This window comes from Vanessa atalanta, chromosome 21 (assembly GCF_905147765.1).
Source record: "Vanessa atalanta chromosome 21, ilVanAtal1.2, whole genome shotgun sequence".
Taxonomy (NCBI): Eukaryota; Metazoa; Arthropoda; class Insecta; order Lepidoptera; family Nymphalidae; genus Vanessa; species Vanessa atalanta.
Genome location: NC_061891.1, coordinates 9,362,924 through 9,417,492, shown reverse-complemented (window position 1 = coordinate 9,417,492; position 54,569 = coordinate 9,362,924). Strand labels below are relative to the sequence as shown.

The 54,569-nt window shown below is 34.0% G+C and overlaps 4 protein-coding genes, 1 non-coding gene and 1 pseudogene across 6 annotated transcripts in view; all 6 read left to right on the top strand.

Moving 5' to 3' along the window:
- The first annotated feature begins 1,277 nt into the window (after positions 1-1,277).
- On the top strand, positions 1,278-1,349 carry Trnae-uuc. Its single transcript has one exon. It is a non-coding gene; the product is annotated as a tRNA-Glu (tRNA).
- A 19,548-nt stretch (positions 1,350-20,897) lies between these two features.
- LOC125072232 lies at positions 20,898-26,384 on the top strand (annotated as a pseudogene).
- A 1,985-nt stretch (positions 26,385-28,369) lies between these two features.
- LOC125072230 (carboxypeptidase B-like) lies at positions 28,370-30,812 on the top strand. The gene is made up of 5 exons (XM_047682755.1): positions 28,370-28,434; positions 28,615-28,824; positions 29,064-29,166; positions 29,530-29,838; positions 30,089-30,812. The coding sequence occupies exons 1-5, from the start codon at positions 28,370-28,372 to the stop codon at positions 30,716-30,718; spliced, it is 1,317 nt and encodes a 438-aa protein (XP_047538711.1). The 3' UTR covers positions 30,719-30,812.
- A 5,789-nt stretch (positions 30,813-36,601) lies between these two features.
- LOC125072381 (carboxypeptidase B-like) lies at positions 36,602-42,581 on the top strand. Its single transcript, XM_047683002.1, has 5 exons — positions 36,602-36,666; positions 37,025-37,234; positions 41,110-41,212; positions 41,463-41,771; positions 41,961-42,581. Exons 1-5 carry the CDS (start codon positions 36,602-36,604, stop codon positions 42,579-42,581), a joined length of 1,308 nt encoding a protein of 435 aa, XP_047538958.1.
- Positions 42,068-49,504, top strand: LOC125072380 (carboxypeptidase B-like). Of its 2 annotated transcripts, none has more exons than XM_047683001.1 (5): positions 42,068-42,105; positions 45,086-45,295; positions 47,929-48,031; positions 48,417-48,725; positions 48,813-49,503. In XM_047683001.1, the coding sequence occupies exons 1-5, from the start codon at positions 42,083-42,085 to the stop codon at positions 49,416-49,418; spliced, it is 1,251 nt and encodes a 416-aa protein (XP_047538957.1). In that variant the 5' UTR covers positions 42,068-42,082; the 3' UTR covers positions 49,419-49,503. The 2 variants fall into 2 exon arrangements, with proteins under 2 accessions (XP_047538957.1, XP_047538956.1); XM_047683000.1 differs by lacking the exon at positions 42,068-42,105 and adding an exon at positions 44,805-44,925 and having other exon boundaries at positions 48,813-49,504.
- A 4,198-nt stretch (positions 49,505-53,702) lies between these two features.
- LOC125072377 (carboxypeptidase B-like) overlaps positions 53,703-54,569 on the top strand; it is a 5,622-nt gene continuing 4,755 nt past the window's right edge. Inside the window, exon 1 of the mRNA XM_047682996.1 lies at positions 53,703-53,782. Coding sequence (XP_047538952.1) covers positions 53,703-53,782 — 80 coding nt within the window. The remainder of the gene's footprint in view (positions 53,783-54,569) is intronic.

Sequence of the window (54,569 nt, the reverse complement as noted above, 5' to 3'; positions counted from 1 at the left end):
ATTATTTATTGTATGCGGTGTCAGCTATTACGCTGTGCTGTGACTACGGACCGTGAAAACTGCCCTCAGTCTGCTCATTGAAGATACACATGGCTGTTAAAAGTATCAAACCGAAATATTTTGCTGTCACCTTCTAGTTTTGATTGTATTATTTTAATACGTATTTAGTATTCGATTGAAATGATCCGATGCCAGGAGGTGGCTAGGAGAATTAGCTTTCACCCAGGAGGCTCGGGTTTGATTTCCGGTTTTGTAAAAATATCAAATGCTTAAATGCCTTGAATTCATTTTTTTTTATTTATTTATTCTTTACCACAGTATATATAGCATATTTAAAGATGGGTCTCTCTAGTGAGCATGATACATACTTGTGTCAGAGGGACCCAAGCTTCCATAACATCATGTGTTATTTTTTGTTTTTTTTCTTGCTGGAAAAACTCGTTACGCGCTTCCCCCTCGTGGGGGAAAGTGGGGGGGGTGTGTGGGACTCCCCGGAGCCCTGGACGCCGAGTGCGCCCAGGTAAGCCGGGTTTACCCACTAAAAAACCAGCGGTACCCTCTCCGTCTCTCGGCGGGCGCCACGGGATCGCTTGCGCATGCTACCGTGACGCCCTGACGGTCGGTAAGGTGAGGTTGATGTAGGTGTATGTGTGTGTATGAATCATTGATGTGATATAATTTTACAGTTATAGACCTGAATATAATCTTTTCTTTTTTTTTCTTTTTCTTACATAAGTAATCTCACGCTCATCCTCTCAGCTCGACCGATGATGAATGATGGGTAGGTACCACACACACATCAGATATATACAAACAACAGTATTCAGTATTGCTGTGTTCTGGCTTGAAGGGTGACTGAGCCAGTGTAACTACAGGCACAAGGGACAAAGCATTTTAATTCCCAAGGTTGGTGACGAATTGGCGATATAAAAAATGATTAATATTTCATACAACGCCATTGTTTATGAGCGATGGTGACCACTTACCATCAGTTGGCCCATATAGTCGTCCGCCAACCTATAGCTAGCTATAAATTGATGATGATGATATAATGACGGATAGATTTCATCAAAGCCATTAATGTATGTGTATGTAGATGTATGTATTGTATGAAGAGTATATTTTAAGACAATCATTTATATTCAATTTAAAAATATTTTTATCGTATTTGCGATAATTTAATGAGGAAATAATATGATCTGACAAAAATATTTATAGTAAATAGATTATGAATTTAATTTCAGATATTTTATAACAATTTCGTCGATCTTATCATCTCCCGTATGGTCTAGTGGCTAGGATACCTGGCTTTCACCCAGGAGGCTCGGGTTCGATTCCCGGTACGGGAAAGATTTTTTTTTTACAAAATATAAATCTTTAAATAATCTACTTTGTAAAATCTTACGGCATTGTCAAATATCATAAATATCAAATATGAATATCAAATTTGTATTTTTATTCTTACGCACTTGTGTCATCTTACGCACACCAAAACACCTTCTGTGTGAATGTTACTCATACTAATGCAATGTAAATGGATCTACATTAATAAACGATCAACGATAGCTTAGTTATAACAATACTATTCCTCTCTCTTTCTGACATTTTTGACGTGTCATTCGATTTAAGAAGTCAAATGATTTAGTTTTCGTTTTTACGTACATATATAATTTATTAGTTTTATTTTACTTACAAAAGTTAAGATTCAATATAAATAGTTCATTGTTAAAATTCAATATTACTTTGTAACCATATGCAACCACAACAACAAAACAAGAAAAAATATTATTAAAGCTACTAATTTTATTAATAATTTACAAACACAATTTAAAAAAAAATTAATAAAAGATTCCTCACAAAATATATTAATAATAACATATATTATATTTATCGAATAAACGATTTGAATGTATTTCTGATTTACCATAATGTTGTTTAAATGCTGAAGCCATGTGACGCGGACATGACGAAGTGCTTCGCGCTCCTGATAGCATTGCGCAGCGTTGCGTGTTATACATTCAAGCAGATGACTGAAGAGACAATGTCGCTTATATATGCATCCAATATTTAAATAAGGAACGACATATCATCTCTAAACTGCTGAGATGAAACATTGAGAAGTAAACGACAGTTATAATAGTCACCGCCGAGCAACACCAGTGACGTCACTAATGCATCTTAGTTCCATGGCTAGTGGCGCATTGGCGATGTAAGGAACGATTCAATCTTGTACACCAATGTCTATTCAGCATCGGTGACCTAATTTACATTGAATAAAATATATAATAACGATTACTCAATTAAATATCGTTTAAAATAATTATCTGTATTTTTTTTTATGGCATTGCTTGGCGGACCAGCATATGGGCCACCTGATGGTAAGTGGTCACTACCGCCCATAGATAAAGGCGCTGTAAGAAATATTAACCATTCCTTACATCACCTATGTTCCTCCAACCTTGGGAACTAACATGTTATGTCCCCTGTGCCTGTGATTACACTGACTCACTCACCCTTCTAACCGGAACACAACAATACAGTGTACTGTTGTTTGGCGATAGAATATCTGATGAGTGGGTGGTACCTAGCCAGGTGGGCTTGCACAAAGCCCTACCACCAAGTGACTATCTATCACAGTTCCTCACATCGATATCGAAAAATCGTTCGAAAGAGTTGTTCATCGAGTGAATTACTGAGGAAAATGCTGCATTTTTGGCACCATTCCACACCACTGTACCATAAATATTATACATTATACAGTGGATTTACAGTTTAATGATTTTTTGAAAGTTCGGAACAACTTGAGTAGCGTCAGAAGAAATTTTAGTACGACAATTTTTTTTTATGACAGTCAAAAATCGTACCTGCTTACACTTTGAAATTAACATCGTACCAGTCGAGAAATATATAATACACAACCATTTTAATATCGGAGAACGTGTTTTAACATCGAATTGATAAAATCATTTTACCGTAACGTATTGAAAATATCAGACGTCGGAAAAAAAAAAACAATCTCCCAAGATGGCCGATTACGATATCTTTCTCAATATATCGATACCTTAGATGACTCCCGCAATTCTGGCAGCGTTGATAACAAGAAGTTATTATGTGGATTTATGATTGCTCGCGTTTCGTGATAAAAATGTCTGAGACGTATTTCATTTCCATATTTTCAATTTTAATATGTTTTCAAACAATCGAAGTATCTTAGATTTATATATAAAGCATATTCCAATCGAAGAAGGTACAAAGATATATACATATACATATTATATTTGGTTTATTTATTAATAATAAATAATAATAAATAATAATAACTGTTGGAAAACATCACATACATTACTCTGATCCCAATGTGTGTAGCCAAAGCACTTGTGTTATGGAAAATCAGAAGTAACGACGGTACCACAAACACCCAGACCCAAGACAACGTAGAAAACTAGTGAACTTTTTCTACTTCGACTCGGCCGGGAATCGAACCCAAGGCCTCGAAGTGGCGTACCCATGAAAACCGGTGTACACACTACTCGACCACGGAGGTCTTCGTATTCCATGCAATTTGCTAAAACCTCGACTATATTGTGCGTTACTGAGAGCTATTGGTTAGTACCTTTATTTTTAATACAATACGAATTAACTTAACTATTTATATCCACTTTAATTTTACTTAAAACATTTCGATAACAGTTAATATTCAAAACGCTATTTTGTTCACAAATCTATAATGCATATCAAAGATCACTTCAACTCTCGACCAATGATATCGCGTCAGTTACACGTCAAATATTATTTATTTGGCTTTAGTCTTGTGTTTGGAATAGACTACAGATATTAAACTTTTTATTGATTATATACGTAATATAATTTACATACGTAATAAAAATAATTTTATTTTAGGAAGGATAATATAATTTTTTTTAACTATTTATCGGCCGCAGTTTCTCTCGCTTTGTACGGGTCGATCTTATTGTAGACTTCAATCTAGCTTCATACGAAATTTCTTTAAATTCGGTTCAATGGTTTGGACGTGAAAGAGCAACAGACAGACGGTTACTTTCGCATTTATAATAATATTATAGATTATGATTATGACTATAGAATCTTTATAACCTAATAATATAATTAGATATTTAAACGTTACAATCATTATTGCTGCTATATTTTATGGATATTTGATTTCCTTTCCTTGGAATTCTTGGAAAAATATTTTTAGAAAAAGAAAGAGAATGTTATTTATAGATTTTGTGTATCGAATTAATTTACACGAGGCACATAAACATGTTAAGGATTGTAATTTGTCTCAGATAATTATATTAACGGCAAAATAATATTCGAATTATCTTTTATAAATACAAAACAAAAAATAAAAAAAAAACATTTGATAAAGCTCAAGTAAGCAAACTATCCAAATATTCGCGTCTCATTCCAAATGACGTGTTGGGTCAATTTTCTTTGGAAACATTTTGGAGTAGTAGTGCAAAAAGCTTCATTAAATGTATAAAACCTCGCCTTATTGCCTCCACTGGTTGATAGAAGGGCTGAATCGTTTTTTGCCCAAAGGATCGGAATTGCGGTTCAACTGGGATATTCAGTAGGATTCTTGCTACCATTCATAGTCATGATTTATTATTACTATTTTTAATTCATATTTGTCCATAGTTAATGTTACATAATGTTATATATGACGGCGACTGCGATATCAGCGGCACACCCGTCATCGGTAGGAGCTTCTGGTACAGGGTTCTTGCCGTAGGTCTCAGGCAATTAACCACAACATACATTATGACAATTCTTGTACTTTATGTAGGTAATCAGCAATCACAAATTATAAAGTAGTTATATTATAATTATTATCAGAGTTCCGTGAACCAACGGTCCCGTTTGGAAGGCCCGAACTGTATCGCTCTCTATAATAAAATTTTGCTTCCGACTCATCGCTCTCGAAAGAATTAAAAATGTGACAGTTGTCCCTTAAAACGATTCCGATCACGTGACTCATTACGTCACGGTGTTCACTGAATTACTAATTATTATTCGTAATCGACGTCATATATATAAAGTCAAAAAAATATTTAAATAATATAACATATTACGTGTTTATTCGAAACATATATTAAAATCCATAAATAATATTCTTAGTTACAAAGCCCTTTCTGATCAGCTTTTGTGCGTAACGTACAAAGAAATATATCAACATTCATTCGAAATACGAATAATGAAGCCGGAAGTCAAATTAATTCCATTTTTCAGTCATTTTACAGATACGCTATTTATTATTATAGAATATTTTTTTTAATTACATTTATACATACATACATACATTTTTGTGGTTATTATTATCTATGTTTCATGAGTGTGACGGGGCAGAATTGGACATTGTCATTTAAAGCAAATGAACTGCTAAGTACAGCTACTTATTTAATATCTAGATAAACCTGCGGCTTTATCCGTCTGAAATTAATAAAACGCAAACTTCCAATCCCCGTTTTACCCTTTAGGAGTAGAGGAGTGGAGCTTAGTAAAATCCATTTTTAACGGATGTTACACCTTATAAGGAACATAACTGCGAAATTTCAAGTTTGTAGGTGTTATAGTTTCTGAGATTTCGTGATTAATATGTGAGTGGTATGGCATTGGTTGGCGGACGAGCATATGGGCCACCTGATGGTAAGTGGTCACCACAGCCCATAGACAAAGTAAGAAATATTAACCATTCCTTACATCACCTACGCGCCACGAACCTTGGGAACTAAGATGTTATGTCCCTTGTGCCTGTGATTACACTGGCTCACCCTTCTAACCGGAACACAACAATACAGTGTACTGTTATTAGGCGGTAGAATATCTGATGAGTGGGTGGTACCTACCCAGACGGGCTTGCACAAAGCCCTACCACCAAGTAACCATACGCTATATATTGATTAAATACTTACTCAAATAGATCTTTAAAAAATTGTCTAGTCATTTATTAGTACAGATCTACCTATTTCAACATTTAACATCGTGAAGATGTTCCAGAATATTTTAATCGATCCCAAATTCCATTGTGATATTAATATTCAAAAACTTCAATAGGACAAAATCATTCGGAGTGAGTTAAAATGCTTTTAAATAGAGTGAGTTGCTAGTCAGAGCCACGTACGTCTGGAGTCGGTGCCACTTGGAGACTTCAAATGAGAAATTTTAATGAATTCTTGCCATCTTCGGTTGGTATTTGAATAAGATTATCTAGATGTGATAATAACTTATTTTTCATATCATAACATTAACTGGATATAAATAAATATATAGCATGTTAAGTGAGACGTGAGGTGAAGGCCTAGCGCCTTTTTTTTCAGACCGCCCTTGAGAAAATCACCTTCGGCCCCTAAGAAAAGATCCCCTAAGCCATAAGCGGAGCAAAGCACAAAAGAACCACGGATTCGTTATATCCTTCCTATCCTATTTTACATAAGACATAACATACATAAGCAGCCCGTAAATGTCCCACTGTTGGGATAAAGGCCTCCTCTCCCTTTGAGGAGAAGGTTTGGAGCATATTCCACCACGCTGCTCCAATGCGGGTTGGCGGAATACACATGTGGCTGAATTTCGTTGAAATTAGACACATGCAGGTTTCCTCACGATGTTTTTATTCACCGCCGAGCACGAGATGAATTATAAACACAAATTAAGCACATGAAATTTCAGTGGTGCCTGCCTGGGTTTGAACCCGAAATCATTGGTTAAGATGCGTTCGCGCGTTCTAACCACTGGGCCATCTCGGCTCTATCCTATCCTATTTTATTTTAACTAATTTTTATCTCATTCGCCCTCAGTAGTATGTTTTAGTCAAATTAGTAAGAATATTAAAAAAAAAAAAAAATGTTAAGTAATTAGTATAGATAAGCGACTTGGTGTAATAACTGTAATGCTTATATTTTTCAAATAAATATCATTATTATTATTATCCTCACAATCCCGCAGCCCCTCCAATCCGTGTCGAAGACAATCCAAAGTATTCGTTTCGTAGGTAAGAATCTCACATTTCTCAAATCTGCCACTAATTTTAGGAACTAATATGTTATGTCCGATGTGCCTACACACTGGCTCACTCACCCTTCAAATCGAAACACAATTGTACTCACATTTGTTGTGTTCCGGTTTGAAGGGTGAGTGAGCCAGTGTAACTACAGGCTCATGGGACGTAACATCTTAGTTCCCAAGGGTGGTGGCGCATTGGTGATGTAAAAAAAAATTAAAAATAATATACAATTAAATGTTTCTTTCCTGTATGATTCTTAATCAATACTATCTGAAAGCTCCTATGTCATATAATCTTGTGCAGAATTATATAATGGCATATTTATTGTTTTCAAGGTTAATTTTTTTTATTCAATTTAAATGAGCCATATCCAGTTTGACAGATATTTATATCTCATCGACCTCCTGTAGACTACCAGGTAATTAACTACGAGGAAGGTTTTAATGAAAATTATTATTAGCGTCAAAGATTTGCATTTGATGATATTTTACATCTGTGTGAAATTTCATTTTTAAATTGGAAAGACATATCTTGAAAAGCGTCGCTCTTTCATAAATGTTTTTTTTTTTTTTACTGAAGATTGATATAAAAATACGTTACGCTTATATGTAACCTACTTCCGTAGGAAAGCGCGATTTCCAGAATTAATTTTATATTATAAGGTAATACAAAGACATTATACTCCATAAGTTACCATATCTAGGGACGGTTACTTGGGTTTGTTACCCAGCAAACGCTTATGATGGATTGGCCTTAAATATGCTCTATTCCATTCAGGACTCGGTGGAGTTCTCTTCACTCCCCTGAACATCGTACTATCACCACCTAGTCGACCCACTCTAATGAGAACTCGATTTAGCCTTTTCCAATCGGAGAAGGAGTAGAAACTTCGATTTATATATCGGGATTTGCTAATAGTTCTGTTATTTCCCTATTTACAACACTACACTATTCAAGTTAACTACCTATATACACTTTGCTCTTAATAATGTTCCGTTATCAACTTCGCCGACTTTCAAAACGTCATTTTTTCACGAATCCATAATTAAATATTCATAGATTGCGTATTTAAGATTTCGACCAATGATAACTTATGAGTTTAAGTGGTTTTTTGTTTGCTTGTAACTTCTAAAATGTCCATTTCAAATAAAATAACGAGAATCAACTTGAATAATAATGTTCAACATTTTTTTTATTACATTAACAGCCTGTAAATTTCCCGCTGCTGTGCTAAGGCCTCCTCTCCCTTTGAGGAGAAGGTTTGGAGCATATTCCACCACGCTGCTCCAATGCGGGTTGGTGGAATACACACGTGGCAGAATTTCGTTGAAATTAGACACATGCAGGTTTCCTCTCGATGTTTTCCTTGACCGCCGAGCACGAGATGAATTATAAACACAAATTAAGCACATGAAAATTCAGTGGTGCCTGCCTGGGTTTGAACCCGAAATCATCGGTTAAGATGTATGCGTTATAACTGGGCCATCTCGGCTCTAATTTTGATTTATAATTTAGTAATAAAATTGATCTATGTTAACATTTTAAAAGTAAAACGTATTAAATTAATAATATCTTCACGGCGAACGAACTTGAATGATCTGAAATAAAATCCAATTTCGAGACATAGGAAGAACTTATAATAGCTGCAATCTCAGGTCGTGAAGAAGCGAGCGAAAACTTAATAACAGTCAGTAATAATTTCATTTCATTGAGGACCTTCGTAGGTATTGTACAAATACGAACTATTCGAAATGACTTAAATGGAAGAAAACTACAACAAATGAATATAATAACTGTGATTTAATTTTTATCATTCTTAATTTTAAATTGATGTAAAATATATTAATGTATAGACGATTAAAAAATACAAGGAATTGTATTTATTTATTTATATTGATTTTATTTTTATATTGTTGGCAATGATTGTTATTGTTGGCTGTGATGTTGAGAGCCGAGATGGCCCAGTGGTTAGAACGCGTGCATCTTAACCGATGATTTCGGGTTCAAACCCAGGCAGGCACCACTGAAATTTCATGTGCTTAATTTGTGTTTATAATTCATCTCGTGCTCGGCGGTGAAGGAAAACATCGTGAGGAAAACTGCATGTGTCTAATTTCAACGAAATTCAGCCACATGTGTATTCCGCCAACCCGCATTGGAGCAGCGTGGTGGAATATGCTCCAAACCTTCTCCTCAAAGGGAGAGGAGGCCTTTATCCCAGCAGTGGGACATTTACGGGCTGCTTATGTATGTATGTTATTGTTGGCAAGCTGTTGGGCGAATTGGCTACCCGACTCTCCACCTCACCAAATGCCTACGATATTGGCACAAGTTGAAATAATAGTCACTCCTTACATCGCCAATACGCCAGAAACATGGGCAGCTACGATGTTATGTCCTTCATGCCTGTGAACTGACTCACTCACTCTTCCAACCGGAAAACAACGATAAATATAGCGATTTGGCGCTAGAATATTTGATAAGTCATATGATATATATCAATTGAGATAACACTATTGAATAGATCAAGTTGAAGTCTGATTTATGTAGAAAACATACGCCAAGAATCAAATGCGTCCTACCAATTTTAAGACAAGAAACTCAACCATCAAGCCCGTTGACTATGCATAGATTACACACGCAATTTTTTTTATCCCAGTCCTGGGTGATCTGTGCTACCTTCGTCTGCATTCAAAGGCATTTTACGGGTCTACCTCTTACTACCTTTAAGACCTCGAGTATATAAATCTCATGATTGCTTCTTAAATGTCATATATTACCGAATGCACGCACTGATCATAACACCAATATATTGTGAATCAGAGTCCAATTAATGATGTTTATATCAAATACAATTATATCGGATAAGATATCATTACTTTGTCAATACTAAGTGATGTCATTATTAAAATAAAATAATGACATCAACTTGTTAATATATTAAATCACAACAACAATATAATGATTATCAAAAAAAAACACGGATTAATGATTATTATATCGTCTTCTTATCTTAGCTTATCAATGATGATCTGCCATGATTGTGAGTGTATGAATGAACGATGAAGCTAGATTTTTTTTTTATGATGTGTCACATTAATATCAATCTCAAAACTCACCGCTGAACACTTTTTTTTTTTCATTTTTATGATATAGGTATGTTGTAAGAAACATTAACCATTCCTTACATCATCACTGCTCTACCAACCTTGGGTAGTAAGATGTTACGTCCCTTCTGCCTGTAGTTACACTAGCTCACTCACCTTTCAAGCCGGAACACAACAATACTGAGTACTGATTTTTGGCGATAGAGTATTTGATGAGTGCTACCAACAAGAAAAACAATATTTTGTTGACAATTATACCATCGGCTGTTTAACAATAGTGTGTATTTGTTTGCTATTATGCAAAAGATTTAAAGCCTAAGCCAATACACGACCAGAATTTTGAATTAATAGATACTTCAATGACAGAATTTCATCTGAAATGTTAAACATGACATCTCAATGTCTGTCAGATAAAATATAATATTATGACGACCTCCGTGGTCGAGTAGTGTGTACACCAGTTTTCATAGGTACGCCACTCTGAGGTCCCGGCCGAGTCGATGTAGAAAAAGTTCATTAGTTTTCTATGTTGTCTTGGGTCTGGGTGTCTGTGGTACCGTCGTTACTTCTGATTTCCATAACACAAGTGTTTTAGCTACTTACATTGGGATCAGAGTAATTTATGTGATGTTGTCCAATATTAATATTAATATTATCAAAAATTATACATATCAAAACACAGTGGTTCTAGTTTGGATTTGAAGCTACGATCTTTAGTTGAGATCCTCGTGTTTTTCCATTAAGCCATCCTAGCTATAATTATATACTAGTAACAATTAGTATCATACAAGACTATTCTCAAGTTGGTTTAAACTTCGGGGTTTCTAAGCTGACTCAAAACTTGTTAACTGAGAACACGGCACAGGAACAGTGTTAAAATTGTGTGTAGTTTCAGTATAATCCAAAAACGTAAATTTGTCTCTATGTTTATATAATAATGATACTTCAACCGACTATTATTTTATCTGATCTGTTTTATTTTATATCATATTGTGTTGAAGATTCAAATCAGAACTCTACTCTCTCTCTCTCTTCTCTTCTCTCTCTCTACAGCGTGGAGATGTGTGCGTAAGGTCAGGTTGACTCCATATTACCTCGCTTTCATCAACCGATACATCAATCCGAACGGGGGAAAACGAAGGCTCTTCGTGCTATTCGCGGTACTATAATGTAACACTGACCACTTACAAACTCTCAAAAAGGCGTTTTTAACAACGATTAATTCCTATCATCTCTCATTATAATATTAACTAAATACATCAAATCAGAGATGAAAAATATCAAGCCAAATACAAAACATGCTAATTCTAAATTTAAAAATAGTTAATTTTTTTTTAAATTAGAAATTGTAAGTAACACTGATTTTTTTTCAAACGTCCGGCAGCAGCTGTTCGAAATTTACCCCACTCGATAATCAAAGTTGCGAAGAAAGTACCGTTATTGGTCCCATTTCAATAAAACTTTTAGTTGAGTTGGAGTATAAGAAATTTTATATCGGCTATTTCAAATAAAACGACGTTATATCGGAAGCAGTTCTGAAACTTCATAAGTATGTTTTAAATTGTTTATTTAGTTTGGCTTAATATTTTTCGTTTCAGGACAGTTATGGAGAAGGCAGCTAAAGTAGTCTTTATACCTTTTCTATAATGTTGATAAACATCAATATACCAAATTCTCGTAAGTTCTATGAGGGATATTGATGGTAGAGACGTTCATATTGATTTTCATCATAAAATATAAGTCAGCATACACAAGGAGCTACCACCGTTCATATACTGGATACTATAAACCCTTCCCCATATGTCTTGCATAGGACCTGAGATTTCTTATTATATTTAGTGGAATAAAAATAAATTAGTAGAATATTTCCACTCAATAAAATTTAAAACCTACTGACATACACCGCATAAACTAAGTCCACGTAATGAGATGAAATTTTTCACAATCTACTTTACTAAGAAGGATTTTCCAAAATTCTTCTTCTAAGGGGGTTCATAGAAATTGAAGTTTGAATGAAAGTTCGTCAGTTCGATGCTAGAAATATGGAAATCGGTATTTAGACTTGTGTTTATGAGTAAAAGACAACTGTTACGGGTTTTTTGCAAATCATTTGCCCGAAAAGGATTTGGGTTGGAAGTTTGTAAAGAAAACCGGCCTTTTTCATTGTGACTTTCACAGAGAAATATGGAAATCAGTGTTTAACCCCCAGTTATTAACAAAGCCGCATTGGAGTTTTATAGTGAAAGAAGCTCCAGACGGTCTCTTCAAAATAGAAAGGTGGCTTTTGAATTTACTTTTCCAATTCTCTACGTTAAAAATGATTAAATAGACCATAGAGTAGTCCAAATTAATGACGCGTTTTTGAACCACTCGATCCATTGGCTTTGCTCAGAGATGTTGAATTTCTGCATCTACATTACAGTATTTTCTCGGGAAATGTTCCGACATCGCGTCAGAATTCGATATTTCATCCACACCACTTCGATACCTGGTAATCTTTAAAAGCATTTTCTGCATTATACAATACCAGGCGATTTTTCACAATCGACACAACTTGGGAACCAGCAAGAAAAAAACCTATTTACATCTTAAAGGCTTCTAACGTACCTGCATATCTTCCGGTGTTGCCATTTGTCCATGGGTAGTTCCATTAAAAAAGTCACAAATACCATCTTAGTATTTTTAGATAAAATCTTGCAAACTGAATTAGAACCAGATGAGATTTTATCATATTATTTGTTTAGGTCAAATTATACCAAATTTATTTGGTAATCATTCGCTTCAGATGAAAAAGCTTCTCAATGATCAACAATATAGGCACGGTATATGTATATATATTACATAAGAACTTGTTCTTAATTTATTTTTACTATTAATACATTTATTAAATCACTTAAACTATATATTGACGACAAAAAAGAAAATAAAATATTTTTTCGTTTATTTGTTTTTAGAGCCGCTAAAAAATTGGCGCTGCATCTGAGTTAAAGCAAAACTTTAAAGGTAAACTAAACATTATTTAATGATTATTTTCTTACGTACTGCGCTAATTAGACACGAGTTTACTAAAACAAACTTCAAATATAACATACGCTTGAACTTAAATATTCTATATAATCTTAAACATCCCCAAGTACTTCAACTGTTGGGAAGTAGATCGAATATTTACAAAACTATTTCCTGAATCATCTAACTTCTTCACTAAGCTATTTATCGTCATAAAATACACTAATCTTTTATGTATCGTTTTTATTAAAACATAGTGGGCGAGCAATTGGGCCATTTGATGTTAAGTGGTCACCACCGTGTTTAGGTTTGGCACTGGAAGTATTATTAGCCTTACGAATTAAGATGTTATTTCTAATGTAGCAGTTGTTACACTAGCACACTCACCTTCACATTGGAACACAGCAATATTGCTGTTTGATGGTAGAATGTATAATGGGTGGTGCGTACCCAAACGGACTTGTAAAAAACACTACAAAAGCTTGATTGCCCTATCACTTAAATAATAAACAACAGTAGCTGATTCATCAGAATAAATGAAATCTGAGTTAAATCAGATAAGATACGCAACGTTAATTATTTAAATATGAAGATCGACCTGATTATAGCGACCATTATCAATTCGATTGTTGTATAAATAATGCATTTGAAATATTTTTTTATTTATTTATGCAGTATGACGTTTTAGTTTTGGTGCTCTTTGTGACGGCGATTCATGCCAACATGAAATTTACTCCGGAAGAGCCAATTTTCACATCCTATTTCAAGGAATGTATAAAAGTACCAGGTCGACTTTTTAAAATCCAACCGGATACATTCAGGAGATCTTTATCAGTGAGTATCGCTTGAACTTTAACTTTTTATCTCTAGTATTTTCTTGGACTGGAGTGATTACCGTATAGATTGTTCTGCGTTATTGAGTAAAATCATGTTGGCCGTACCGAGGAAAAATTCAAGAGCCCAAAATAAGCATAAACAGACTTTTCAATATAGCAATACTAAAACTAATTCAGGCAAATCTGCTCCTTTATATAAAAAATAAAAATCTATAATTCAATTTCTAAACAAGCCTATTAATATTGATATATATGGCAACACTGAATAGAATTTTAAAAATATATTTTTTACCATAACACTGTCTTCATGTCAGTGTTGTATTTGCTATAAGAGGTAATTGTATTTTTTCTTTTTTCGTATAATGTATTTTTTTCTTAGATGTTTACTTTATAATTTTAATTAGTTTTTTTTTTGTTTTGTAATTTATTTGTTCTTTAATAAGCACAGTAGTATTTTTTGTCTGTTTCTTTACTTTTTTTTTGTCTTACATGATGAGTTAGTCATGTAAATGGTAATATTTAAGAAAAGAGCGTACTCTTTCCTGAAAGGCCGGCAACGCACCTGCAAGCCCCCCGGTGTTGCAGATGTCCATGGGCGGTGGTAGTCACTTTCCATCAGGTGAGCCTCCTGCTCGTTTGCCACCTCTGTCATAAAAAAAAAAAAACATTTTTTAAGACTAGATGTATAATATGTAGAATTAGACACTTTGTATATCACGTTGGCTTCCCAAATAATTAAATCAATTACTAGTTTTTGAGCAGAGAATCAAATTTTCATCATTAAACACTTTATAAAATGTCACAACTGCAGTTCAATGATTAGTGGATTACCAGGAAGGTACCACTTCATGTGTTCGCTCTAGAAAGTGCAGGAAAATATCGTCAATAATCCTGCGTATCAATAAAAACTATCGCAAAAACCGGCATTGGAACAGCGTGGTAGAATAAGTAAAAATAATTGGTAATTCGTTAACGGTTTTTGCATATGGGTTGTTATTTTATGCTCATTAATTATTTGCGATTTTAATTTGTAGTATAAATTAGATAATATTTCACATTCTCAGATCCCATATTTTGACTTTGACCCTTTTGACTTTCTTTATCATTTAACGTATTTTTTTATTAAAAGCTTTAAATTAATTAAAGACGAGATAAATGCCTAACAGTGGCAAAATATATTAATCTTAAGCTGATATCCAATTTACATGTAGATAAAGACTTCTTCATTACGTTCTAGTGTTTGGCAAGCTTGTTTGTTTGAATTTAGTTATGACGATTTGAATTATCACGTATCGAAGTCTAAAGTTACTTGTTTAAATTTATTATGATGCGATGTTTGCTATTCATTAGAACATTCAAAGAAATTTTAATCTACTCATAATTTAGTTCGCAGTTGTTAAAATATCAATAGTATTTAGGGTAACGTTTAGTTAGATAAATTTTTGTACGACATTTCAGGATAGTGGAAGGGCTTTGTCTTTGCATCAGGTATACTATTACTAAACAGCAGTACCAAGTACTATTGTGTTCCGGTTTGAAGGGCGTATGATCCAGCGTAACTACAGACACAAGGGATATAACATCTTACTTAGTACTTAAGGTTGGAGGCGCATTGTTACTAGGAATGAATAATATTTCTTTATATCCATTTTCTATGGGTGATGGTGATCACTTAATATATATCATAAAAAATAAAAAAAAAGTGTTCAACGGTGAGCTTTGAGATTGATATTAATGTGACAAATCACAGTAATTAATTAGACGATGTATAAAAAGTATAATATATTTTTTTATATATTTTTCTTCTATTCCAGACAATTTGATATCGACGACAAGAAAATTGAAGCGAGAAAGCTAGCAACTCGTTGTTTTAACGGAGGCAGGTTACATTATGACAACTATCAAACTCTCGACGTGACGTATGTCATTTGAAAAAATTACGGTCTAGTCTAAAAATGCCCAACGACATAATGTTTTAATAATTTTATTCACAAGCCTTCACAAGTTTATTTGAAAATAATAACCATCCCTTATAAGTTAGGTTACTCGGTTATTCTACTGCTAACTGCCGATACTTTCTACAGCTGTGTTCCGTTTTAAGTAGTTAGGGATCCAGTGTGTTTACAGGCACAAATTAAATTACATCTCATTTCCCTTGATTTAATTGGCTCTTCTAAATCATTTGAAGGTTGACCCCTTAAGTACTTGAAGATTTCTAAAGACATTTTTGCCAGCAACAAGCTAATTATCTACACCGATGCTGGAATCCACGCCCCAGAATGGATCTTTACTCCCATTGTCACTTATGCCATCCACAAACTGGTTGAAAACGTGACTGAGCCCGATCTCCTTAACAATTTCGGTTGGATTCTCTTTCCAGTCGTAAATCCTGATGGTTATGTGTATTCATATGAAAGGGTGAGTCAAAATGACAAATATTATTACTTGTGTTTATATTGAACGTCAGATTTATATTTACATCTGATTATTAACTTAAAGATTAAAAATATCTTTATTTGAACAAAAAAAAAAGTAAATTTTAATTTAAATACTCCCTTAATTAGGATGGCCATAACATCCACTGATGCTTCGTGATAACGAGACTCAAAATATAATATATTAATATTGTATATTCCTTTTCAAATTCAGGATAAATTGTGGCGTAAAACGCGTTCTTCCGACTGGAGTATTACGAGCTTACTCTGCCCAGGCGTCGACGGCAATCGAAATTATAACTTCTTATAGAACACAGTTGGTTCAAAAGATAAGTGCTCACATATCTACCCAGGAACTAAACCATTTTCCGAATCAGAAAGTAGAATTGTTGGTGAATTAATTGACGAACATGTTGATCGGACGGTCCTCTTTATAACCGTGCACAGTTTCGGAAACATGATTATTCTCTCTTCACACTGTTGGAGTCACACAGTGGAAGAGCTGATTGATTTGTTTGGAAAAAAGAATTTTTGATGTACATGAAATTTTACTTTTTTCGTTTTTTTTTTTTATAATGTAACCTAATATTATTTACGCTTAATCATTGCACTATGTCAGGGATTGTTGTTTAAATCATTATACTGTATATGGATTCTATTTATTTTAAAACCAAAGGAGATATCATCAGCAGACAATACTATATCTTGTTTCTTCCCTATGAGACGTTTCTTATCCAGTCATTTATGTATATAAGGAATAGAAAAGTTCCACGAATTGATCCATGAGGGAACACTACAAACTGAGACCCCAAGGGACCTTTTTCCCTTAACGTCAAACCTCTGAATTTTATTTTTAGGATAAGAAGTCAAAAGCTCATGCGCACATTCTCTAATTCTAAATTAGACAATCCAGACAGACCAGAGCTTTATGTTGAACATAATTGAAGGCTTTGAATAAGTCACAGAAAGTTCAGAAGGCTTCATGTGACCTTTTATACATTCTTAATAACCTACCTGCGTCGGTTGTCGAGTGACCTCTTGTAATTCCAAATTTCTTTCTATGAAGCAGATTTTGTACATTAAAGAAGTTAATAATTGATTCAAAATATTCATTTTAAATATTTCGAGGGTAGGTAATGTTAAGATTACGCGTGACTTTATTATAATGCATCAGGTTAGGAAATTTACCACGTTGGACACAACTATTAAATATTGCTGCAAGCTAAGGTGCAATTACAACGATAATAGATTTACCAACTCCACAGAAATACCAGCACATCTGCAGATTTCTTAATATCTAATGATTTAAGCGAACGAACTATGGCATCGGTGTCTACAGTGGTAAAATAAAAGTTTGGTTTACATTTTCTTTGATCAATCATTCGGTAACCGTTAGAGAAGAAACATGTCACTTAGTTGTCAAAACTGTATAGGCATGTCACCAAAACATTGTCATGAGTTTTTCCGCAGGAAAAAGGTAAATATGAAAGTCAATATCACAGATAAAATAATAATGAAGTAGTTCCACAAGTAAATACACATTATCACGCCAATGGAGCTACAATCGGAAGCTAGTAGATATAAATAATATTTGCAACATTATTTATCAAACGCGAGTGTGTACTTATGAAATTAAATAACCAGAGCAGCTTGCGCTCATATCAAGCATAACGAGGCTAATCTTTATATTTCATCCCTATATTACAAATACATTAATGATAAAAATTAATAATTTGAAAGACGACATTGTTAGAAAGAATGTTACTTGTGAGATGACGTCCGACAGAGAAGTATGGAAGAAGAAGACATGCTGCGCCGACCCCAAGTAAAATTGGAATAAGGGCAGGAGGATGATGATGATGATTACAAATACACCAATAACATATTTTCAGAAAACTCAACCCCTAAGAGCAAAGTTCTTTGAATATAAAAAACCCCCTAACATAACTGCATGTTTTGATGAAAGTTTTAAATGAATATGAAAGTTATTTGTTCTTTACATAGAAATTTTGACGAACGACTCACATTTACATTTTCGTCTTTAAATTTGGTATTAGATGTTTAAGAAATAGTTTTAAATGACTTTTATCTAACATGACATACGGTGCTGAAATATGGACACTTACAGAAGGACTAGTCAAGAAACAGGACAATAAAATGACACACTTTATAAAGCCTTACGCTAATGACATGTTTAAGAAGTAACTGTCAGTAACTGACTAATGGAGTCAGTTTAAATGTGCTGGGCGTGCGAATCAACTTTCTTTTTAATTTTAAGTACTCAATACAATATATTTAAAAAAAAAAAACTTAATCAGCTGATTTGGAAAGACATTGTAATTTTTGTTGTCGAAATGATTATGTCATGATTATTTTAAACTGGTCACTCATATCTCTGATACGCGATGATTACAATTGAATGCAATCATCATCGGAATTAAATTCAAACAAACATGCTCGAAAAATTACATGAGTTAGTCAGAACGTGACCAATACTGGTCTTTATCTACATATGAACGTATCAATTGAGTTAGTAGACCTGACACCGTTTGAATGGATACTATGAAAGTTCGCAAGCTTCGATCTTACTCGCCACTGGACCAATTTAACGTAAATACACACGTATCTAATCAGTCTTCTGATTTCGTATCTGAGCAATCGGATTCAGAGGGTTGATGTAAATGGAAAGAGATCTCCCGGGTCTCCAGTTACTGTGGGGGTCCCTCAAGGATCAATTCTTGGACCATTTCTCTTCTTTGTTTATATAAATGACCTGCCACATCTTCTAGGTGATAAACTCGAGATAGTATTGTTTGCTGATGATACTTCTTTAATTTTTAAAATAAAAAGACGTCTTCCAATATATGACAATGTGAACAATACTTTCTCTGAAATAGTAAATTGGTTTAGTGTTCATAATTTAATGTTAAATAGTAAAAAGACTAAATGTATTAAATTCACTTCTCCCAATGTAAGATGTGTGAAAACGAGTGTACGTTTAAACGGGGAAGCATTAGATGTTTTAGGATCAACAGAGTTCCTTGGTATGACAATAGACTTTAAGCTCCAATGGGGCTTCCATATAAATAAATTGGCGAATAGACTCAGCTCTGCAGCCTATGCGGTAAAAAAAATTAGACTTTTGACTGATGTGGATACGGCTCGGCTTGTGTACTTCAGTTATTTCCATAGTATAATATCGTATGGCATCCTACTCTGGGGTAATGCAGCTGACATTAATACTATTTTTGTACTGCAGAAGAGGGCTATTCGTGCAATTTATAAACTGGGCCCAAAAGATTCGTTAAGAGGTAAATTTAAAGAAATTAAAATAATGACTGTCGCTTCTCAATTTGTTTTTGATAATGTTATGTATGTACGCAAAAACATAAATGATTTTCCCAGAAATTGTGACGTACATTCTATTAACACTAGGAACAAGAAAAAACTTGTTACTCCAAGTAACCGATTACACAGGGTTAGTAACTCTTTTTTGGGACAATGTATACGTTTTTACAACAGGATCCCAGAAAACGTTCAAAATTATTCAATTGTAAAATTCAAAAGAGTCGTTAAAGAGCGTTTGTGTGCTAAAGGATATTACAACACTAATGACTTTTTAGTTGACTGCACACCTTGGGAATGAAATGATCGCCTCCAGGCTGTTTCAAATAACTAAAATTGTACATGGAAAATGGTTAAAATATATATATATATATATATCCTGCTGAGTTTCTTTCGCCGGTTCTTCTCAGGTCCGAGGTGCTAAATTCCGAACCGGTGGTAGATTTTTGACTATCAATAAGCAAGTGTAAACACTTCTATATTGAATAAAGATTTTTGACTTTGACTTTGATATCGCCATTGAACATATAAAAAGGCTGAACAAAGTCTATCTGCCCAAATTTAATAAAATAATCGACCGTTGTTAGGACCCTGGAAAGTTTTAAGTGTTGGACGGTAAAATATGTATAATAAGTGGGTAACATCTACCTAGAAGACCTTGTTCAAAGCTCTATCACCAAGTAAGCTTGATTGCCTTATCAGTTTAATATATATATATATATATATATATATATATTTTATGTAATAGGTGTCTACCTATCAGCAAAAGGGCCACCAGATGTTAAGTGGTCACCACGGCCCATACATTGATGCTGTTAAAAATATTAACTATCCCTTACTTCGCCAATGCGCCGCTAACTACACTACTCACTGTACATTGACTCACTCACTCTTCAAACCGGAAGATTATCAAGTATTGCTACTTGGCGGCAGAATATCCGATGAATGGCTGGTACCTACCTAGACGGGTTGCACAAAGCCCTACCACCAAGAAAAAAAACAAACACCAGCAGCTTATTCATCAGAGGACAACGTCAATAACATATTTTAATGAAGAGATTAACTAAGTCGTATCGATCATTATCAATCCGGTTGTTGTATAAATAATGCGTTTAATTGGCTTTTGATTTATTAATGCGGTATGAAGTCGTTAGTGTTGTTGCTCTTCGTGACGGCGATTCACGCCAAACACGAACAATACTCTGGGTGAGCCAATACAAATATCTTATTTAGTATACGATCTTTATTCTTTGGAATTTCGATTGCCTTTTATATAATATTTTAATTGGATCTAATAGTTGACACCATAAGAATATTAGTGAGGTGCGTATGCTTTTGGGATATCAGATCAAAACTTTATTGATGTTACCTCCATATCGTTTCAGGTGGAAATCCTTCTACGTTAATCCGGTGAGCTTTGACCAGTTGTCGAAATTAACGAGTAAGATCCCAGAGTTCCATCTCGACTTCGTCAGCAAGGCAGCGATGAATCGAGAGGGGATTGTTCTGGTTGAACTGAAGTACCAGGATGACTTTTTGAAATTCCTAGCGAAAGAGAAAATATCCAATCGGATACATTCTGAAGATCTCAAAGTGTGAGTATCGTTTAAGCTGTGACTTTTTCTCTCAAGCATTTTCTAGGACTGGTATGAATACAAGTTTTTAAGCAGCGTATGTATGATAAACAAAATACCATAAAATAAAACCTTTATTGCACTTTGTAACGTGGTGAAATAAAAAAATTACTTGGTAATTTTAAAAAGCTTCGTTCATATGGATGAGCACTTTAAACTTATTAATTATTTTACTGAAAGTGACAAATCGCAGTAACCAATCAAGCGCTGTTTAAAAATAATCGAATGATTTTCTTCTATTCCAGACGATTTGATGTCGATGACCAGAAAATCGAAGCGAGAAAGCTAGCAACTCGTTCTGTAAACGGAGGCAGGTTACCTTACGAAAACTATCAAACTCTCGACGTGGTATGTCATTTGAAAAGGTTATTTTGCCATGTAGTCTACAGTAGAAATAACATCTTATATCCCGTGAATGCGATTGCTTCATATTTTTTAAAATGTTAGTGTCAAATAGTTTCAATGTCAAAAATAAATGACTTTGACTTTAGAAAACTTGGGTATTTGATAAACGTAGAATAGCTTTAAAAAATTAATTAATCCATACAATCCATACTTCCATACTAATATTATAAAGTATATGTATATGCGAAAGTAACTCTGTCTGTCTGTCTATCTCCCTTTCACGCAAAAACTACAGGACCAATTTAAATAAAATTTGGTGCACAAATTGTCTAGAGCCCGAGAAAGGACATAGGAAAAAAGTGCTGTAAAGAGTTGAAAATTGGGATGAAAGGTTGTAAGTTATTGAAAGTATTGTCATTTTTAGAACTAGAAGCATAACACTTATATTTTAGGCTATACGCTTATAAACTAACATAACATAACACCCACAAAACATAACGAGCGAATTTTGGAAATTCTACCCCTAAAGGGGTGAAATATAGTTTGAACGTTTGTATGGAAGTTCGTAATTTTTTAAGTTAGAAACATAAAACTTTATTTTTGGGATACTGATTAAAAAGGAGTAAATACTTATATAAGCATTTCTAGGTAATCTACCACAAAGGGGGTGAAATAAGGGTTCATTTTTAAATTTAAAAACATGAAACTTTATTTTTGGGATACTGATTAAATGAGTTGATACGTATTTAAGCGTTTCTGGATATTTTACGCCTAAGGAGGGAAATAGGGGTGACATTTCGTATATAGGATAGTCTGGAAGACCGTCATTTTTGAAGTTAAAAGCAGGGAACTTTATTTTTGGGCTACTGCTTAAAAATGTGTTGATTCGCATTTAAACGTTTTTGGATATTCTACTCTAAGGGCTAAAACACACACCAAGGTGGTATACAAAGAGGTCATTAATTAAAGTAATATTTTAAGTTCAATTGTAAATATATTCATATTCTACGCGAGCAAAGCCGCGGGTAACAGCCAGTAACAAAGCGACAACTTCGCCACGATGAGATTGCTCATTTGCTTGTCTGTGATTTAATCTAATTTTGTGCCTTCTTTTGTAGATATATGAATATATCGACAAAATCGCTGAGAATTATCCAGAAATTGTAACTTTAGTTAGTTCTTCTAAATCATTTCAAGGTCGACTCCTTAAGTACTTGAAGATCTCTAAGGATAAATTTGCAAGCAACAAACCAATTATCTACATTGATGCTTGAATCCACGCCCGGGAATGGATCACTATCCCCACTGTCACTTATGCCATCCACAAACTGGTTGAAAACGTGACTGAGCCCGATCTCCTTGACAACTTCGATTGGATTCTCTTTCCAGTCGTAAATCCTGATGGTTATGTGTATTCATATGAAAGGGTGAGTCAAAATGATTATTATTATTGCATGTGTTTATATTGAACGTCATATCTATATTAATATTTGGTTATTAATAAAAAGTTTTTTTTTTTTTAAATTATGTGGACAAAAAAAATGTTAATATTAATTTAAATACTCCCTAAATTAGTCATCACGATTGCAAGTAGCAAAGATTACATGTTATGTTCGCTGATACTTCATGATAACGAGCCTCTAAAAATAATAGCTTAAGATTGTATTAATTTTCAAATTCAGGACAGAATGTGGCGAAAAACTCGTTCCCTAAAGGACTGGAGTATTACAAGCTTTCTCTGCCGAGGCGTCGATGGAAACCAAAATTGGAACACAGTCAGTGTAGAATATGACAAATGCTCGGAGGTCTACGCTGGATCTGAACCATTTTCCGAATCAGAAAGCAGGACTGTTGGAGAAATAATTGACGAACATGTTGATCGGATGGTCTTACTTGTAAACATGCACAGCTTCGGAAGTATGAACCCGTGGACAGCTAATGATTCTCTCTCTCATAACGCTTTTTCTCTTCACACCGTTGGTATCAATATGGCCGATGCTATTCATAAATTATCTCTGCCGCATTTCCCCAATTACGTGGAAGGCAGTGCAATGCTTACTCTCGGTTCTGCCGGATCAGGTACTATGCTCATTATAAGGGAGTTTCATTGGTTTATGCGTTCGAACAACCAGGTGTCAAAGGGCTGGTGATTTGTATGGAAAGACGAATCTGTAATATATATGTTTTTCAAAATACTGTGTTGTTTTTTAATACCTGAATTATTACACCTCTATCAAAACATTTGTATTATTATAATATACCTTACTTCCTTTTCCGTCTTTAATGTTGTAAAATATTTATAGTGCTAAAAATTAAAAAACCGACAGAGGACACACACTTACGAAGTATGGTAATCATAAAAGATAATACCTAATTGTTTTCGTCTTTTTTTTTTAACCCATTAATCAACTTAGCCTAATACTTAATATTAACAATAAATAAATATAAAAATTATTTTACAAGGTACTCAATAGAATTATGTAACTCTAAGTTATTAAATATAATGTATATGTTACGGTATAAGCTCGAACTACGGTAAATCCTTAGATATTCCAGTAAACCTAAGATTTACCAATTCTTAATGGTATATGCCCAAAACGGCTTGCGATTCGAACTTTTGCCACCATTCACCGGGATTTACTAATAAATCTTAGGGTTTACATTTAAGGCCCGGTAAACGTTGAAAAATGTCATGTCATAACGTATTAAAAAATAATATCCGTAATGAAAATAATTTAAATAGGTTAGGTTAGTTTAGTTATAACTACTGGTTCTCGGCGACTTAAACGTGAAGTTGTGGTTCGCGGGCAAATCCGCGAAGGCGCTCTCCGACCTGTCCCTTCTCAACAAGGGGCAGGTTCACACCTGCGTGTGTCAGATTAAGTAAGAAGTAAATAAATAATAAGACAATTACAAACAAGGCTTATACTATGTATTGTATGTTTTAATCAATTCTGTAATAATATATTAATTTAAGTTATTTTTGAATCGTATTGATAAGATTGATATTAAATAAGAGGGTACTTTGACTTTTCTGTACAATATTATGAGTCACGTGATTCGTAGTGAGGCTTATATAAGTGATGGAAGCTCGGTTCAGAACACTTTTAGTTGGGACTACGACTTTTTACTATTCACTTTGATCCTGGACTAGCAAGGTGCTAATATTTAAGGTATCGTACCTTAAATATTAGCACCTTAAATATAATATAATAATATAATTTTGTGATATATTTGTTATTGCTTCTTAATTTATTGATGAATATATGAATTGTGTCTTTTTGCAATTATCAATATACAAAGTTAGTATTATATATACAAAGTTAGTATAATTGTATTTAACTAACATGATTGTATTTTTGGATATTGAAAAAGAGTAACTACCAAGTTTCTTACCGGTTCTTCTCGGTAGAATCTACATTCCGAACCGGTGGTAGCTTTTCTTTTAAATAGTTTGTTAAATGACGATTCTAAAGTGCTTGTTCGATTTTAAAAACCTACTTGAATAAAGTATATTTTGATTAATGTAATTGGTTTAATTATTACTTGATAAAAAAAATCTAACACGTGCGCCATCAGGGGGGTTCCGTGGTGGACGTTTCGTTCGCCACCCCTGTCGTGGCACGTAGAGTGGTCGAGTGGACAGAGGAGGACGAAGTGGAGACTATCGGATCACCGCTACATCCGATTTGAGATCTCCACCTCTCGCAGGCCGGCGGAACCCCAGAAGGTGCCAACCACGCTGCCGAGGTGGTTTCTCGGCCAGGTCGATGGAGAGCTGATCAAGGAGGCCGCCATCGTGCAGTGGTGGAGTTCCGCAGGGAGGACGGAGGGCGCCTGCGCAGAGGAGCTGGCAGGCCGCATGCGCAGTTCGCTCAAGGAGGTCTGCGATGCGGCCATGCCTCGGACCCGGTGCAGGGTTCCGCGCCGGCACGTCTACTGGTGGTCGCCCGAAATCGCCGACCTTCGGGCGACGTGATTCCGGGCGCAGAGGGTCTACGTCCACTGTCGAAAGCGCAACGGCCTCGACACGGTTCTGGAGGGACAGATGCTGGACGCTTATCGCCAGTTGAAAAAAAGATCTGCAGCTGGCGATAAGCAAGACCAAGGAGAAGGCCAGGAAGGAGTTTCTGGCGGGTCTAAATCGAGACACATGGGGGCGCCCGTACCGCGGCGTACGCGGGAAGTTCCGCACTCAAGGCGCCCCTGTCACCGAGACGCTGCCGCCGGATCTCCTCCTGTGCCTGGTAGGGGAACTCTTCCCCCATCCAGGCGGGCATGCCCTTCCGCAGGCGCCCCGCTCCGTGATAGAAGACGCAATGGCTCCACCACTGAACCCGGAGCGGGAGATGGAGATGGCCCTCAGCCGCTTGAAGGCCAAAAACACGGCGCCGGGTCCGGATGGGGTTCCAGGGCGTGTTCTATCTGACGCCCTGGAATACCTGGGTGCAAGGCTTCGGGTGCTGTTAGACGAATGTCTGTCCAGCGGGCAGTTTCCGAAGCCTTGGAAAGGAGGGAAATTGGTCCTGTTGCCGAAGGAAGGTCGGCCGCTGGATTCTCCTTCGGCATACAAGCCAATAGTGCTGCTGAACGAGACGGGCAAACTCTTCGAGAAGATCCTCGCAGCACGTCTCGTTCAGCACCTCTAGGCGGTCGGTCCGGGTCTCTGAGAGGCTCAGTACGGGTTCAGGGCGGGCCGGTCGACAGTCGATGCCCTGGACGCCCTGAAGACTCGGACGACGGAAGCGGTAGCCCGGGGGCAAGTCGTCCTGGCGGTGTCGCTCGACGTGGCGAACACCTTCAACAGTCTCCCCTGCGAGACGATACGGGAGGCACTCCGATACCATGGGGTGCCGACCTATCACAGGAGGCTGCTGAGACAGGGACAGGGGTCCTGGAGGTAAGCCTCCAGGTCCTCTGGGCGGGGGTCAATGGGAGTTGAGTTGGGTTGGTCCGGCGTCGGGTAGGCTTTTATCAAAGGCGTGTGTGTACTTATGAAAATTACCAGAGCAACTTGCGTTCATATCAAGCACAACGAGGCTAATCCTTATATTACAAATACATCCATAACATATTTTCAGAAAACTCAACCTCATAGGGAGAAAAAATTTTTGTAAATAAAAAATCTAACATTACTGCATGTTTTGAATGAATATGAAAGTGATTTGTTCTTTAAATAGAAATTTTGAAGGACGACTCACATTTCCATTTTAATCTTTAAATTTAGTAGTATTAGATGGTTTAGAATTTCTAAATGGTAGTGCCGCACTGCATACCTTTGGTTTGCAGCCGAATGGGCCGGTACGCCCGGGGAAGTAAAACTCTTTCACTTAAAATCGGCGTAAAGTGGTAGCTATGCTACCGCGTTTCGTCCGGTATGAGAGATTCCCAGAGGCCGGAAAAAAAATATGAACCTTCAAGAAAAGAGGGTGCTCCTTCCTAAAAGTCCGGCAACGCACCTGCAAGCACCCCGATGTTGCAGATGTCCATGGGCGGTGGTCACTTTCCATCAGGTCAACCTCCTGCTCATGACAGGATTAAAAAATATATATTTTAGGAAAACAAACAATGAGATGACACTTATGACATAATAATATACAATATTACATACATCAGTTAAGTTTCCGCTGATACTTATTACACACTTATTAAAGAAGCACTAATATACATAAAATTAAATAGGTAACTTTACACAATTAATGAGATCAACAAACGTATACTAACGGAAAGTTTATACAATTATGAATAAAATTAAATACTTATATAAAAGTTATCAAAGATTCTTACCTGCTATGACATACGGTGCCAAAATGTAGACACTAACTGAGGGGCTAGTCAAGAAACTCGAGCTCGTTCGGGGTATTATAAAGCAAGCTTTGGAGCTACCGAGATAGGTAGATAGCTTATAGGATAAGCTAACTTAAATGGCACTGAGCTAGCCACATAAGTCGACGGCTTTTGGAACAGGATATTCCTATGGTGGAGACTGCTGACCAGCAAATACAGCATAATGCTCTGAGAATGATGATGGGATCCAACTCAGTACGAAAGCTGAAGTGCGGGGTATTGGCGCATTTTGGGAGAGGCTTAATTACAGAAGAGAATTGCAACTGACCAATGATTCATTGAAATATTTTTCAGAAAATATCATAATCAGATATTCAATTCAAACATTGTAAAATGAACAATGCAAACTCATTAAGAATTCATGTGAACGTAATGAATTAATCGAATTATTTTTTTGAAGTGAAACATTAAATGTAGACTAGGGAACAGCAGTCATACCTTTTTCTAAACTACAATAAAAAAACTCCTATAGAGACTTTGTTGAAGTCTGCCAAGTTTTGCTAGTCCATACAAATATGAAGATTACTGCGCTATTAGTGGTTATGAATATGTGCACTTGTTAAAAAAGGGAGTAAGTTTGAGGAAAGTAAGTTTGATTGCCTTATCAGTTTAATACTAAACACCAGCAGCTCATTTATCCTTGCATGCGATCAGATTTAAATTAGATAAGATATACATCGTCAACAACATATTTCAACGAAGAGATTAACTAAGTCATATCGATCATTATCAATTCGGTTGTTGTATAAATAAGGCGTTTGGTTGTCTTTTAATTTAATGAGACAGTATGAAGTCGTTAGTGTTGTTGCTCTTCGTGACGGCGATTCACGCCAAACATGAACAATATTCTGGGTGAGCCAATACAAATATCTTATTTAGTATACGATCTTATATTCTTTGGAATGTCGATTACCTTTTATAAAGTGTTTTAATCGGATCTAATAGTTGATACCATAGGGATATTAGTAAAGTGCGTATGCTTTTGGGATAGCTGATCACAACTTTATTGATGTTACCGCCATATCGTTTCAGGTGGAAATCCTTCTACGTCAATCCGGTGAGCTTTGACCAGCTATCAAAATTGACGAGTAAGATCCAAGAGTTCCATCTCGACTTCTTCAGAAAGGCAGCGGTGAATCGAGAAGGGATTGTTCTGGTTGAACCGAAGTACCAGAATGATTTTTTGAAATTCCTAGCGAAAGAGAAAATATCCAATCGGATTCATTCTGACGATCTAAAAGAGTGAGTATAGTTTAAGCTGTGGCTTTTTCTCTCAAGCATTTTTAGGACTGTATTGAATACAAGTCTTTGAGCAGCGTATGTATGGTAAAAAAAATACCGCCAATGAGACCTTCTTTCTACTGAGCAGCGTAATGGAATAAGCAAAATTACTTGGTAATTTGTAAACAGCTTTATTTATATGGAATATAATTTGGCGCTGTATAATAAAAAAATCTTATAATAATATTCTTCTATTCCAGACGATTTGATATCGATGACCAAAAAATCGAAGCGAGAAAGCTAGCAACTCGTTCTATAAACTGCGGCAGGCTACCTTACGACAACTATCAAACTCTCGATGTGGTACGTCATTTGAAAAAGTTATTTTGTCATGTAGTGTACAAATTGTTATTACCAAATTTAAGCATTAAGTTGCGTTTTTGAAAACTTGGTAATATAATAAATCTCGAATAGTTTTGAAAAATAATCAAGCTTTTTATCTAATTTTGGGTTACGTGGTTATTTCACTGCTAAATAATTAATACTTTAAATACAAACCTACAGGTTTGTATTTACAGGTACAACGGAATTAACATCTTATATTCAGTTAATATAATTGATTCATATTTATGACTTTGTTAGTGTCTATGGGATAAGACGACAACTTCGCCACGTTGAGATTGCTCTTGTCTGTGATTTAATATAATGTTGTGTTTTCGTTTACAGATATATGAATATATCGACAAAATCGCTGAGGATTATCCAGAAATTGTAACTTTAGTTAGTTCTTCTAAATCGTTTCAAGGTCGGCCCCTTAAGTACTTGAAGATTTCTAAGGATAAATTTGCAAGCAACAAACCAATTATCTACATTGATGCTGGAATCCACGCCCGGGAATGGATCACTATCCCCACTGTCACCTATGCCATCCACAAACTGGTTGAAAACGTGACTGAGCCCGATCTCCTTGACAACTTCGATTGGATTCTTTTTCCAGTCGTAAATCCTGATGGTTATGTATTTTCATATGAAAGGGTGAGTCAAAATTATCATTATTATTGCTTCTTATATTGAACGTCGGATTTATATTTATATTTGATTATTAACTCGAAGATAGAAATATATCTTTATTTGAACAAAAATAAAAATATAATTTAAATACTCCCTAAACCATTTAGTCATCATCATTGCTTCTGAAAACGATTACATGTTATGTTCGCTGGTGCTTCATGATAACGAGCCTCTAAAAATAATATCTTAAGATTGTATTCATTTTAAAATTCAGGACAGAATGTGGCGAAAAAATCGTTCTCTGAAGGACTGGAGTATTACGAGCTTTTTCTGCCGAGGCGTCGATGGAAACCGAAATTTTAACTTCTTGTGGAACACAGTTGGTTCAGATGATGACAAATGCTCTCCGATCTACGCCGGAACTAAACCATTTTCCGAATCAGAAAGTAGAACTGTTGGTGAAATAATTGACGAACATGTTGATCGGATGGTCCTCTTTATAACCGTGCACAGCTTTGGAAGCATGATTCTTTACCCGTGGGGTAATAATGGTTCTCTGTCTCATAACGCGTTCTCTCTTCATACCGTTGGCATCGATATGGCTGATGCTATTAATAGATTATCGCTGCCGCATTTCCCTAATTACGTGGTAGGCAATTCAATGCTTACTCTCGGTTATGGCACATCAGGTGCTGCTGAAGATTATGCTCATTATAGGGGAGTTCCATTGACTTATACGTTTGAGCTACCGGGTTTCGAAAATGAAGATGATGAATCTAATGAATTTAGTGAAGGTTTCTCGTTGGATCCTATTTATATTCATCAAGTCTGTGTAGAAACCTGGGCGGCTTTTGTTATTGGGGCTAGAAGAGCTGGTGATTTGTTTGGAAGAAAGAATCTGTGATGTTTTTGAAAAACAACTAATTTACTGTACTTGTATCAAATTAGATGTGTTATAGTATTATAATGTTTTTCAATAAATTAAAATTAAGTACAAATGAAAAGAGAGGCGCCCTATTGATTTTTGGCGCTAGGTGTTGGTAAAGAAGCTAAAGACTTAGGATAGAACATCTGGAACATCTTGACCTCTAACAACAAAGATAGTCGACTCCAAATTAAAATTATTCTGAAATTGTTATTGAGGATAAAATAAAAGATACATATTCATATCGTTTTTTTTTTTTTGTTACCCTAATCTTTATTAAAATCAAACAATGATTTCAATTTTAATTAAAAATTAATATTAAAAGATAAGATACAATTGGTTCTATACAATCTAAATAGGCTCGCTTGATAAGCTCTGAATAACATCGATTCTAAATAAGTAAATAACTTTGTACTGTCAATATCTAAATATAAATGGCTATTTATGATATTGACCTAATCTTATCTTCAAGGTATTTAATTGTTATAATATTAAAAAAAAATCGTCCTGACCGATTTTTGCCACGCCAGTTCATCTCAAGAGAGACAAGACAACTGTGCGGGATACATTGTAATGCACAAATATCCCAAAGGTATGTGCCCTTTTAAATCTCTCATACTTTAATGGGGGCGGCAAATCCGATATGAATGTAAGGAGTTCAAGTTACAAATTCTGGGCTGCTAAAAATCCCAATTACTATTTATTTGAGACACTAGTCCAACGAGGCAGTCACTCAGTTTTTTATCATGTAAGCAGATCGGCAAATAGGTCACCTAAGGGAATACTAAAATTACAATTAAAAAAAATTAAAATTTCGTACATTTTCCTCGATTTTTTTTTCTAATACAATGACAAACTCTTTATCTCCATTCAATATGAAAGCTTTATTCTTAAAATTAAGGCCATAACTACATACAAATAAGAATAAACATGAATATCGTTACTGTATAAATTACAACCGACAAGCAGCATTTCCTTGTTAAATCGCAATTTCGATCCTCTGGACATAAAATGGACCAGCCCTCTTGTCATCAGTGGCGGAAATAAAGCGAGAAGTTTCACTTGCTTATTGATTTTCAAAATCTACCAAAACCTCGGAAATAACCACCTCGGAACTGAGAAAAACCGAAGTCGTCTCATATATCGTTCTATGATCCTTAAATTCATCTCATTAATATTTACAAAAAAATTTTTTTTTATTATTATGTTATTTATTTAAGTATAATGTTTGTTTCTTTTTTAATGTATTGGTGTAAGTTACGCAAACATACTCCAGGAAGATCGCTGATATAGATATCCCTCGAACCTAAAATAATAAGTTTCGCTATAATGGTCAACAAAGGTTAGAAGAACTCTTGGCTCTTCTTCCGTATCTAAAACAATTCAAGGATTCGTGCAATAAAAAAATTAATAATTCAGCCTTACTCTCATGTATGTAAATTTCCAAAACTTAAAAAAAGAATAAGAACAGAAGAGGTTTCATTGGATTCTGCTATGAGCTTAATCTAATTAAAAATCTATTACGAAGATAAATTACTTTAAGCTTCACTCACTCTCAAATTGAAGTAAGCTCTATCTTAATTTCTAGTATTACTTATTAAATAGCATTATTAATAGCCCCTTATTTATGACGTCATTTAAATATTCACGCCCTAAAGGTAACTCTATAATCACCATATTTCACATAATTCGTTCCCCAATCTACCGATTCCATGTATAATAAAACATATATACTATGCTTATTGGTTAGGATAGTTAAGAAAAAGAGTCTTTTATATATTTGGTGATTTTCGCCAGGTCTTAATTCAATTTGTTGTAAGTTAAAATTTACATTAACTACAATGACATCAATCAATTGTAACCTTAAAGATAATTCATTTAAATCCGATTTAATCGAACTAATGATTATTATTATGATAAACTAACAATATTTGTTATGATAAACAAAAAACGGGTGACAATTCTACAATTTAAAACGGTTACGACACGATCACGACTATATTCCGATCCCACTTCGACCGAACCGCAATTGAATCGTAGCGTTTGTGAAATAGGAAAACGACTGAATGGCAACGATTGTATTCCGATTCGATTGCGACAAACTATCAATTTGTTAGTAAAATCAGTACCCAGTGTTATGCCACCAGTTTTTCAAACAACAGTAATTAAAACGAAGAACTTCTTACGCTTCGATGCGCCGTATGTTAGTATCCTTTTGACTGTATTAACACTTACTTTTAAAAAAAAACGTAGCAAAAAATATTAAGTACCATTTTACCCTACAATGATAATTTAGTGACATACATGTACATATATACATAGCCATCATGATCCACCGTTCCAAAAAATCTTTGGAAAAAGTTTGTGACCAAATTTGTCCTCAAGAACTAGTTTTGATTGCCCTATCAGTTAATTAATAAAGACCATCAGCTTATTCATGCGATCTCAGTTAAATTAGATAAGATATACAACGTCAATAACATATTTTAATACGAGCTGGCGCCCGCGACTCCGTTCGCGTGATTTTAAGCCTTAAAAGTAAGTTATTATATGTTTGATATTTCTCTGTATCTTTGAGTCTGCCGTGGCATTGTTGTTCCCAATAAGTATTTGTCTAACTGCATAATGTATATTATACGATATTACACGTAGTGCCGTCGGGGATTAAAGCATAGATTTTTTTGCAGATGCGAACACGCCACAGAGCCACATAAAACTAGCCGCGTGCACAGGACTTGCTTGAAAGTAAACGATTTGTTTTGTTTGGAATGAGAAGGAACCTGGGCATAAACATAAAATCATCTGCGCCGCACCATTTATACTTATAGTATATTTATTTTCAAACGCAAAGGGATGATGTAACACCACTGGAACTCTTTAAAAAGGTTATAACCTCATCAGCCCTGGTTCTATAACATTTCGTTTAATAAAACAATACTACAATATAAATCAGTTAAAACCGCATCAAAATCGGTTAAGCTAATACCGAGATTAGCGGTAACAAACGAATAGATAAACAAAGAAAAATTCTATTAATGTGATCTAATGCGTTAGTAGATATCCCCAGTAATTTTTTTTATACCTCGACGCAAAAAGAGAGGGTATATAAGTTTAACGTGTCCTTGTATCTGTCTGTGGTATCGCAGCTCCCAAACGGATGAACCGATTTTCGTTTAGGTTTTTTTGTGTCATATATAATTTAATCCCGAGTAGTCTTAGCCATGTTTCATGAAAATCTGTTCAGCCGCTTGAAAATCATCAGCTCTTTAATAGTTGATGTGGGGATCTGATTACCTTCAATATGTCCTATCCGTTCAAAATTTAGTACCGTATTACTTCAATGACATTGGAAGAACATGGTAAGGTAACCATGACTTCAAATATGACAGTACGGTTTAGATTTCGACGGTGGGTAATTAAATAAGGATAAATTAGGCTCAATTACCACTATATTTACCTATGATACCCAGTACCTAACTGAGTAACTAACTAATCAATATATAAAAAAAAAACAAATATTATTTCTCAATTTTTAGAGTCAATTTTTTGTGTCAGGGGGTTTTTTAAATTTTAAAAATTTTTATTTTTATTCTCTAATATCTTCCATGTATACATTTCGATCACCTACGATTTTATTATATGTATATATAGAGAAGACTATACTAAATGTTCACACATTTTTCTAACAAATTAAAAAGTCAAAAAGCCAATTCACCGACTAAACTAATTACTGAAAGTGCAGATTTTTAAGAAACAATATAATATCAATAGCATAAGTCTAGTTAACTATCCGAGTTAACGAAAATAATACTTACATAAAAGATTTTCAGTATAACACATAGCAACCAAACTACCTAACTATTGAACAAAGGTTTAACCTATTCTGTAATATATTTATATTCAAGCATATTCTATGTAGCTCGGGTTCCATCACAGGACACTAATTATTATAAAAAAATTGCATTGTAAATCTGTTTATTTGAAAAGTGCAACTATGCGAGTTTCTTGCAGTTTCTTCTCGCTGGAGGCTGCTTTCCGAAACGGTGGTATTTTAATATTGACGATTAAAAACGCTTCGTTGTGAAGTTTACTTGAATAAAATTGATTTGATTTGATTTTGGTACATTTAGATTTGTTTATTATAAATCTAACCTAACCTAACTTACTATTTAAACATAATAATCTATACATATAATAAAATTGGAGTGTCTGTTTGTAATATTAAAATAACCGCGTTTGACTATAATGCATATGTATGTATACACGGTACATATACCTAAATAACATTTTTTACAATTTTTGTCTGTCTGTCTGTCTGTTTGTTCCGACTAATCCTGAAACGGCTGGACCGATTTTGACGGGACTTTCAATAAAAAACATAATAATAAAGTCACGCTTTGTTATTAAATTCAAACGCGCACGAAGTCGCGGGCACAGCTAGTATTTATAAGGCTAAACTCATTATTGTTAGCGAAGATTTTCAACAAACAAAATATTTATGAATTAAGTATACTTATCTATCCCAATAATCGACTGTAAGGCTTATATATAAAATATTTTTAAATATAACACACAACAACCAAATTAACGAACAAACTAAAACACAAAAGCTTAACCTATGATTTTTTTTATATATATATATATATATATATATATATATATATATAAAAAATACATATAAAATAATCATTATAGTTACTTACCTATAATGATTATTTTACGATTAGATGTTATGGAGGATTAACGTATCTTGAGCCGAGATGGCCCAGTGGTTTAACGCGTGCATTTAACCGCTGATTTCGGGTTCAAACCCAGGCGGCACCACTAAATTTTCATGTGCTTAATTTGTGTTTATAATTCATCTCGTGCTCGGCGGTGAAGGAAAACATCGTGAGGAAACCTGCATGTGTCTAATTTCAACGAAATTCTGCCACATGTGTATTCCGCCAACCCGCATTGGAGCAGCGTGGTGGAATATGCTCCAAAAAATCTTCTCCTCAAAGGGAGAGGAGGCCTTTAGCCCAACAGTGGGAAAATTTACAGGCTGCTAATGCTAATGCTAACGTATCTTATTAAATATATTATGGAGACATAATACATTGGTTTTTAAAAATATTATTGTAACCGCGAGCGTTTTAAATATTATTGTAATAAGCGTGCATACGCTTGCAGTCATACAATACAGGCAGCGCCGATTTTTTTCGAACTGAGTTTGCTGTTGCCCTAATATCCTCTACAGCGTCACCGGGCGAGGGCAGCGGCGCAGGCGCGGCTCGTATAGGCTAGGCCATGAAACGGACCAGTATAAGCTAAACCCTATTTCATATGATCGACTACGTTGCTAAAAGCTCAACTTACATTGGTCGATACTTGCAGTTTTTAGTTTATGTTTACATTAACTGTCAATTATAACCGTTTTACAGACTATAGTTAACCAAAGTTTCAAACAAATCAACTTGACGACATTTTTGCAATAAATATATTGACGTATTTTTTTTTAATTGATATATCTTTTTTATTTGTGAACCGTTTTTAATAAAACAATAGCCTATATGGTACCCCGATTTAACTACAGTATATTAGTGAAAACCGCAATCAAATCGGTAAAGCCGTTTCCGAGATTAGCGGTAACGAACGAACGGATAAACAGACAAAAATTCTAAAAATCACATTTATGTGATCTATTGCGTTAATAAGCACCCCCAGTACATTTTTTTCTCAAATATCTTCTATGTACAGATTTTGTTCACCTACGATTTTATTATATGTACAGATAAAGAAAGTGACTAAGTTATATCCATCATTATCAATTCAGTGGCTGTATAAATAAGGCGTTTGATTGGCTTTTGATTTATTAACAGGATGAAGTTCTTAGTTTTGGTGCTCTTTGTGACGGCGATCCACGCCAAACACGAAATATACTCTGGGTGAGCCAATACTCGCATCTGATTTAGTAAAAGATTTATATGCTTTCAAATGACAATTTCACTTTACACAATGTTGACCGTACGTTTAAGAGGTTGGTCGTCCTGTATTAGGAATGAGATAGGCAACTTATCTCTTTCCTTGTGGTTCAAGCTTGCTTTATATCAAATTTCATTAGATTTGGTTGGTGTGACCATGAAAGAGCAAGAGATAGACAGACAGATTTACTTTCGTATTTATAATATTAGTGTATATATTAATCGGTTTTAAATACTACCACCCTAGGAGTATGAGTAAAGTGCCTATACTTTTGGTACTGCCAATCTCAAATTTAGATATGTCACATTCAAAATATTTCAGGTGGAAATCCTTCTTCGTCAAACCGGTGAGCCATGATCAACTGTCGAAATTGACGACTAAGATCCAAGAGTTTGATCTCGACTTCATAAGCAAGGCAGCGGTGAATCGAGAAGGGATTGTTCTGGTAAAGCCCCGATACCAGGTCGACTTTTTGAAATTCCTAAGAGAAGAGAACATATCCAATCGTATTCATACTGAAAATCTAAAACAGTGAGTATCGCTTACAATTTGTCATTTTTTTCAAGTGTCTCTTAAACTGGTGTGATTACTAGTTTTACAGCAAAGAATCTTGGGAAAATAGATCGTTACCAACGAGTGGAATAGCTCTTTAGTTATCAGATATATGCAGAGGCATGTACCACTAATATTTTTCATGTGCTTAAATTGTTTGTGATTCATATCGCGCTCGGCAGTGAAAGAGAACATCGTGAACAATCCTGTAAGTTTAATAAAACTTTTACCGCAAATGCAATCTGCATCAAAACAGCAAAGAGATTTGTTTAATTCTGATGTAAAATGTTCTGATTTGAATGTTAAGTAAGCGATTGTAATTTGTGGTACAAGAAAAATACTATTTAACATAAGAATGTTAAGAAGTCTAATAAGACTAAGAAGACCTTATAGTTGGCCTCACTTTGACTTCAGGTATATCTTAGTGCCTCATATTTCTCTTAACATTTCCGTTAGTTAAAAGCTTCAAAATAATAAAGCAGAAAATACCGATTGGTGGTACAGAATTCTTGGTGGTAGGGCTTTGTGCAAGCCCGTCTGGGTAGGTACCACCCACTCATCAGATATTCTACTGCCAAATAACAGTACACTGTATTGTTGTGTTCCGGTTAGAAGGGTGAGTGAGCCAGTGTAATCACAGGCACAAGGGACATAACATCTTAGTTCCCAAGGTTGGTGGCGCATAGGTGATGTAAGGAATGGTTAATATTTCTTACAGCGCCTATGTCTATGGGCGGTGGTGACCACTTACCATCAGGTGGCCCATATGCTCGTCCGCCAATCAATGCCATAAAAAAAATAATATTTATCTTAATCTGATATAACAACGCCCATTTTACATGTTGATAAAGAATTCTTGATCACAATTAGTGTAATATTGTGTATTGAGCAAGCTTGTTTGTTTGTTTGTTTGTTTGTTTGTTTGTTTGTTTGTTTGTTTGTTTGTTTGTTTGTTTGTTTGTTTGTTTGTTTGTTTGTTTGTTTGTTTGTTTGTTTGTTTGTTTGTTTGTTTGTTTGTTTGTTTGTTTGTTTGTTTGTTTGTTTGTTTGTTTGTTTGTTTGTTTGTTTGTTTGTTTGTTTGTTTGTTTGTTTGTTTGTTTGTTTGTTTGTTTGTTTGTTTGTTTGTTTGTTTGTTTGTTTGTTTGTTTGTTTGTTTGTTTGTTTGTTTGTTTGTTTGTTTGTTTGTTTGTTTGTTTGTTTGTTTGTTTGTTTGTTTGTTTGTTTGTTTGTTTGTTTGTTTGTTTGTTTGTTTGTTTGTTTGTTTGTTTGTTTGTTTGTTTGTTTGTTTGTTTGTTTGTTTGTTTGTTTGTTTGTTTGTTTGTTTGTTTGTTTGTTTGTTTGTTTGTTTGTTTGTTTGTTTGTTTGTTTGTTTGTTTGTTTGTTTGTTTGTTTGTTTGTTTGTTTGTTTGTTTGTTTGTTTGTTTGTTTGTTTGTTTGTTTGTTTGTTTGTTTGTTTGTTTGTTTGTTTGTTTGTTTGTTTGTTTGTTTGTTTGTTTGTTTGTTTGTTTGTTTGTTTGTTTGTTTGTTTGTTTGTTTGTTTGTTTGTTTGTTTGTTTGTTTGTTTGTTTGTTTGTTTGTTTGTTTGTTTGTTTGTTTGTTTGTTTGTTTGTTTGTTTGTTTGTTTGTTTGTTTGTTTGTTTGTTTGTTTGTTTGTTTGTTTGTTTGTTTGTTTGTTTGTTTGTTTGTTTGTTTGTTTGTTTGTTTGTTTGTTTGTTTGTTTGTTTGTTTGTTTGTTTGTTTGTTTGTTTGTTTGTTTGTTTGTTTGTTTGTTTGTTTGTTTGTTTGTTTGTTTGTTTGTTTGTTTGTTTGTTTGTTTGTTTGTTTGTTTGTTTGTTTGTTTGTTTGTTTGTTTGTTTGTTTGTTTGTTTGTTTGTTTGTTTGTTTGTTTGTTTGTTTGTTTGTTTGTTTGTTTGTTTGTTTGTTTGTTTGTTTGTTTGTTTGTTTGTTTGTTTGTTTGTTTGTTTGTTTGTTTGTTTGTTTGTTTGTTTGTTTGTTTGTTTGTTTGTTTGTTTGTTTGTTTGTTTGTTTGTTTGTTTGTTTGTTTGTTTGTTTGTTTGTTTGTTTGTTTGTTTGTTTGTTTGTTTGTTTGTTTGTTTGTTTGTTTGTTTGTTTGTTTGTTTGTTTGTTTGTTTGTTTGTTTGTTTGTTTGTTTGTTTGTTTGTTTGTTTGTTTGTTTGTTTGTTTGTTTGTTTGTTTGTTTGTTTGTTTGTTTGTTTGTTTGTTTGTTTGTTTGTTTGTTTGTTTGTTTGTTTGTTTGTTTGTTTGTTTGTTTGTTTGTTTGTTTGTTTGTTTGTTTGTTTGTTTGTTTGTTTGTTTGTTTGTTTGTTTGTTTGTTTGTTTGTTTGTTTGTTTGTTTGTTTGTTTGTTTGTTTGTTTGTTTGTTTGTTTGTTTGTTTGTTTGTTTGTTTGTTTGTTTGTTTGTTTGTTTGTTTGTTTGTTTGTTTGTTTGTTTGTTTGTTTGTTTGTTTGTTTGTTTGTTTGTTTGTTTGTTTGTTTGTTTGTTTGTTTGTTTGTTTGTTTGTTTGTTTGTTTGTTTGTTTGTTTGTTTGTTTGTTTGTTTGTTTGTTTGTTTGTTTGTTTGTTTGTTTGTTTGTTTGTTTGTTTGTTTGTTTGTTTGTTTGTTTGTTTGTTTGTTTGTTTGTTTGTTTGTTTGTTTGTTTGTTTGTTTGTTTGTTTGTTTGTTTGTTTGTTTGTTTGTTTGTTTGTTTGTTTGTTTGTTTGTTTGTTTGTTTGTTTGTTTGTTTGTTTGTTTGTTTGTTTGTTTGTTTGTTTGTTTGTTTGTTTGTTTGTTTGTTTGTTTGTTTGTTTGTTTGTTTGTTTGTTTGTTTGTTTGTTTGTTTGTTTGTTTGTTTGTTTGTTTGTTTGTTTGTTTGTTTGTTTGTTTGTTTGTTTGTTTGTTTGTTTGTTTGTTTGTTTGTTTGTTTGTTTGTTTGTTTGTTTGTTTGTTTGTTTGTTTGTTTGTTTGTTTGTTTGTTTGTTTGTTTGTTTGTTTGTTTGTTTGTTTGTTTGTTTGTTTGTTTGTTTGTTTGTTTGTTTGTTTGTTTGTTTGTTTGTTTGTTTGTTTGTTTGTTTGTTTGTTTGTTTGTTTGTTTGTTTGTTTGTTTGTTTGTTTGTTTGTTTGTTTGTTTGTTTGTTTGTTTGTTTGTTTGTTTGTTTGTTTGTTTGTTTGTTTGTTTGTTTGTTTGTTTGTTTGTTTGTTTGTTTGTTTGTTTGTTTGTTTGTTTGTTTGTTTGTTTGTTTGTTTGTTTGTTTGTTTGTTTGTTTGTTTGTTTGTTTGTTTGTTTGTTTGTTTGTTTGTTTGTTTGTTTGTTTGTTTGTTTGTTTGTTTGTTTGTTTGTTTGTTTGTTTGTTTGTTTGTTTGTTTTTTTGTTTGTTTGTTTGTTTGTTTGTTTGTTTGTTTGTTTGTTTGTTTGTTTGTTTGTTTGTTTGTTTGTTTGTTTGTTTGTTTGTTTGTTTGTTTGTTTGTTTGTTTGTTTGTTTGTTTGTTTGTTTGTTTGTTTGTTTGTTTGTTTGTTTGTTTGAATTCAATTCTGGTGATAATCTTATTTGATTAAAATTATCGCGTATCATAGTCTAAGTTGTATAAGTTTAAAATTATAATGACGTGATGTTTATGATTCATTAGAACACTAGAAGTGTTAAACGTATTACCGTACAAGTAATTATAAATCAACAGATCAATTTGGTGATTATTAAAATATTAATGGTATTGAGGTTGTCGCTTGTAAAGTTACTTTCTGTCATTTCAGGATCGTCGAATGATATTGTGATGAATCGCAGTTATTAATTTGGCGTTCGTATTTTTTTTTTTTTTACAATGGATATAAAATCGAATTGATTTTCTTCTATTTCAGACGATTTGATATCGATGACCAGAAAATCGAAGCGAGAAAGCTAGCAACTCGTTCTTTAAACGGAGGCAGGTTACCTTACGACAACTATCAAACTCTCGACGTGGTATGAAATTTGTAATAAATTATTTTATCGTGTCTTTCTACAGTCACCAATAAAATTGATTAATAATTTTGGATTTAGAAAACATTTTTATTTGAAGGAAATAATCATATTTTTGGCAAACCTTCGGGAGATTATTTGAAAAATTCTTACTAACCTTTGAAGTAAGTTTGAGTCATACGGTACTTCACTACTGTAGGATTGCCTGATTGCTTGTCCGTGATTAAATATAATGTTGTGCTATATTTTGCAGATATATGAATATTTGGACAAAATCGCTGAGAATTATCCAGAAACTGTAACTTTAGTTAGTTCTTCGAAATCATTTGAAGGTCGACCCCTTAAGTACTTGAAGATTTCGAAGGATAAATTTGCAAGCAACAAACCAGTCATCTACATTGATGCTGGAATCCACGCCCGAGAATGGATCTCTCCCCCTACTGTCACTTATGCCGTTCACAAACTGGTTGAAAACGTGACTGAGCCTGATCTCCTAGATAACTTCGACTGGATTCTCTTTCCAGTCGTCAATCCTGATGGTTACGTATATTCTTTTGAAAAGGTGAGTAAACAAGAATATTACCACATGTTACAATATTAAACTTTAGAACCAAAAATCTTACCATTTTTTTTTACTAAATAAGATTAAATTTTATTTAAACTGATACTTTGTATTGACTTGTTACTTGTTATTAACGAACCTTTTAAAAAAATAAATGTCTTAATATACAATGTTCATTTTTTAATTCAGGAAAGAATGTGGCGAAAAACTCGTTCAACCGACGGGAGTATTTTAAGCTGGATCTGCCCAGGCGTCGATGGAAACCGAAATTTTAACTTCGAATGGAACACAGTCGGTGTCATCGATAACAAATGCTTCAACAACTATCCTGGAAGTAAGCCATTTTCCGAACCAGAAAGTAGAACTGTTGGTGAAATAATTGAAAAACATCTTGATCGAATGGTTCTTTTTATCACCATGCACAGCTACGGAAGCATGATTCTTTACCCGTGGGGCAATAATGGTTCTCTGTCTCATAACGCCTTTTCTGTTCACACCGTTGGCATCGATATGGCTGATGCTATTAATAAATTATCGCTGCCACATTTCCCTAATTACGTGGTAGGCAACGCAATGCTTACTGTCGGCTATGGCTCATCAGGAGCCGCTGAAGATTATGCTCATTATAGGGGAGTTCCATTGACTTATACATTTGAACTACCAGGTTTCGAAAACAAAGATACAGATGAATATCTTGATGGTTTCAATTTGGATCCTATTTATATTCATCAGGTCTGTGTGGAAACCTGGGAGGCTTTTGTCATTGGGGCTAGAAGGGCTGGTGATTTGTATGGAAAAAAGAATCTGTAATACTTTTTAATAACTGACAATTTAGTATACCTTGTATATACGACAGTTGTTTTATTATAATTTTCTTATATATTATGGTCAAGTTAAAAATGTACCAATTAAAGAAAGGCGCCCCTAGTCACGTTGTGGTAGTCAAAGATCTCAAACGTGTTTGGGAGACTTAACTTAGAACATCCTGACCCCTTAAAACAAAAAAAATAAAAGATATAGACTGATATTGTAAATTATTTTTATTACACTTATTTACTTCTTGAAGTTAAACAATGATTTAAATTAAAAAAATATATATATATTTTAAACTTTGACTGAGTTAGATTTTTTATAGAGACTTAATACAGGATGATGATTATGAATGATGAAATGATATTTTAAGAACAATTTCTATTTCTTTATTACTTTATTATATTTTAAGGTTATAAGACAATAAAAGATTATATGAAGCACAAATATTTATTCAACTATTATGATAGCTGTAGTAATCAAACCATTATAATAGCTGTAGTAACCGTAATATTGTATCAATTAATATTTACATTAACACCAATTACCTTAATACAAACTTTGTATCTTGAAAATTGCAAAAAACACAATTCATACATCATCAATAATTTAACAAGCAATAATAACAATTATACTTTATCACAAAATTATATACATACCTTAAATTTTAACACCTTGCTGCTCCAGGAAAGAGTAAAGAGTAAAGTGTTCTGTACGGAGCTTCCATTACTTATATAAGCCTCACTACTAATCACATGATTCACAATATTGAACAGAAAAGTCAAAGTAGCCTCTTATTTGGTATCAATGTTATCAAGACAATCCAAAAATAATTTAAATCTACTTATTATTATTACAGATTTTTTTTAAAAGATTAAATAAATAATGTAAGCCTTTTTGTAATCGTCTAATTATTTAATAATTTCTTACTTAGTCTGTCAATTGCATACAAATATAAGATTGGTTCTTAATCTTAGCATGCTAGCTTGCGCAGATTTAAGTAACATCTATCCTTAAAGTAGATGATTTTGTAGTTTAAATATTTAATAGCTGGAGCCCGCTACTCTGCCCTCCTTTAAGCCCCAACAATTTTTTTTGCAGAATTTCAATGTATGTACATCGGCCTGGCGTAATGTAGGGTTAAAATAGCTCTTTCGCGAAGCCAGGACTTTTATTAATTTGCGTTTTACGCAACGTCCTCATAAAGTGATCATATGATGTCTTGCATCGATACTGTACAGCATAGGTTTTCAAGTAGGGCAACGTTTCCTTGTTCCCTCGAATATGAATCGATGCCAATTTTTCGTAAAAATCCGAAAACTCTTGTCCATTTTAATTACCTCCGATTTGTATATTTATCTTCAATTGCACAAGGATGACTTAATACCTCGGGTTGAATCTCTTTAAACAGGGTTTTGCCTTTGGCGTGATACAACAGGCATCACTCAGGCAAACTGGAAGTCACTACAAAAAGTATTTTAAACCATATTCCACCACGCTGCTCCAATGCGGGTTGGCGGAATACTCATGTGGCAGAATTTCGTTGAAATTAGACACATGCAGGTTTCCTCACGATGTTTTCCTTCACCGCCGAGCACGAGATGAATTATAAACACATGAAATTTCAGTGGTGCCTGCCTGGGTTTGAACCCGAAATCATCGGTTAAGATGCACGCGTTCTAACCACTGGGACATAATAATATACATAATACATAACCTATAATACATAATACTAAATCAGCAAAGTAATATGTACCTACACTTTTTTTATTATAAAATCGAACTTATTACTATAAAACAAAATAAAATCATATCAGCCTAAACTAATATTAGTAAGCGCAGATGTTATACAAATAAAGTATATTTAGTCTCATCTTATTCGTTGATGAACCAATTCAAATATTCACAGTAGTAGTAACAAAACAGAATATTACTTACCATATACCTACCATTATAATAATTAGTTAACTCAAGTTGCGATAACTGATAACTATCGAGGTGATAAAAGACCCATCCAAAAAATTCATTGGAAATAGTTTGTTATGAGTTTTTATCTAGCGGCCAAACATAAACTTCAAGAACTAGTTTTATTGTCTTATCGGTTTAATAATAAACACCAGTAGCTTATTTATCAGAGTAAAGGCGATCAGAGTTAAATAAGATAAGTCGTCTATAAAATATTTTATTATAGGGATTTACTAAGTTTTATCGATCACTATTATCAATTCGGTTGTTGTATAAATAAGACGTTTGATATACTTTTGCTCTACTTAGGCAGTATGAAGTTATTAATTTTGGTGCTCTTTGTGACGGCGATTCACGCCAAACATGAAATATACTCTGGGTGAGCCGTACAAGTATAATTTAGAATACATTCTTATATTCTTTGGAATGCCAATTTCCTTTAACAAAATATCCCAATGGGAAAATTAATTGGTGCCACCATGTATTTTTTTGGAAATGCTGGTCATTACTCAATTTATGTAAGTTGTAAATTGTCTCAGGTGGAAATCCTTCTTGGTCAAACCGGTGAGCCATGACCAGCTGTCGAAATTGACGAGCAAGATCGCAGAATTCGATCTCGACTTCGTCAGCAATGTAGCGGTGAATCGGGAAGGGATTGTGTTGGTTAAGCCCCAGTACCAAGTTGACTTTTTGAAATTCCTATCAGAGGAGAACATATCCAATCAGATACATTCTGAAGATCTTAAAAAGTGAGTATCGCTTAATCGTTGACTTTTTCTTTCAAGCGTTCATTAAGGCTGGTGTGATTACCAGTTACTGGGCAGAGAATCTGATCTTCATAATTTAGCACTTAATTATACGTCGTTACTATAGTCTATGATCCAAAAATCTTGGTTTCAAGACAAGTACCATTAATTTTTTGTGTAATTGAATTGTGTTTATAATTCACCTCGTTCTCGGTGAAGGAAAATACCGTAAGGAAACCTAAAGCGGTTTATAGAAGATTCTGTCATAATTTCAACCTGCGCTGGCGTATCGTTGTGGAATAAAATAACTTTTTTTCATGAAAAAAGTAGATGTTATACCAGCATTGGAATACCAGCATTTACAGGCCGTTATATTACTCTATTTTTAATCAAATATTAAAAAAAAAAACACAAATTAGGTACATGTAAATTCAGTGGTGTTTGCCTGGGTTTAAAACCGCATTCATTGGTTAAGATGCACGCGTTCTAACCACGGGGCCATCTCTTCATATGATAATTACATATAAATTGTTTTTGATAGAAAAAGACTAACTACTGAGTTTCTTGCTGGTTCTATTTAGTAGATATATTATTCCGGTAGTAGCTCGATATAAAAATGAACCTTGTAACAAGAGGAAAAGTGCCAGTTTAATAAGTATATTTTGATTTTACACATACCATGACGATCGTTTGAATGAAGTAGCAGCGTAATACAAGGAGATAAAACATATTGTATTAACATATATTTTTACAGCTCTATCAAACCGTTTTAATAGCTATTAATCTCAAACAGATAATTTTTATTTGTAGATAAAGAGTTGTTGTCACATCTATTTTCTTACTTGCTTAATTGCTTCAATTCTGCAAGCATGGTTGTGAGAATTTATTCTCATGGTGATATTATTTGAACAAAATTATCAAATGTCACGTAAATAGTTTGAAAATTTTATAACACGTAACTTACAATAACAATTGATAAATTGTATTAGCTTTTATCACATGGAATGTTCTAATCACCAAATATCTGTTATTGTACAAATAATTATTTAAGACAGTAGATCATTATTATTAGCGATTATTAAGTGGATTATTTCTCTATCAATAGTGTTTCGGCTGACATATTAAGCGTCTTTGATACATTGGCCAATAAAACGATTGTCGAATAATTTATATATAATACTCTTTATTGCACTGAGAAATTTTACATAGTAATTTTACTCATGAAATTATTGTTCACAATGGCGGGCTTATTTCTAAAAGAAATTTCTTCCAGCCAACCCACAGCTGTAAGAGATAGTGTTATGTAGCAGGTATAAATAGTGCAACATTAGATACTCTTAATAATATTATATAAAAGAAACATCAGAGTATTGTGAGTTTTATTGTAGACTTTAACTGTAGAATGCTGCCGTTTTACTTTTTTTACTTATAACTTGAAACTTATTTCAATTATTACTGATTTAAATACCCTAAAGATAATAATTTACTGTACAGCATGGCCAGCGGCTTAATATAATGAGGCAAGACATAGGTAACTCAAAGTCATTCAACACAAAGCAACCGTCAAAACTGACTTAGAGATAATTTAGACGATTCAGAAAACCTAGTTGGCAAAGACGAAATTGATAAATAGAATAACGACAAGTCAATATTCGCAGTTTTAGACAATTTGTTTTAAGAAATTGAAATTGAAAATTAGTAGCTGCAGTAGAAGTCATTAAGACAGAGTATCAATCACACGCACATTATGAAAACTCAAACACAAAAACAGAACAATAAAGAGGAAGAAGATTACTAGACACGATAAACAAATACTCACAATCAGACAAATCCGAACACATCCCTCTACTTAACGCAATAGAAATAGACAAAAAACTTTCAACACTAAATCTACACGACAAATGCACATCATAAAAACGTTTACAACAACAAACGTCGGGATGGACTTTATAACATTTGGTGGGAGACATTTAGCCAAATAGAATGACTCAAGCGAGGTGGTTTTATGATTGCTTTCAAGACCAAATATTAGGGAAACGTAAACATAGGAAGTACTTTATAAAAAATCTGAATCAATCTACTTAAGCAAATATTGTAACATAGATCTGAAACTATTCGGTACATAACGACTTGCGTATCTCTAACTCAAACCGATTATAAGCTTAGAAATGCCAACATAACCTACAAACAACACACTCCCCATGCTCCAGAAATTTATAATTTTTAACACCTACCGTATCACCCGAAAGTTTATATTGACTTTTTTGTTCACGTTATTAATATAAACACTTTTTTTTTACTTGGCTGCAGCCCACCAGAGTTATTGGTCTTAGCTCTTCCGAAAAAGTAATTATAATAATTTATTTCAGCCTAGCAATCATTTCATTAAACATAGATATTTTGGAGTTGAAGTTAGTTGGAGTTATAGTCTAGTTATTCTAACTAGGTTATAAGACTTATCTGTGTTAAAAATAACCAAAAAGTCCCCATAAGTACGAATAATTAGTTTATAGCAGAAGTGTATTGTGCATCGTTTAAAGATATAAGAAATAACATGCTTTAATTTTACGTCTGTTAGCGGTAAGAATTCAAGGTGTCTTTCAAATATATATTAAATTTTTTATCTGCTATTACAGACAATTTGAAATCGATGACCAGAAAATCGAAGCAAGAAAGCTAGCAACACGTTCGGTTAATGGAGGCAGGATACCTTACGATAACTATCAAACTCTGGACGTGGTATGTAATTTGAAAAGATTATTTTATGAATAGCCTACAAACAGTCAAAAATAAAATGTACTAAATACGTCTTCAAAAATCTTGGTTATTTCATAAAACACGAAGTTTCTAGCAAACTATTGCAAGGTTGTTTTGTGAAAAATCTCTCAAACTCTTTTAAATACCTTTGGGTTACGCAGTTATCCCTACCAATAACTTAATAATACTTTGTACAGCTATGTTCCAGTTTAAATGCTGGTTGAAGAAACAAACATCTAATATTCCTTGACTATATTGACAGTGTCATTATACTATATTTGGGCTATGTCCATCAATTCGCTATCATTAGATTGCTGTATTTAATTTTGTGGTTATTTTGATGACATGGACTGATATTATTATGCAGATATATGAATACATCGACAAAATCGCTGAGGATTATCCGGAAACTGTAACTCTCGTTAGTTCTTCTAAATCATTTGAAGGTCGACCCCTTAAGTACTTAAAGATTTCGAAGGATAAATTTGCAAGCAATAAGCCAGTCATCTTCATTGATGCTGGGATTCACGCCCGAGAATGGATCTCTCCCCCCACAGTCACTTACGCCATTCACAAACTGGTTGAAAACGTCACTGAACCTGATCTTCTTGAGAACTTCGACTGGATTCTCTTTCCAGTTGTAAATCCTGATGGTTACGTATATACTTTTGAAAGGGTGAGTAAAAATGAACATGAACACTTGTGATAATATTAAACGTTAGAACAAAAAATCTTAATATTATTTATTAACTTTTTTATACAGGAAAGAATGTGGAGAAAAACTCGTTCTACTGACCAGAATGTTTTGAGCCAGGTCTGCCCAGGAGTCGATGGAAATCGAAATTTTAACTTTTTGTGGAACACAATAGGTACAAGCAACAACCCATGCTCTGACATTTACGCTGGAAGTAAACCATTTTCTGAAGTTGAAAGTAGGACTGTTGGCGAAATTATTGACGAACACCTTGATCGGATGGTACTCTTTATCACCATGCACAGCTATGGAAGCATGATTCTCTACCCGTGGGGTCATAATGGTACTCTCTCTCATAACGCCTTCTCTCTTCACACTGTTGGCATCGGTATGGCTGATGCTATTAATAAATTAGCTCTCCCGAATTTCCCTAATTACGTTGTAGGCAATGGAATGCTAATTCTAAATTATGCCGTAGCAGGAGCTGCTGAAGATTATGCTCATTATAGAGGAATTCCATTAACATATACGTTCGAACTGCCTGGACTCAGATCTGGTTTTGGAGGCTTTCACTTAGACCCTATTTATATTCACCAGGTCTGTATTGAAACCTGGGAGTCTTTTGTCATTGGGGCTAGAAGGGCTGGTGAATTATATGGAAAAAAAAATCTTTAATATTGTATAAAAATAATTAGGACAATATCTTGTGATGCTTTTACTACTAATTTAGTATACGTGTACATAAATCAGTTGTATCATTATAATATATGTACCCTATATTTTTTTCTATCTATATTTTTTTCAAACATTTTCTGTTATACTAATAAAAAGAACTGCGTTCCTTTTAATAACGCCCTCTACTCGTGCGGTGGTAGTCAAGGATCTGGTATGAGTAACTTAACGCAGAGCATATTGACACCAAAAAAAACCAGGACTTAACTGTTGCTGATCACTATTCGCCATCACAGCAATACTTAGTATTGTGGTGTTCCTGTTTTTAGGGTGATCGAATGTACAAAAGGCATAAGCAGTATACAAAACATATTCGCTCGCAAGGTTAGTGCCATATCAGCGATGTAAGGAATAGTTAATATTTCTTATAGAGCCAATCATTACAGGCGGAGATGATTTACTAAGATCCGGTCGCCCATTTGCCCAAAAATTAGACACTAGAATAAAGTATATTTTAATAGAGTTTGTGTGCATCCTGTCCACTACTCGGAAAGGATATCTGGGTACGAGTATAATGGCCAAGAACAACTATCCATTATAAACCAGTAATTACAAAATTTCGTGGCGTCGCTTACTGCTGATCGTTTTAGTGATTGACCAGCCTGTGCATTTCTCACAGTACACTGTAGTGTAGGCCATAGGGTGAATATATCGTATAAGCCATCTCTTTTTTTTCATAATTTTCCTTGACTCTCGTGCATAGCGGAAATAACTTGCACCACTCAAGCAGCGTAGTGGAATTATTAAAAAAATTACTTTACGCCACCTATCATCTATTTATAACAACATTAATAATATCAATACAGACCAACTTGAATTTCCTTAAAAAAATCGATACTTTACGATAGATGGCGCTTAAAACAAATTAATTATTTGTTAATTTACACACTTCACTTTAAAAGATTATAATATGCCGTAAAGTATCTAAGCGATTTGCTTTTGTATGGCATTTTTTAGCATGGAATCTTATCTAACCAATATTAAATACGCAAAAGTTGGAATGGATAGATCTTTTTTAGTCAAATAGGCCAGAACGGCAGAACCTATCCGAATGAAACTTGACAAAGAGATATATAGTGTAGAATAGCAGACTGTTCATTCGCGGAAAAAAACCGTAGGGGAAATCTAGTTTATTAATAAAGTTACATATTCCCTGATAGAATTAGATTCAGCCAAAGATATCCCCAACGGTAAATATTAAAATGACTTCCTTCCTTCACTACTAATATACCCATTTCATAGTGGCTTGATATAAGGCTGCAGATCTCGTGGTCTTGGGTTCAAGGAACAGGTCGGTTGTTTAAAATTATTGGGTTTTCAGTCGAAATCTTCTCAGTGGTGTATACGCTCCCGTTCCTCGGGATGCAAGTAAAATTTGTCATGCAACCAAACTCTTGCCGATCGTATCGGATTTACCTATTAATACGTAAGTATTAACGATATATCTAAACTTATAATAAATATTAAGATCTATAAAGGTAAAAAACGTAACAGCCTGTAAATCATTCTCAGCTTGGACTCCTTTCCATTTAAGGAGATGATTTGGAGCTTATACGCTGCTCCGAAGGGGGGGGGGCTATTTAAAGTAAATGCAGTTTTCCTTACGATGTTTTCCTTCACCGCCGAGAACTATAAGGTTAAACATGTTGTATTCTCTATTTATGAATTATATATGTTGTTTCTTAGTCTGATCGAATCTCAAAAATATCACAAGGAAAATCCCCAACGACATGTTTAACTTTTATAGATAACACACCAGATATATTTTTTGTTGTTTTGATAAGATTATTTTGCTGTATTTGCACCTGTATCGCCATTTAAATCGTCCAATTTTTTTTGGATTATATTCGAATATTTTACTGCATAATATCCCTTTAATAATAGAAAAGTATTAAAAAAAAAACTTGGCAGGTGCAAGTCGGACTCACGCCCTATGGGTTCCGTACCAACGAATAGATAGCCAAACATACCCTGATGTAACAACAAAATTATTGGATATTTCTTGAGAAATATCATGATTCTAGGTCTACAAGAAGTTACCTTATAGGAATTTCGATTTGATGCCCCAGGCGAATGAAAAATGCGACATAACTTAAACATTTTTTCTTTGGTATTAATTTCAACTTTATACCTCTACGCCTCTCGCCAGACAAACAGAATGACAACGAATTGATCTTATAATGGTTCTTTTTTCCTTACGACGTACGGAACCTTAAAAATTAAAAAAATTAAATTCTTTATTCAAGTATATTTTTACAAGTTTTTTTTTAATCTGCTCGGGATGTACGTCCAAGATGGTAAAGAGAAGCAGGTGTATTTATTGAAATTTTTCAATAAATACAAATGCTACTCTTTTTTTCAAATTTAATCTATAGTCAACTATTACACACGAACGGACGGAATCTACTTGTAATATATTTTATATATGTATTAGATATGAGTATGATATTTTAAGTAGATATAAATGATGATAGAGATTCATTTAAATATATATATACATATATATCTATTTTCTATATTATATTTTTGTGGTATATATTACTTATACATAAAACAGCTGACCGAATACAGCGTGCTCTTTACATAATCAATATTTCAATATTTAAAATATAACAATGAATTCGCATTACTAATTTCAAGCAATCGCATATTTCATTCGAATTAATTTCTAATTTTTTTTTTATACCAGTAGGTACACAGTCAGTGGCCGTCACAGACACAAATAGCAAAAAGTTTCAAGTTAATCCGATTAACGATACATGTACGCGTACATATATGATACAAATACATCCCAAACTAATAACAAAATGAGAGAGTAACTCTGTCTGTTACCTCTTCGGGCTTAAAATGCTGAACCGATTTAAATGAAATTTCGTGATAGGTTAGTTAGTTTCTATCACGAAAATCATTCCTTAAGGGTGGAAGTAAGTAGAATTATCACTTTCTGTATGAGGATATTAGGGGTGAAAGTTTGTTTGCGATAGTTTTATAATTTTCGCGCGGTTAAAGCCCGGCTGGTATTTTTATATATAAGCCAAGAATATTAATTTTACGCTCATCACGTCTTCAATAAAAACAGTTGAAACTTCAAAGAGGATAAACCACCACTCGTTTCCAAAACAAAGATAGTTAGCTTTATTTGGAATAGACAGTAGCTGATGGCCAAAGTGGCCTTTACTACGTCACCGAGCGGGTAGGCGAGTCGTAGAAGGCTCTGCCGGATGTCGACAGCTGGGCTCTGAAGGGCTCAGAGGATAGTTTATTAGAGAGATATCCACGCAGGCCCGCATGGGCCCGGGGTAACTGGTCGGGGCGATGGCCCCCTACAGTGGTGGCAACGCCGTCTGCAACTACAGACGGGTCACTGAGTGGATTATTATCCGTGATGTCTGAACCGGGTGGGGCTCACGCCACAGAGCGATCGAGCCTCGGCGATACATGCTTCACCCGTCGCGCAGCAAGGTCGAGTTCGCGGGTGGATCCCGGCGAGCGCCGCGATCCACCACGTGCGTGGTGAGAATAGTATATTATTATGTACTGCTAATCTAATATTATTTCCATTGACAAAGGATAGTGTGATTCAGAAAAAACGAATAAAATGAACCACGACATCTATTGATACAAATAAAAACTAAATAAATACTTAAAAAATATACACAAAGTATCAGTAATACCATTAAAAAAAGCGCTGCATTTTGTGGTATCATTTCATATAAAGTTATTTAGAAGTTTTCCTTTTCGTTGACCAACTACATAATATACATATATAATTGTATTTAACTAACATTACTGTATTTTTAGATGTTGAAAAAGAGTAACTACTGAGTTTCTTGCTGGTTCTTCTCGGTAGAATCATCATACCGAACCGGTGGTAGCTTTACTTAAAATAGTTTGTTAAATGACGATTCAAAAGTGCTTGTAAAAGCCTACTTGAATAAAGTATATTTTGATTTGATTTGATTAAACACAAAGTCTACAAAGAATTAATTATTACAGACAGATAAATTATATAATGAAAAATCGAATTACGATGACAATATACTTGATTAGTGACGATTAAAGATAATTATTTTAAGCATTTATCATTTAATAATCGTCTCAGATATTTTTTTAAATACAAGATAACATATTTTAAAGCTGATTGATAATCGTAAATCCGTTTCGAATGTAATAAAAAACGAATCAAACACATTTCGGCTATTTGTCGGAATATTTGCCATCGCAATAATGGCAGACATTTTTAAAATTATTTTTCTGATATTTGCATCTGTTTATATAGTGCAAGCAAAACACGAAGAATATGATGGGTAAGAGATATTTAATACCAATATATATTAACTTATTTTTGAGATGTATGTACCGACTGATTAAATGAGCCGTTCAATGAAACGCCTTGTCACTTTACTAAACGGCGCCGTTCAACCAGTGGCCAATTTATCTTCCGTTCATGGAATACGGACTCTCCTGAATATGGATGTTTATCAATAATCGTAGAACTTTGGCGCTATGAGATGTGCAGTACATCCACCTCTCACAAGCTGTACATGTGTTCCTTAATGCTGCAACATTAGAATAGAGAATTAAAGAGTTATTTTTCAATGAATTAAAGAAAATCTATTAGTAGTCTAAATCAAATTACCCGATTCTGTTAATAGAAGGTGAATTGTTTGACGTCATTCGGCCGCTGGCTGAATAACTCAGTTTAGTAAAGTCGTAGGTGTTTTCTTGAATGGTTAATTTAACTAGTTGGCTGTGACATATACACTTTTTTACTTATATTATATGAAGCAGCTTCGTTCAAACTATACTTTTAATATAATAATAAATATAATTATATCTTGTATTTAGAACAGAGAATAAGTCTTCTTGTACAATACAAGAGCATAAGAAGACGATAAAAGCGTTGAGTTCTTATTAGCATATGATTATGTATTTTATACGGGAAAAATAATATCTATTAAGATTCAACAGCAGTTATTGGAATTAACATTCAGAACTATTGGAAACTTAACAACAAGAAAACTTAACAAGATAATTCGTATTGTTAATAGTTGCTGTTAACAAAAATATATACGATGTCAAAGTTAATCAATA

What these genes read in the sequence shown, in the direction of transcription:
- LOC125072230 (XM_047682755.1), top strand. Translation starts at nt 28,370, where the DNA reads ATGAAGTCGTTAGTGTTGTTGCTCTTCGTGACGGCGATTCACGCCAAA. An exon ending in AAACATGAACAATATTCTGG is followed by an intron (nt 28,435 to 28,614) that starts GTGAGCCAATAC and finishes ATATCGTTTCAG; the next exon opens with GTGGAAATCCTTCTACGTCA. An exon ending in ATGTATTTTCATATGAAAGG is followed by an intron (nt 29,839 to 30,088) that starts GTGAGTCAAAAT and finishes TTTAAAATTCAG; the next exon opens with GACAGAATGTGGCGAAAAAA.
- LOC125072381 (XM_047683002.1), top strand. Translation starts at nt 36,602, where the DNA reads ATGAAGTTCTTAGTTTTGGTGCTCTTTGTGACGGCGATCCACGCCAAA. An exon ending in ACTATCAAACTCTCGACGTG is followed by an intron (nt 41,213 to 41,462) that starts GTATGAAATTTG and finishes TATATTTTGCAG; the next exon opens with ATATATGAATATTTGGACAA. An exon ending in ACGTATATTCTTTTGAAAAG is followed by an intron (nt 41,772 to 41,960) that starts GTGAGTAAACAA and finishes TTTTTAATTCAG; the next exon opens with GAAAGAATGTGGCGAAAAAC.
- LOC125072380 (XM_047683000.1), top strand. Translation starts at nt 44,861, where the DNA reads ATGAAGTTATTAATTTTGGTGCTCTTTGTGACGGCGATTCACGCCAAA. An exon ending in AAACATGAAATATACTCTGG is followed by an intron (nt 44,926 to 45,085) that starts GTGAGCCGTACA and finishes AAATTGTCTCAG; the next exon opens with GTGGAAATCCTTCTTGGTCA. An exon ending in ACGTATATACTTTTGAAAGG is followed by an intron (nt 48,726 to 48,812) that starts GTGAGTAAAAAT and finishes TTTTTTATACAG; the next exon opens with GAAAGAATGTGGAGAAAAAC.